General features: G+C 36.7%; 3 protein-coding genes and 1 pseudogene across 6 annotated transcripts; 3 read left to right on the forward strand and 1 right to left on the reverse strand.

Annotated features, from left to right (window-relative positions):
* The first annotated feature begins 31,045 nt into the window (after positions 1-31,045).
* LOC145107856 (protein FAR1-RELATED SEQUENCE 6-like) lies at positions 31,046-34,883 on the forward strand. 3 transcript variants are annotated; one of them, XM_079044812.1, is made up of 4 exons: positions 31,046-31,453; positions 32,157-32,268; positions 32,694-33,788; positions 34,056-34,883. In XM_079044812.1, exons 2-4 carry the CDS (start codon positions 32,245-32,247, stop codon positions 34,671-34,673), a joined length of 1,737 nt encoding a protein of 578 aa, XP_078900938.1. In that variant the 5' UTR covers positions 31,046-31,453; positions 32,157-32,244; the 3' UTR covers positions 34,674-34,883. The 3 variants fall into 3 exon arrangements, with proteins under 3 accessions (XP_078900938.1, XP_078900936.1, XP_078900937.1); XM_079044810.1 differs by having other exon boundaries at positions 32,694-34,883; XM_079044811.1 differs by lacking the exon at positions 31,046-31,453 and adding an exon at positions 31,913-32,065 and having other exon boundaries at positions 32,145-32,268; positions 32,694-34,883.
* Positions 34,847-36,325, forward strand: LOC145107858 (Hus1-like protein). 2 transcript variants are annotated; one of them, XM_079044813.1, is made up of 2 exons: positions 34,847-34,940; positions 35,035-36,325. In XM_079044813.1, exon 2 carries the CDS (start codon positions 35,156-35,158, stop codon positions 36,122-36,124), a length of 969 nt encoding a protein of 322 aa, XP_078900939.1. In that variant the 5' UTR covers positions 34,847-34,940; positions 35,035-35,155; the 3' UTR covers positions 36,125-36,325. The 2 variants fall into 2 exon arrangements, with proteins under 2 accessions (XP_078900939.1, XP_078900940.1); XM_079044814.1 differs by lacking the exon at positions 34,847-34,940 and having other exon boundaries at positions 34,989-35,096; positions 35,162-36,325.
* A 3,348-nt stretch (positions 36,326-39,673) lies between these two features.
* LOC145105456 (uncharacterized) lies at positions 39,674-40,782 on the forward strand (annotated as a pseudogene).
* A 20,342-nt stretch (positions 40,783-61,124) lies between these two features.
* Positions 61,125-64,631, reverse strand: LOC145107859 (zinc finger BED domain-containing protein DAYSLEEPER-like). Its single transcript, XM_079044815.1, has 2 exons — positions 64,434-64,631; positions 61,125-63,440 (listed from the first exon to the last, which is right to left on the reverse strand). The coding sequence occupies exon 2, from the start codon at positions 63,422-63,424 to the stop codon at positions 61,379-61,381; it is 2,046 nt and encodes a 681-aa protein (XP_078900941.1). The 5' UTR covers positions 63,425-63,440; positions 64,434-64,631; the 3' UTR covers positions 61,125-61,378.
* Positions 64,632-72,089: the final 7,458 nt, after the last annotated feature.

The raw sequence follows: 72,089 nt of genomic DNA on the forward strand, positions 1-72,089 counted from the left end.
ATTGATTAATCATATGAAATTGTTAATTATAAGAAATTTGTGATGTATTGGTTAACGAATAAGCTAAAAGTTAATGAAGTTACCCAATTAACTAACTGGTTGATTTAATATAAGTTTTATTAAAACTCAGTTAATGGAATTAAATTTTAGCTAATTACTTCAAATCCAAACTAAATATTGGGTTTATTTGCCACACAACCCATAAAACGTATTGAAGATATGATTATGAATATGGAATTTATTTAATAATTTGGTTAATTTGTTGGCTTTAATCCTTTGTCTAAAGTCTTCATGCGTAAGGTGATTTTTGGTAAAAATTGGAAATCTGCACAACAATGTTTACCTGTCTTCCAAGGTCTCTACAGGTCATTTTGTTCTGAATTAGAGAAATCACCAAAAATCAATTTTGTAGTAAATCGAATCTAGTTTTCAGAAAGTCGAGAACCAGCTCAATCGGAGTTACGGATTCTGTTTTATGCTTAAAACACTGAACGGGGGTCGAGCTGGGAAATTATAAAAAAATAATATAAAAGATAGAATAAAGTTTTATTTTCGAAACATATACTTTATTTGTTAATTGAATGTTATGTGTGGTGTTTAGGTGGAGCCTTGAGAACTTCAAGTAAGTTCAAGACTTGGAATAGAAGGAAGATTTCATCAAGGCTAAAGGTGAGTTCATAGTTTTAACTCACTAATGTTGCATGATTGAAACGTGCAATCTGTAGATGGTGATTTTATTCACTTTAGGATGACCATGTCATTACTTGTGCTTGATGATGATATGATATTTGTGATGCTAATATATGTTTTTTTGCTAATGCTATGTTATGACTTAATTGCTATGTTGCTTGCACTTTGATGTACTTGATGTATATAACATGCTAGCTAAGTTGCTTGAAATATGATGTATGGTTATGAATACATTGCATGTTTAATACACATTTATATGGTATGCATTACATGACTTGCTTAATGACATTGCGGGGTTATGCGTAGAGGGTTTGGGTAGTTCATGACCTTTGCCTAAAACCTTATCCCGATCATTGAGGATGTCTACTAGGTTGAAAGAGTACCTATAGGAAGAGCTATAGCCACATCGGTTGTTAGTTGCCGGTCTTTCTAGATGACCGTGTGACACATGGTTTGCGGGCACTTCGGTGTTCGTGGGCTGGAGTGATGTTGGTCCCTCGTTCGCGGCCAGCGCAAACATCACGTAGGAATCAGGAGGTGTATCGGTAGAATTGACACTGTTTGTACCGATCATGAACAACACCGTGGGGTACTTGTACTTTGCAAAGTCGGAGTAGCAAAAGTGGAGTCACAGGGTTGGTGTTTCGGGTGGAAGTCATGAGCCACTTAGAGCATTCGGCTGGCCGTGCACACAAGTAGTGAACGGGGTGTTTCTCTTGGGTTAGGTAGCACTAAGGGACACTTTTCTATCAATCGGTTGGATAGATATAATAAAAGGTTGAACATGTAATAAAAGTTTGGTTGCATATTAAAAGGTTAAACATGTAACAAAAGGCTGGTTGCATATTAAAAGATTGAATATATAACAAAGGTTGGTTGTATATTAAAAGGTTGAATATATAACAAAAGGTTGGTTATTAATAAAAGGTTGAACAAGTAAAGGTTGTCTATATATGAAATGTGATTGTTTACATGCTATTCAGTTGTTTATATGGTATTTGGTCGATCATATATGTTATGTGGTAGAATTGCGGTTGAACATTTATGCATGTATGCATTGGAATATATGACTGGTTAACTATACTGTGCGCTTGTATTGCTAGCTTTACTTGTCTATCATTTTTATGTCTCATCATAAAATGAATGACTGACCCATTTGGGGTTTGTATGTTTTATGTGTAACTTTTTGAACTCACTCAGCAGGGAATGACACTTGTATATTTTTCTCTCTTATGTCTTATGATTGGTGCAGGCAGTTTAGAAGATTGGCCTTGGTGAGAGGGGTTCTTATGGGTAGTAGATTTATATTAACGATACCATTCTTGGACACGTTTTTTATTATTTACTTTAAAGTACTATTGTTTACATTTTAAATGGTTTGGAATTATGTTTGAATTTTTGAAGTAACGTTGTGGTTTCGAAAATGTTTTGAATAAAAAAAAACTAAGTCTTCCGCTAACGTATTATGTTAAATAAATGTTTTAAAAAGAAAAAAAATTATGGTAAAAATCACGACGTTACACTTTACCATGTCCAATTGCCAGGACTGGGGCAGCAACAGTAGGAGTCGGTACAACAGACTTGCCTTTTAAACTACTTTCAGCAGTTCTCAGAAGGCCTTGAAGCTTGCTTAGAGTGACTTCCTCCTTGTTCATATGATAAGTCATTCGGAACTGATCATAACAAGAAGGTAAAGAGTGTAGGATGATGTCGATAACCAACTCTTCGTCGAAATTGACATTCAACTTTAGCAAGCGGTCCACATATCTTTGCATCTTTTGCAAGTGGGTCGTGATGGACTCCCTATCTTTCATTTTTGTTGTTATCATGGAGGCAATGATTTCATACCTTTCTTGTCGAGCACTCTGATGGTACCTTTCCATCAAGTCTTGGTGCATCTCGAAAGGACAGAAGTCCTCGTAGGACTTCTGAAGCTCAGAAGTCATAGTGGCTAGCATGGTGCACGACACCTTTGTCGCGTCCTTCTCATGAGCCCTATACTCAGCTAGCTGCTCAGGAGTAGCATTTTCTTCATCAATCTCCTTTATCTCTTTGTCGATTACATATTCCTTTTCCTCGTATCGAATGGCCATGTGAATGTTTCAAATCCAGTCATTGAAATTCGACCCATCGAAAATGACCCTCCCACATAAGTTCATGAGGGAGAAAGAGCCAGAAGAGTTTGAGTTTGAAGCGTTGTTCGAGGTAGACATCTGAAAGAGAAGAACAAGTTTTATTAGATAGAAATTCCTTAATATAACACCCAAATTAAAATATTAAGGCTAGGACCCAAACACAATAATTCACAACTTAGAAAAGGGATGTCGTAATCTAATTGCAAATTATGTGAAGGGAGGTAAATGACGATTTACCAATTTTCCTAGATCTTTGAGATTCATTGAACCTTTTCAATGGCATGTTTAATCTCGATTATGACCTTCAAGTTTGTGACTGGGATACTGAGGATCACAAACAATGTGTGAATAACCATGCAAATGTGCTTGGTACTCTCGATGTCATTTATCACCTAATCAATGTGTCGGTTAACCACACACGCTCCGTTGATCTATGACAAACATCGAGCTACCATTTGCCACCCTTGTTATTCCAAATTAGTGTGCCGGTAAACCACACACGCTCCACTAACGACTTGACAATGTGCAAAGTGCAATTTCATGGAATAGCACCATTTTCACATTTTTCCTAAAGTAACTAAGATTGGGAATTTATGAAAAACATTTAGTTACTTTTATAATTATCATTATACTTTTTAATGAGAATTAATGTCCTATCCTACCCGTTCGGCTAACGACCCTCCACTAGTCAAGGGAGCGGTGGGTAAGAGTGGACACCCATTCAATCGTCATTTTATAGGCAATTTCTTTATACCACCCTTATAGACCAGCTTCGTGAATGAGACCTACTAACAGTAAGACTGACTGTCTTATACATATATATATAAGTATTAAGCTTTTAATATTATAATAGTATAAGTGTTGAATTTTACACTTTTAAAACTCTAGGGTTTAGAATTTATATATTTCAAAATTAAAACCTTTTAATCAATTTTTTAAATTCCAAAACTTGAGGGCAAATTTTGAAACTTTTCAAAACTCTTGGATCAATTTGAAAACAATTAAATTAATCATATAATTAATTATATCACAAAATTGACCTAATCTAATTTCATATAGCAAGATGATTCACATCAAATTCTACAAATAATTAATTTTTCACAAAATCAAGTAATTGTCTTAAAATTTGACAATCATCATTGGATGAGGATAATCATTACCTTATCAGAAAAATCGAATTTGATCAGTCAAAAAAGTTTGTGGTAATGATCCTAATCCAAATCTGGCCAAAAACTCAAAAAATCTGCCAACGGGTGATCCAACTCGTCGAGTTGACCAACTCGTCGAGTTCCATCGTGGGACTCGTCGAGTCCAGCAGTCAGAGGCCAAAATTGAAATTTTTTCAGCTTTGAAAACAATACAATTGCATCAATATAACAGAAAACACCCTAGGCTCTGATACCACTGATGGGTTTTGAGCACTATAACAATCCTATGGTGCACATACAATCCTAAATGCTTTGGATCTAAGTTTTCTCAGGTTATACATGCAATTTCATTTTATCCAAAGCATATACCCTAACTAGCATACAATTGGAGATTTACAACAAAAAAAAACTAGTTAGATGAATACCTCTTTGTTGTACCTTGTAGTTCTTGGACTTTCAAAAGCTTAGTACCTCAAATGTGATACCTCTAATAAGTCACAAACACCAAAAGCAAAAGGAGGCTTATGAGAGAGAGGTTAGGAAGCACCAAAATCGGCTAGGGTTTCACCTTGGAAAATGATTGGCCGATTTTGGGAAGGTTAGGGGTTCAATTTATAATGTGGAATCCTTAGGGTTTCTTACATAAAACCCTAATTTACTTAAGCCTTTAAGTATTCCAATAATCCATATGATAGGCCCTTTGGACTAAATCTTCATGGACTCTCACATAGGTTTAGTCCATCCCTAATCAACATGGATCATTAGCCCAAACTATAAGTATTACTGATTTACCTAATCAGTCTCTTTTGATCACTAAATTAATTACAAATTAATTATTGATCAATACCAATTAAATAATATGATCTCTTAATTAATATATTATTCGTATAATATATTAATAAATTACAAATAACCTCTTTCTCAAAAATCCATCGTATGAAATTGCTCTGGTGAAGGCAACCCAAAAGGACCATGCTACTATCGGGTCAAGTACATACCAAATATAGTTATGGGCTTAGACACCTAATCCAACACCGAAGTCGCTCATCCAATAGCTTCATGATCCCCTCCTTGATGGTACCAAACATCATAAGAGTCGCATCCAAAATACCGTAAGTGATCTTAGATGAAACAAACCCATGAATCCTCTCATCAATCGGCTCAACACCAGAGCCTGGACCTGAACCAGAACCTCCTCCGCGAGTGCTCATCACCATACTCAAAACAACCACACAAATGATCAGAAAATACCTAAAGAATTCCTTATCCTACAAGCTTCCTAGAATATATTTTACTTTCCTCGATTCGAGTACGAATCATGTGCTTTCAATAGAATGAGCCCAATACTACTTTCCACACCCATCAATACTTTCCTCAAGAATCATCCAGAATCCTCTAAGTCACTTTCTCAAATTGGTATTCCCAAAACCCGCTAAACAGCATACCATTCCCACTAAAGCACTTCATAGGTTCTCCTAGGATCCCTACCTCACCCTACTATCAATTGCTGAAGAAAACCTACTAATGTCAGCTAACTATTTCATAAATACTATTACATGCAACAAAACTTAAATAATATTTTGAATAAAAGACCCAAACATACAATGGTTAGACTCAGACCAGAGTTGCGCAATAGGGCCAAATCATTCACTCTAAGATTATTTAACCTTTGTAGAATGTAACTTAACATATTCATGCAATACTTAACTCACATCAATATGAGTCCTACAAAGCACAAAGCAAGCAACATTTGAGTAGTAGAACTCAATAGTCCATAAAACCTAAAACGACATCCACCAACCCACTAACTTCTGCGATGCTAGGAACTTCTACCAACATTGTAGGTTGCTTTATGCATGAATATTATACACAATACGAGATCAAATAGATTGTCGAATAAATGATTCTAACCTAAGCCGACAATCAGATGAGGAACAGGGAATAAGGCTAAATCAATCATTCTATGTCTATATGATCCTAACCATATACAATTTTTTTAAAAACATACACTTAGAAAATAATTCCACCAACATAGATTCCAAATAAGGCATAACATTCAATTCCCCCTAGGCTACAAGGCATTAAAAGTCAGGCTAATCTATCATGAAATTCCTGAAGGTATCCTTAGCCTTATCCTAGCATGCAAACATACCATATCATATATCATATCAACATGTATCAGTATTTTGGGAATCACTTTCTTGAGCTCGGCTGATTGCACGCATCGCACCCCTTTCTTTTAATAAAGTCTTTTCTGAAAATTTTATTTTCTTTTAAAAAGGTTACCACTTCCTCAGATTGATTTTAGACACACTCGAGAGTGTGCCTGAATCCCTCAAACCAAGGTTCTGATACCAACTTGTAACGTTCTAAAAATAGTAAAAAAAATCATTTTTTAATCATTGAATCCATACAAACATTTTGTTCCAAAACCAATCAGAGTCAATTGTATTTTTTACATCAGAGTAAAACATTAATAATCAGTGCGGAAAAATGTATCAGGGGATGTTGTGCAGTCAATCCGGGTCCTTACTTTTGGAACTGGAAGTACCTGAAAAATGTTAAACCACAAACCGTAAGCATAAAGCTTAGTGGGTTCTCCAAAATACCACATACCAAACATACATTGCATGGTTTACCCCTGTGGTCTTGCATATAAATGTCCTGGGCTTCCCCCATGGTTTTTCTATGCTCTTCCATGAGCTACCCCCAAGGTCTTACATATATGTGTCTGGGTTGCCCCCATGGTCTTTCCTTGAAATGCCATGGGCTCCCCCCAAGGTCTAACTGTTAGACGTCATTTTATGCATCTTTTAGGGTAATTTTCATTATCATTTAGGATCATATTTTGTACATTTTTATGTCATTTATTTACTTCATGTTCAGCTCATGTATTCTATTAGAACTCTTGTACTGCTCATGTTTTTTTTATGTCAATTTCAGATAGTTCGAGTGGAGCAGTGCTTTGGGAGCAGTTCGATGCGTAATTGGAGCTTAAAATGGAGTAATAACTATGGAACGATGTTGAGGAATGATCAAGAACAACTTGGAAGGAAGAATGACGATAAAAAATGCACAAAATTGAAGACATACGATCGCATGTCATGTCCACGCGATCCCAACTTGGCTCCATGCGATCGCATGTATGGTCGTAACTTGTCTTCGAAGTTTTTTCATGCCAAAAATTCATCTACGAGAAAAAAAATGAAAACATGCAATCGCAACTTTGCTTTATGTGATCGTATCTTTGCCAAAAAGTTCCAAAATAGCATCCTACTACATTAAAAAGGCCCGAGACTCATTTTCTTCAATGTATGCGATCACAAATTTGATACATGCAATCGCATGCACACCGTTTTTGCTGATGGACGTATAAATAGACCCACATAACCTTCCAGTAACCCTAAGAGACGATTCCAGATGACGAAAACCACTCCTGAAGGCGATTTCTGATATCTTTCAGCGACTTTTGAAGATCTGAAGACTGAGAATCATCTCATTCATTTAGTTTACAAGATTGATCAGTAAATGTTTCTTTTATCTAGTTTTATTTCGTTTTTAGCCGTGTCTGGCTAAACTTTAGTTTTCAATTCTGCATAGACTAGTACTTTTCATGTGATTAGTTTTCAGATCTGATTTTCGTTTTGTATTTCTATTTAGATTTTTCAGTTTTGAGCTTAATGAATATTGATTTTCATTTATTTTAATATCACTGCATTTTTTAGTTTTTAGTTTAATTTAAAAATCCCCTTTTATATTTTTGTTTTGACTAGAATGTGCCTGATCCAAAAAGGCACTGACCATTAGGCTGTGTCCCTGAGGATTCGACCCTGCTTTACTGTGCTATATTTTTAGTGCAACCACCAGTGATTATTTATTGTTTAAATCGGGTGCCACAACCGGTCTTAACAAATTGGCGTCGTTGCCGGGGACACGGTGCTTTCTAATAGTTTTATGCCAAGAATTTTTTGTTCAGGTACAACTCTAGCTTTTGATCCAGAAATCGAGAGAACTGCAAGAAAACTGAAGAAAGAAGCAACAAGAAAGAACTGATCAACTAGTCTCTTTGGTTCATTATCTTCCGTACCTCCAGAAAACATCACACCACAAGGCACTCCCTTGTCGAACGAATCGGATTTGTTTTTTCCGAAAGTACCCCCATATTCTTCTTAAAACTACCCTTGTAAAACATATTCCACACCCTCTTTTGTTAAATTTGAAACCATAGAATCTTTAAAATCCGAATCTGAAGAATCAAACATGAGTGGAGACGAAGCAGAGAAGACTCTCAGATAGTGGTCCACTCAAGAAGTCAATCAGCATCCCCTCTGCATCACCTTTCCGGAAGCCCAGAAGTTCGAACTCAAATCTGGGCTGATTCATCTTCTTCCTACTTTCAGAGGATTGGAAAATGAAGACCCACATAAATTCGTCAAGGAATTTCATGTGGTATGTTCAGGAATGAAGCCGCATGTTGTCACTAAAGATCAAACAAAGTTAAGGGCATTCCCCTTTTCACTTCAAGATTCAGCAAGGGAATGGTTATATGAACTTCCATCCGGTTCAATTGCCACTTTGACAGAGCTCGCGAAGTTGTTATTAGAGAAATATTTTCCAGAAACGCGAGTTTCTAGTCTCAGGAGAAAAATACTTGTGATTAAACAAGGAAAAATATAAGTTTTACATACTTACTGGGAAAGGTTCAAGAAGCTTCTGGTTCGGTGTCCACAACATGGGATCAGTGATTATCAACTTTATAATTGTTTTTGTGAAGGTCTGACACCCATGGAGAGGCGCCTTATAAATGCTTCCAGTGGTGGTTCCTTGGGTGATATGACGTCAACTGAAATCAGGGAGCTGATCGAAAAGCTGGTGATCGAGTCTAAACATTCCATAAATAAAGACGAGTGGTATCCAGATTACCAAAGGGGTGTCAAGGAAGTCAGCAATGCTCATCTGGAGTCGCAAATATCTGAACTAACGAAAGTTGTTATGCTCCTGACAAAAGAAAAAGCAACTGCAAAGAAACCATTTGGTATATGCTTGAAGACAGAACATCCAACTGATATGTGTCCGATTTTGCAAGAGGATGTTGCCCCGGTCAAAGCTGTCGGAGGATATCAACAACATAAAAACTTTAACCAGCCTCCAAAATTTAATCAGAACAATTATCAGCAAAGACAATAATTTCAGACACCACCGGGTTTGCAGCAGACAAACTTTCAGCAGAATTCTCATTTTCAACCCAATTTCTAGAATCCAAGTTATCATAATCAATCTTCAAATCAACAACCCGATAGTTCCAGCATGGCCTTAGAAGATATAGTGAAGAGTCTTGCCACGAGCACCCAAGTATTCTAGACAGAAACCAGAACTAGCATCAAGAATCTGGAACAACAGGTGTCTCAACTTGCCACTTCTGTGGGTCGTCTGGAAGCTTAAGGAAAGTTACCATGTCACACTGAAAACAATCCAAATCACAATATGAGTGTTATTTCCTTGAGAATTAGGAAAAGTTATGGAGGCCCAAGCTCATCTGAACCAGAAAAAGAAGCCGAAGAAGAATATGAAGAAGTTCAGGTGGAAGAGGAAGATGTAAAAGAGCCTGAAAAAGTTGAAGTAGAGTATGAAGAGGTTTTGGTTGAAGAAGAAACTGAAAAGATGGAAGAGAAAGAAACTCCAACACACAGTGAAGCCAGATCAGAAAGAGTACAAGCCTTTACCTCCATTCCCACCAAGACTAGAGAATACAAAGCGCGAAAGAGAGGATGTAGACATCATGGAAATTTTTCGCAAGGTTGAGGTAAATCTTCCACTTTTAGATGTTATAAAACACGTTCCTCGATATGCTAAGTTTCTTAAAAATTTATGTATTTCTAAGAAAATGATGAAATTTAATGAAACTATCAAAGCTGGCGAAAATATCTCCTCTATTTTACAAAAAGGTTTGCCTCCAAAGTGCAAGGATCCGAGGATTTTCTCAGTTCCTTGTAAATTGGGGAACCTTACTTTTTCAAATGCCATGCTTGACCTTGGTGCTCCAGTCAATGTCCTTCCCTTTTCTGTCTTTGAAAAATTAAAAACGGAAACTTCACAAAAGACTAGGACAATTATACAGTTGGTTGACCACTCGACAGTACACCCAAAAGGTGTACTAGAGGATGTTCCTGTCCAAGTGGATGCTCTGATTTTTCCCGTTGATTTTTATATTCTGGACATGGGAAATTTGGACACTTCAGATAGAAATTATATCATTTTGGGAAGGCCATTTATGAAAACTGCAAAAAACAAAAAATAATGTTTTTAATGACATGATTTCAATGGAATTTGATGAGGAAGTGGTTAATTTTAAAATTAATGATGATAATTTTCTTTCTAATAATATTTATGTAAATTATATGGGTACCAGCAGTCCTTTATATGAGGGCTGCTGTGAAGTTTCTAATGTCTCTGTGCAAGAAAAATTTGTAGATAGGAATTTATCAGACATATCAGAAGAGTTGGAAAAGAAAAGGCTTGGGGAAATTGAAGGAGGGAAATTGGTTGTTAAAAATTAATTTGTAGAAGCTGATAAAACTGAGAAGGAGATAGAAGATGTAATTCCTGCTGAAGAAATATCAGAGAAGGTGCTGGCAGAAAAAGATAAGCTTGGGGAGGAGGAAAAGAAGATTTCTTGGAAAATTATTAAACAAAGAGTGGTGATTTCAGAGACGAATATGAAAAATTCAAGGAGGAGATTTATGGAGAGAAAAAGAAGATCAGAAAACGAAAGAAATCAAATCATCTGAAGACAATTTTGAGTCTTTCCAGGTTGTTGAACAAGTTCCAGATCCACCCATCTTGCCATATCTGAAGGGATCTGGAGTGACAATGAAGAGACTTGAGCTTCAGAGAAGTCCCAACCACACCAGTTAGTAAATATGGTTGGGCAAAGTCGAGCCAACGACTTTAAAAATGGGCGGCTTTCCGGGAGGCAGACCGAGGAGTAGTTTTTAGTTTTTTTTACGCTTTCAATAAAAAGATGGTCGCACTTCTAAGCAAGCTTGGGGAAATCAAAGGATCGACAGAGTTGCTGAAATTCAGATTTTTCGCCACATCTTCGTGAAAATCAGAATTTTTGCAAACTTATCAGGTACATTCATTCCTAGCTGCACCATTTTGCATTTAAAAGCTTTATTGAGCGATTCATTCCTCTCTGAGCATTGAGGACAATACATCATTTTAAGCTTGGGGAGGGGTTAGTGTAAAAATTTGCATTTTTTTGTTAAAAATTTTAATTTTTCAGTTTTTCATTTAACTTTTTCAAATTTTTAGTTTTTTTTTTTTTTTTTTTTTTGCATTTTATATTCTGCATTGCATTTGCATATAAAATTTCGAAAATCCAAAAAATATTTTATTTTCCTTTTTTTTTGCATTCATAAAAAAAACCCCAAAAAAGATTTTATTTTTAGTTATTTTTATTTTCTGCATATAAAATTTCTTAAAAATCTTTTAGAAAATCGAAAAAAAAAATCAAAAAGTTTAAAAAATACGAGATGAGGATACTCTTTACATTCGATAACTCCGCGAAGATGGAAAATGAATGTACGAAGCAACCGGATTGTTATTGGAAGTGTAGAATTAACTGTCATAACTAGGGGACCCAAACACTGTAATCTGAGACCCCAGCCTTAGAAAATAAAAAAAATGGCATACTGAAACGTTTTTGTGGGCGGTGATAACAACTTTGGGATGATTTGTTTTTGAATGTTTAAAAAGAACCTTTTTCGACAACTCTGGGCCCATAGAACACGAACCCATTTGTTGACACGCATTACCCTCGTAGTAACAGAGAGGCCTTATATCAGATCCACACAGTTAAGAAGGAAGAAAGGTTACAACTGTCATATCGGGTACCCAAATCAAAATTTCAAGCACTTAATCGAAGAAATTTCAAGAAATTCAAAAGTTAATTGAAGAACTCAAGCTAAAAACAAAGATACAAATTCAAGTTCAATCAAATCATAAGCTATCTCAAAGTTAAATCTGACGAATTAAGAACTGTGTGATATAGTATTTGTGGCTCTCGAAAAAGTGAAATCATAGGAGCTGGGCCCCTACGGGTGAGGCCCACTACTTCAACGGAAGCTGATTTGTCGTGACGGGTTCTTAAGGATGCATCGATTCTAGTTTTTGACTAGCTAGTCTTAAGTACATGAGATCCTAGACTGTGTTATTTTCGCTCACAAAGTTAATTAAGGTGTAAAGTTTAAATAAAACTATGGATGGACTATTAGGTTACACCGTTTCGTGATCTTCCTCAGTTTGGGAGTCTGTGATACATGAAAGATAGGAGGATGGTCGTCTAGGTAGTAGTGATTGGAACTCCCTCGATTTAAAGTCTGATTGTATATATATATATATATATATATATATATATATATATATATATATATATATATATAATATCTAGAAAAAGAAGGGAATTATTTTCTTTTAATTTATTCTAAATTCTTTTTAGGTCATCTACATCTTTCCATTTGTTTAGAATGTTTTAACTTTTTCTTACTTGAGGGCAAGTAAGGTTTAATCTTGGGTAGATTTGTTAGATGCCATTTTATGCATCTTTTAGGGTAGTTTTCATTATCACTTAGGATCATATTTTGTAGATTTGCATGTCATTTATTTATTTGATGTTCAGCTCATGTATTCTATTGGAACTCTCGTATTGCTCATGTTTTTATGTCAATTTCAGATAGTTCGAGTGGAGCAGTTCTTTGGGAGCAGTTGGATGCGCGTTTGGAGCTTAAAATGGAGTAATAACTAAGGAAGGGTGCTGAGGAATGATCAAGAACATCTTGGAAGGAAGAATGACGATAAAAAAGGCACAAAATTGAAGACATGTGATCGCATGTCTTGTCCACGCGATCGCAACTTGGCTACATGCGATTGCATGAATGGTCGTAACTTGTCTTCGAGGTTTTTTCATGCCAAAAATTCATCTGGGAGAAAAAAATTAAAACATGCGATCACAACTTTGCTATATGCAATTGCATCTTCGCCAAAAAGTTCCAAAATAGAATCCTACTTCATTAAAAAGGCCCGAGACGTGCTTTCTTCAATGTATGTGATCACAACATTGATACATGCGGTCACATGCGCGCCGTTTTTGCTGTTGGACGTATAAATAGACCCACATACCCTTCCCGTAACCCTAAGAGACGATTCCATCTTAGCTGCAAGCACAACGTAGTGCTTCCTTCACCACGTCGTGGTCACCACCAAGTTCCACATTTAGAAGGTCAAAAAGGACAAAGTCTCAGAAGAAGTTTTCCTAGAACGGGTTTACACACCTAAAGGAGAATGCCTCTAAAGGATCACACCTAAAATACTAAACACTAAAAATTTAGGAGAAATGAGAAGAGACTTACAAAAACTCAAAATATCATAGTGCAAGGAAGTTAGGAACAAAATTAATGAAGTCCATGATGGTCTATTTGAAAGGTTTTACATGTAATAACGCGGATAAATCCTTATACACTTAAGGGTACATGCAACCTATTAGATCTAGTCATAACATTATTGAAGTAACATTCTATTGAACAACAAGAACCCTATAACCCTAGATAATTTTGAAATTCATAGAAGATTACGTACCTTTTGATTGTTGTAGTAAACAATCAAACAATCCTTCTTGAAAAACTCTTGGAAGCTAGCACCAGAAATCTCGTGCCTCCGATGGTTCACACCCAACCCCTAACAACTAGTAAAAACTTTTTGGAGAGAGGATGAGAGGCAAATTTTGGCTATCTCTTGATCAGAAGGAGTGGCCGAAATTTCTAACCCTATGCTCCCTTTTATAGCTACATTAGGAATCCCTGATAACCCTTACTTGATTAAAATAATAATATCTTAAATCAGGTAATTATCTGGTTTCCTAATTATCTCCGATGCACATTTTAGAACCCTATTATACTCTTTAAAATCGTCCATCACTAGGAAGGTTCTGGAATGCCTTCTGCTCAACTATTGAACAATTACAGCTTAGGTCCTTGCACTATTAATTAATCCAGTTAATCCCAAAATAAATTCTAATTAATTTCTGATGAATTCTTAATTAAATAATACTATTTCTAGTTAATATATTATTCTTATAATATATTAACAAATCATTTATTGTTATTTATTAATCATATAATAAATCAATAAATCAGTTTATCTCTCTCTCTCTCTCTCTCTCTCTCTTTCTACAAGTCATCTTATTCAATTACCAGGTTTGAGGGCAACCCAAAAGGATTTTGTTAATAACTCATGTATATACCAAGTTAGTTATCGGATTAGACACCTAATCCAACAGTCTCCCACTTGGGTAAGTTTATAACTACAATTGCCAATATAACCTCTAAATTATCAGCAAAGGGAGCTTCCAAAAGCAACTCCAGTGTCTGATCTGATTAGTCCTAAGATAATGATCAAATATTCCTTCGTTCTACAAGATATCATATGGAATTGAGATATGGATTAGAATCAATCTCATTGTCCAAAATTTTGTTTCCCGATTTCCTGATTTACGATGATCTCATAAGACTTACAAATTGAACACATCAATTTAGTCCTGGCTAGGCCCAACACTATAAGTCAACACCAAATCACCGAGGGCCCAAAGATATCACTTTTCCTATTCAGGAAAAAGGAACGAATAAACTTTGACACATATGCTTGTATCCTTTACTCACCAAATCATACATGACACTACGTTTTATAACACTAAGTTATTGATGCGTTTTCGCAATATCAATGTATAACCGATTTGTAAATAACAACTCATATATATCCATTTTAAGAATATAAGATATTACCGTCTCATAATTACTTGTGATATACTCCATGAAGTAATTCTCTGAGCATGGGTTTATCCAACACTCAAATCTCCATTTTTCTAAGTACTCATGAATGTTGTAGCAACAAAATTGCTATGTCTAAACTCCTTAGACAATCTACAATCCAATTCATGATAGTCGACATTCATTACTTACTTCCTAAAGTATAATTGAATGTGGAGCTTCTAATAATCAAATTATCCAGTAAGTAAAACACGTAAAACGAAACATAAGAATAAATAATTGACAAAGGTAATAAACAATACTCATAAATAATCTCTATTATTCAATCACCAAAATCAATTACATTTATTTTGTTACAAGTTTCAAACTAATCATCTAACTACTAAAATTAATATCATCTCTCGAACCAATACTCCTAGCATGTTGACTATGTTTAACCCTACTCAGAGCCTTTGTGACAGGATCTACAGGATTGTCTTCTGAAGACACTCTCTTATCTATGAGATGACATTATTCAACTCTATGTCTGATATAATGGTACTTTCTGTCGATATGTCTTGATTTACCATGATCTCGGTTCTTTGGTCAAATAAACTGCTCCTTCATTATCACAAAAAAGTTCAATTGGCTCCTAAATGCTCAGAACTACTCCGAGATCATCGATGAAGTTCTTCAGCCTGACCGCTTCCTTTGATACTTCACTCACTGCTATGTACTCTGAATCACAAGTAGAACCAACCACTGTGTCCTGCTTGGAACTTTTCCAAGTGATTGCTCCACCATTCAATAGGAACACCCATCTAAATTGAAAACGAAGATTGTCTCTATCTATTTGAAAGTTGGGGTTAGTATACCTATGTACTCTCAATGTATCACTGCCACCAAGGACTAGAATCATATCATTTGTCCTTCGCAGATACATGAGAATATTCTTTACTGTTGTCCAATGAGCTCTGCCAGGGTTTCCTTGAAAGTGACTGGCCATGCTTAAAGCAAAAGACACATCAGGGTGAGTACATGCCATAGCGTACATGATCAATCCTATAGTCGAATCATATGGGACATGACTCATTTCTGCTATCTCTTTATCTGTACTAGGGCTTCGAGTCTTACTCAACTTGGCATTACTTTGAATAGGTAGCTCTCCTTTGTTGGAATTTTTCATACTAAAACATTTTAGTACCTTATCCAAATATGTACTTTGACTAAGACCAATTAGTCTTTTCTTTCTATCCCCTAAGATTCTTATCCCAATAATATACGCTGCCTCTCCTAGATCCTTCATAGCAAAATACTTTCTAAGCAAAGACTTCACTTCTAGCAGAGTTGAAATGTCGTTTCCTATAAGGAGTATGTCATCAACATATAATACTAGAAAGGTTACTATACTCCCACTAGCCTTGACATACACACATGACTCATCTTCACTCCTAGAGAAACCAAATTCTTTGACTTTCTCGTGGAAGCAAAGATTCCAGCTACAAGCCGCTTGTTTTAATCCATAAATGGATTTCTTGAGATTACACACTCTATTAGGAAACTTTGCATCTACAAAACCCTCTGGCTGACTCATGTAAACATCTTCAACCAACTTCCCATTAAGGAAAGCGGTTTTGACATCCATCTACCATATTTCATAATCATGAAAGGCAGTTATGGCGAGCATCATCCTGATAGACTTTATCTTAGCTACTAGTGAAAAGGTCTCATGATAGTCAATCCATGGGGTTTGAGTAAAGCCCTTCACAACCAGTCATGCCTTGAAAGTGTGTACCTTTCCATCCATGTTGGTATTCTTCTTGAAGATCCATTTGCAACCAACTATCTTTCGAACAGGTTATTGATCAACCAAATTCCAAACTTAGTTATTATACATGGACTTTATCTCGCTATCCATTGCCTCTTTCCATTTGGCAGCTTTAGGGCTTGCCATCGCTTCCTTGTAGTTAGTTGGCTCATCCAAATTTACCAGTGTATGATCACTGATAAACATATCACCATCTGACGTTATATGGAAACCATAGAACGTTGGTGGCATGCTAACTCTACTAGAACGTCAAAGAGGTAACGAATTGTCAATGGGTTCAACAGAAGTCTCATCCTATGGTTGAGCGCTAGTATCTTCTAAGGTTCCTTCACTGGTTGACTCTTGAATCTCTTCAAGGTCAATTGTACTCCCATTGTCCTCTTTGCATGTGAGCTCTCTCTCTCTCTCTCTCTCAATACTCCTCTTTGTGCTACAAATACCACGTTCTCACTAGGTCTGTAGAACAAATATCCAAAAGACTTTTGTGGGTATCTGTAACGCTTGATTTAGGTATCAATTATTTCTCAACATTTTAGGGTTTTGGACTGGAACTCGACGAGTTGGGGAGCTCCAACTCATCGTGTAGGGATCTTTTTGGACGCGGGATTAAGGGTCTACTCGACAAGTTGGAAGGCCCTAACTCGACGCTAACTCGACGAGTAGACGTTGGAAAGGAAAACCCTAATTTTCAGGGTTTGCACCATATTTAAAGGCCTTAAGCCTCATTGATAGCCTCCCTTATCGCCCCATATGTCCAGAGAAACCATAGTTCATGCTTTTCCTACTATTTTGAGTGTGTGAGAGCTTAAGGAGTGCCTTTTTGGTGTTTATGTGAAGAAGCTTGAAGTGGTTGGTGCATAGATGAAGGGAGAGAGGCTGCAGATCTAGTTTTTACTCTGTTGTGGCAACCATTTTAAGGTATAAAGTCGATACCTTGGCCTTTATTGCTTAGATCTTCTCTTATGAAAGTTTATGGCCATTATTAGCCTAGTTTGGGACCATTCTTGGATTTGAGCATGTTATGAAGATATGGCTTCAGATCTGGACATCTCATGGCCTTTTGGACTTAAAGTTGTCAACTTTATCAAGTCTTGGACCTCCTTCATGCTCTAAGTCCCTTTATAAGCTTTGTTTGAGTGTTTTAGCCCTTTGATGCCTTGCATAGATGTAAAGTTAGCAACTTTACATGGTATCTTAACCCTAGGGGACCGGATCTGTAGTTTGGGGCTTTAGATTCGACTGGAAGGGGTTAAATATGTTAAGATTGGGAAAACTCGACGAGTTGACCTGACAACTCGACGAGTTGGATCGGGTTTTCCCGCTTTCTGGATACTGAGCTAACTCGGCGAGTTGATGAGATAACTCGGCGAGTTGGCTAGGGTTTTTCTCGGTTTTCTGAACACTAAAGGAACTCGACGAGTTGCTAGATGCAATCGACGAGTTGGGTCAACATGGACTGTTGACCTTGACTGTTGACTTTGACTTTGACCATGGTTGACCAAGTTTTACTTTAAGGGTATTTTTGATATTTTGGGATTTTGACAAAGTTAGTCACATGATGGTTGTAGGCAGTTGAGTTGGATCTGCGAGTTGGGATTGATCTTATCAATTCAGCATTTCTTGAGAGGTGAGTTGTCACACCCCCAAACCAAGGATGGCGGAAACGTCCGGGGGTGGAGGACTTCATTGATAGTATCACAACAACGAGTATAATAGTGCTCAAAGTAAATACAACCATCATAAATATAATTGAAAAAGTTATACCATAGAATGTGTTTACATGTTTCCAATCAATTACACTTATGATGACAAAAATGAAATGTTTGACGATTTAACGTCTCATCCTCAAAAGCGGTTGATTTCCTATTTCACTGAATTCCTGAGAATACAAGTAGTTTGAAAAAGCGTCAACAATTAAGTTGGTGAGTTCATAAGAGTTTTATTTGAGAAATAAGTCGTTTTCCTTGTAAAAAGCGATAGAGTATGATTTCAGAAAATTCAATATTTTCTTTATTAAACGCGAAATGAACTCTCCTATGTTATGCAATAATGTACCCTAGAAAGACATGTAGATTCCGTCTATAATCACCCAGTGTATATAAGTTATATAAAATTTAAGTTAAATAAACTGTCGAATATAATGGGTATGCCCTAGGTCCACAACCAAACAAGGAACAGGAAGTAAGGCGGGCCCACCAATTCTAGGTCGATTGCGACTAATTTCATATATAACTCTAACATGCACACTTAGCAAATTATAGATGAAGTCTAACAATTCTAGATGAAACGTAGTTTTAATGTCATGAAAGCCATTTAGAAATAAATTTGGTACTTTGTCATGTATACTTCAAGAAAAATCCCTTATTTTCCTTATAAAAGTTATGTAGCCTTAACTCCCAAGACCGAGAATATGAGTGTGTGTTTTGTACTTATGATGTTTATAATTGTAATGCGTTTCCAAAGAAAATCCCATATTTTCCTTATAAAAAGTTATGTAGCCTTAAATCCCAAGGCTGAGAATGTGAGTGTGTGTGTTATACTATTTATGTTCAAGTAGTTTTAAATAGATAAAACCCCTTTTCAAAGTAGAATTTTCCCTGTAAACTTGAAAGATTGTTAACTCCCTATGTGAGTCGTTATAACCATACTACGAGCGGATGACCTGCTGCAACGTTCTTCAGACGTCGGAAACGAAATGACATGTGTCACCCTCGATCGGCCGATCGGACTTATGCAAGCAACATGGGTGTGGGTTGTCAATCCCAATATAGATCTATACACAATTATCATGCTCTCCCTACAAGAGACTCTGGTTATAACTTACAGGACTTTTCTGTGGTACTTAAGAGTACCCCGAAGGAGAATGTCTCACAACTTACGTTAACTAGTTTACATATAGTTTTGAGTATCAAACCTCTTCCGTGGTGGAAGTGAAATCACATTTTATGAAAATACATTTGTGATATGAAATTCATAAACTATTACTATTATAGTTTATCATGTAGTATATGAAAAACCCATTTGTTTTGAGAGTAAAACCTTTTCCATGCAGTATGCTTTTATCGGAAATTTCATAAACCATACTTATTATAGTTTATTATACGTGTTCGTAATGAATGGAAAAGTACTTAACATGAATGACTAATTTCTGTTTATGAGGGTAAACTAACAAGAATGCATCCAAACATTTAGAAACTTGTTGTTATGCACTTTGCTCAACATACTACAAAGTGTTGTTAATATGGTAAGCTATGTAACTAGTTTTTACTCTTTCTGCACTGTTTTGAAACATCACAGAAAAATCATACGAAGTCGAAAACTAAATCCGTAAACTCTGAGAGTTTAGAAAATGTGTCTAGTTTATTCATAATTTTTATTATGATTTTTAGAATTCTCTAACTTATGTGAAAGTGTTCATATTCACAGACTGGTCCGAATTCGTTTCTGAAATGATAGGCAGTTTTGTAAAAATCACCATAAATCGTAGAAAAATCGTATGGAGATGTGCAAGTAGTCATTTTAAAGGTATGAACCTGAAATATTTGCATATTAAACAGTTTTGAAAGATATTAAGTTTAAGTTGGGTAAAACAGTTCGTGAACAGGTCACAACTTTTCTGTTGTAAGCTGTCAAGTTACGTTTTGAATATGTTTTGGTGTTTTAACTTGTATTCCCCCCCCCCCCCCTGAAAACTAAAGAAAACTAGAAAATGTAGGGGTATGAACTCACCTTGAGTGATTTCTTGAAGAGTGGAAGGTTGAAGATAAGGAGTATCAAGTCTAGATCACTTGATGAACACACGAAGTTTTTGGATGATCCTAAGAACGATTTCGTGTTAATATGTGTGTAGATGATCCAAGAGTGTTATGAAAACATGTAATAGCACTTGAGTTAGAGGTAAATACTTACGAATAAGTGAATAAATGACTCAAGAACACCTCAAAAGTGTGGCTGAAAGTTGAGAGAAAAGAGGCCCTCTTGATGGTTTAAGAAGTGTATAAGTGTTTGATGGTGAAGCAAATGATCAAGGAAATCCCAGGCATTTCCTTATATGGAGGGTTGCTGGAGCAAGTGGCTAGGGTGAAGGGATGTTTGCCTTGGTTTGTGTGATGTGGATAAGGTTGGATCAATGAGAAAGTGACACATAGGAGGCAAGTGGGCACACTTGACCCACTTGTGGTGTAGGATACTCTTCTTAATGTAAAATAATGATTTATAATTAATAAATCCTTGAAAAATAATTAAAATAAGAGTTCTTGGGGTTAAAAATGATAAAAATATGAATTTGGTGAAAAAATCCCGTCAAAAACAGGCTTAGGAAGCGAAAGTAGTCGAAAACCGGGCAATATAGACCGAACCTGCGAGGTTCGGCTCTAAGGGAGTGAGAACCGAGAGAAGGGAAAGAAGGAACCGAGAGGAGGAGTAGGGACCGAAGGTGCGAGGGGGAGGGACCGAAGGTCCGAGGGTCTCGGTTCGGTCTGCTGAGCTTCGGTCCGAGAAGGCTTCTGACAAGTTCGGTTCTGACAGGAGGTTCGGTTCCCATTAGAAGGGTTCGGCTCCTAAGAGGTTCGGTTCCTAAGAGGGGTTTCGGCCCTATTTAGCTGTTTTTCGATATAACTCACCATTTCGAGCGGTTTTTGGCCAAGTTAAGGGTCGGGATGACTATAAAAAGTTGAGAGAGATTTTGAGAGAGATTTGGGAGAGATTTCACATACTTGAAGAGATTTCACATACTTAGAGAGATTTGGGAGAGATTTCACATACTTGGAGAGATTTCACATACTTAGAGAGATTTGGGAGAGATTTCACATACTTGGAGAGATTTGGAAGAGATTTCACATACTTGGAAAGATTTCACATACTTAGAGAGATTTGGGAGAGATTTCACATACTTGGAGAGATTTCACATACTTAGAGAGATTTGGGAGAGATTTCACATACTTGGAGAGATTTCACATACTTACAGAGATTTGGGAAAGATTTCACATACTTGGAGAGATTTGGGAGAGATTTCACATACTTGGAGAGATTTGGGAGAGATTTCACATACTTGGAGAGATTTGGGAGAGATTTAATTCTTAGCCATCATTATCGTATAATCTCGTAATGTAAGGCTCGCGAATCCCGTTATGCTTCGTTTATGATTGTTTTAAGTCCCCGAGAGGGTCCTTAGTCGTGTTTTGATGCGTTTAACTCCCTTTTTAGGGTTTTTACATTGTTAACACTTAGATTCTTCAAGACACTTGAATTCTTGACATACAAATGCACATTTTTGTACATAGAATAACTTTTAGCATACAAGTACTAATTAAGTTTGACTGGTTTGACTTGTTGACCTTGACTTGTTGACCTTGACTTGTTGACTTTGACTTGAATTTGACGGTCGTCACATGAGTCTCCTCACCATACCAATGGGTCGAAGGCACCAAGGTCGGCCCATTATATGATATGTGGATTGTTAGTTGATTATATGTTATGTTGGTATGACAATTGCATGGAAGACCCCGGGGGGTCCCGTGGCAGTAGATTAAGACCATGTGGAGGTTCCCATGGCATTTGGTGTAATGCCTGGAAGGGTTTACATGACATCCTAGTATGTTTGTATGTTTAGCTTGCATAATATTTCCTTGGTTAGCTAAGACCATGTGGGGGTTCCCAAGGCAGTTAGTAAAGACCATGTGGGTGTTCCCATGGCAGATAGTGAAGACCATGTGGGGGTTCCCATGGCAGTTAGTGAAGACCATGTGAGGGTTCCCATGGCAGGTAGTTAAGACCATATGGGGGTTCCAGTGGAACCCGTAGTAAGACCCTGGAGGGTTTCCAGGGCATCCTTATATGTTTGTATGCATGACTTATCTGGTTTGTGTAGCTGATATAGCTAATATGGTTTATGTGATTATGTGGATTGTGTGGGGTATGCTCTGGGGAACTCACTAAGCATTATCTTACAGTTTGTTGGTTGTTTCAGGTACTTTAGAGCCTAAGGGCAAGGGCTCGGCTTGATGGCATGGCATGCGCTCTCCGGCGTTTTATTTGGGGACACTCTGATATTATGAATAAAATGTTTGACGTTATGGATTTTGAAAACAGTTGCGATTGGGATTTTATATTTTATGGAAATGATTTTGTTACTTAAAAATGAAAAATTTTATTGGAAATTTGGGCTGTTACAGTATCCAATGAAAATACATCTCTCACTTCTAGGTTCTAGTTTGTCATGAGTCTCTTGTCTAATGAAAGCTTCACAACCCCAAACCTTTATATGTGCTAACGAGGGAACTTTCCCTGTCCACATCTCATGAGGCGTTTTGGCAACCTTCTTGGTAGGGAAAAGATTAAGGATATGGGCGTCTGTCTCTTAGGTATACCCCCATAAAGAAATGGGAAGAGACGCTCGACTCATCATGGAACGAACCATATCTAACAAGGTCTGATTATGTCTCTCAGCCACACCATTAAGTTGTAGTGTTCTAGGAGGAGTTAAATATGAAACAATTCCACATTCCTCAAGATATTCGTGAAACTCGATACTAAGATACTCTTCGCCTCTGTCAAATTGAAGCATCTTTATCTTCCTCAAGATATTCGTGAAACTCGATATAAGTATCCCATAGAAGTTATAGACTTCTTTTAGTGGCCTTTGGAAAGAGAATATCGTGCATCCAAAAATCTTCCAAGTCACGAGCTAAAACCAGTCATTTTGGTACTATGTATAGTCAATAAACATAAAAAAATATGTACCAAGTAAAGTGAAAAGTAGTATCTCAAAAAGAAATATCATTCTAGGATAATATCAAAATAATGGAAACTTAGCAACATGACCTTGAGGTGAGAAAATAAACCAAGGGTATAGTAAATAAGTTATATATAAATAATTGGTGTCATATCTAAAAGTTTACTTTTTACGACTAGATGATTTGTTTGGTGTATTAGAAAAACCATATTTATATTGATGATCGTTGAACGTAATGGGTTGTATTTGTTTTTTGTGCATCTTCTTAGTAATAATAATAATTGATAAATTAGGAGAAATATCTAACTGAACTGAATGATTAAAGTTTTGCTTGCGGACAAACCAAATGCAAGTGTGGGGTATTTTGATGTGTCCTAAATTATATATATTTTAAGAGAAATTTCAAATACTTTTCTAGGCATTTTTATGATTAAAATATGACAAAAAGTGCTTAATTGTTTCATATTTTTGTTTTGCAGCTGAAAAGAGCATGTTGGTGAAATAGTAGTTGAAAAGGACCATTTCGGACATACTTTTGTGAAGTATTGAGCAAGAAAGACAGGTGGAAAATAGCATGGAAAAAAATCAAACAATTCTGAAGATAATTGCCAAATTTGTATTTCTCGCCGCAATTTCGAGTTGGTCAGAAAAACTATGAATAGACCCCTAATTTCTAGTAGCATGTACACATAGTATATACGTCAAGATTAAAGAGAAACAAAGGCGACAACCACCTAAGAGGGCCATTTTGAGAGTTGTTTGACGACATCGGTCGACAGGATGATATCGATGTAAGAATATGAAGATCAAGAGAAGAAATCATTAGGTTATCAAATTGTTTACTTTTATGTCTATAATTAGTCAAGTCTTTGATTTCTTAAATGTTATTTTTAAGATATGGGATCAAACCTCTGATATTTATGAAACCTTAATTCTATTGTTGATTGATATTTGGTTATTGAGAGTTGTTTAATTTATTATGAATGTTTAACTAAATATCCATGAGTGTTAATATTATATTGTTATGTCTATGTAACTGAGTGCATGATCTAAGATTAGGTTGAGATTATGTATCTTGTATCATACTGTGGCCAACAATTAGTGACGTAGAACTCCACTAGTTGAGGTGTGTAGTGGTGATTGGAGGAGTCGTCCTTAGGTTAGGCATAAAAGTATTGATTTGATGTACATGATTATAATATAAATTTAGAAAAACTGAGAAAGCCACCACTACACATGAGACTCGTCATATCAATTAAGTCTTTCATAATACAAATGAACATAATAGATATAGGAAATAACTTAGAAACGTATAATAAAGGACCTTAGGTTTGAATTAATTAATTTATGAATCGGTAAACAACATACCAATATTCATTTAAAAAAATCATCTTTAGAATATGGAATGATTAAATACAAATATGATTACCTTCACATTATGTTATCTAGTTAGCCATGGTTGTTATGTGTGTTTTGATTAATTATTTAATTGACACTTATTAAATCCGCTTTATATGTTTTCTTTTGAGCTTGATTAATATTTAGATTTAATAATGATAGTACGTATTCATTCTCCTTGTGTTCAACATCCTTACTTACCTCCGCCATGATATTCATAATCAGGTACAATGTGTAGATAGTTTTAGTTTAGTTTATTCGGTTTTATAAATTTAATACCAAATTTGTATTTAAAGTTTATAGAATCAAGCTTTGTTGGCACCATTGTCTGATGGAACGGTTTTCAATTATATTTTATAGAGTATTAATTACACATCAATATTCTAGATCATTGTGATTCACATAGGTGGCACATAAATGACTTTAATTATATCCATTGAATCATGAACTCGCAGATATCATGATACATGATAATCAAGATTTGTGACATATACAAATCGGTGGTGACAAAGCTGAAAGATCATTTTGTTGCGATTACATGCCCAATATTAACTTTAATAAACACAACTTGCAGTGGCGGAGTCTGAAATTTTGATACGGGGTACAAACATTATGAATATTTTATGTAGTTATCATATCGCAGACATTAAAAAACATGGTACAATCCTTTTAGTTGGGAATACAACAACATATAACATGTTTACAAATAATATATATATATATATATATATATATATATATATATATATATATATATATATATATATATATATATATATCAGTGTTGCAGAAATCGGTCTTGGCGGCTGATTAATCGGCGATTAATCGTTTGGCGGCCTTGAACCAATTACGATTAGGATGTTTCGCGGAAATTGGTCAAAATCAGTCAAACTCGGACTTGACGGTCCTTGGCGGTCCTCGGCGGTCATAGGCGGGAATTATTTAAAAAAAATCAAATTTATTAATTTTCAAATATTACACTAAAATTTTAAATTTTCAAATTTTTAAGTTTTCAATTTTTAAAAAAGTATACTAAAATTTTCGAAATTTCAAAATTTTAAAATTTAAAATTTTCAAATACTTATTTTTTTAGGATATATTAATTTTTTAAATAATTTTGTTAATAATTTAAGGTCCGCGATTAATCACCGTCTAGTCTGATTAATCGCTTAATAGCAGTCGACCGTCGAGCTACCGCTGAGCGATTTTCACAACCTTGATATATATATATATATATATATATATATATATATATATATATATATATATATATAATAATAGTAATAATAATAATAATTTTTTCGAGGATGTTGTAGTACCCCTACCACCCCATGTAGCTCTGCGACTGACAACATGTCTCGAAAATGGTTAAATTGAGAATAAATTCATGAGCCAATGCCCTCAACAATATTACTTCATCAACGGTGATACTTCTGATCCTTGGAATTAAAACGAAGTAGTTAGTTCTTAAGACAAAATACGAATATTTTATTAATTGCGAGCTTGGTTAAGAACATAATATAATACGGAGAAATGATCCATATAAAACAAGGCACACATGATATAAAATTTCTTAAATGTTAATAACTAGGTGTAAAACCCGTGTATTACACGGGTTGATTAAAGAAAATAAAATATTAAAATGTAAATAATAAGTATTTTTTAAAATAAAATTTTGAAATAAGGAATGAAGAAACATATTAATTCTAATTTAGTATAATATTTATTACATTTGATACTTTACATATATAAGTTTTAAGTATTATGTGGATTTTTAATTTAAAAATTTGAAAAAAACCATAAATTGACATGTGAATATTTTTTATTTAAAAATATCACAAAATGACAAGTGTCAAACTCATTAGAGATTGACTTGTGGCAAAATTATCTTAATTTATTATAGTAGATTAATAAATTCACGAGACCCGTATATAACAAAACACACAATGAACAATTATTCATCCTTTTGATCAAAACACAATACAAACATTGTAGTATACAATACGTCACTTGTTGTAAAACCATCATTTTAATAAACTTAGATTCACAATATATTCGTGGTGTCGTATTATTTACCTATGAAGATGAATACAAGGATTATGTTTTCAACTTGAAAAGAATATTTTGGGAATGAACCTCGTAAAATTGTGGTAACTATTTTGAGAATACTATGATATGTTGTTTTTAAAGTACACAAGAAAAAAATCATCTAGTGAATAACTTTTTTTCTTATTGTCACAAAATAAAATTATTATAATTATATGTCTAACATTTAGAAAAAAAAATTGACAAAATTACAAAAATGGTCCCTGTGGTATGTATTTTTTCTGAGGTTTAATCCAAATCTCAATTTTTTTTGGCTTCGTGGGCCTTTTGAGCCAGTTTCATTGCGGATTTGGCCCCTCAGTAAACTTAAAATGACTATAATACCCTTGTGGTATTTATTTTTCATTTTTTTTAAATCTATGTAACACCTGGTTTCAAATCGCTTCATTATTCGGGGTTGTGGCCCGAACATCAGTTATCACAAGGCTTGAAACATTAGGGAAGAAAGGATTTGACCCTTTTTGAATGAGGGTGTTAAAGTCTAAGTGACCCGAGTGTTCGATGGTGTTTCGGAGCCCAAGGGAATAATTGTAGTTTGTTAATTCAGTCCTTATGAATTTTGGGTTTGGTTCGGGGAGTTTTAAGTCTAAGGTGAGTTGTCAGAAGCGTAGGGCTTCTTGTCACCTTTCCGTGGATATAAAGTTCGTCGGAAATGGACTTAGATCGAGGAAGTTATGGTCTTCGGAGTGTTTTAAGGTTTAAGAGGGAACCATAGTACACGGGGCGTACAACAAGTTATGCTTGGCGTACTAGTTGAGAAACCAGTACGCGGGGCGTACCTCTGGTGTACGCTTAGCGTACTAGTGGATAAGAGTCGCGGGTCAGCAGCCTCGTACGTTGGGCGTACGAGGGGGGAATGGAAAACCCTAATTTTCGTGTTGTACCCTATATAAGCTTTATGTTAGCATCTTTTGGATCATTTCTTAGTCAGTCTCCATATCCTAAAAACCTCCAAAGTCTTTGTTTGGTGATCTTGAGCTCTTGTAAGGCTTTTGTGGAAGTTTTATGGATCTAGAAGAAGAAGAAGGAGCTTGAGCACTTGTTCTTTGAAGGAAAGCTTTGAGATCCAGCATTTGCATCTCTTTTTGGTGGCTTGGGAGGTATAACGTCCAAACCTTACCTTTTCATTTCATGTATCTTCTTCGTGGTTCATTTTTGGTCATTTTGACCTTTTTGGTTGATGATTGGGAGTTAAAGTCGTTTTGAAGCTTGTAATTGTAGATCTGGATATATCATGGGTTCCTTGGGCATAAAGGTGCACACTTTATGGTGGTTTTGGTTCCATACATGTAGTAAGTCAAGTATTAAGTTCATTTGAGCTCTAGGGTCTCATTTAGCCATGCATGCACATAAAGTTGGCAACTTTATATGATTAACCACCTTGGGGAAGTTAGATTTGAGTTTGGACCCAAGTCTTAGGATTAAGTGCTAAATTGGAAAGATGGTCATGGCTGGTGAGTACGCTGGGCGTACAAGTATGTACGTTGCGCGTACAAGCCTTTCATGATGTACGTTGAACGTACAGGCTGAGTACCCCCCCCACGTACTCGGCAGACTTAGGCTCTTTCGTTTTGGGCTTCGGTTTAGGCTTGGTTATGTTGGGTCATCTGGATTTTTATGGTTGGGCTGTTGTGACTTGTTGGACTTTCTTGGGTGAAGGACCACGAAATGAATTGGGCCTAATTTGGAAAATTAGGCCATATTTGGGCCTTAGATGTTTATTTGGGATTTTGGGCCTTTGGTCGTCTAGTTTGGGCCTTGGCTTTGGGCCAAGCTTGAGAAAGGGTAAAAAGGTCTTTTACCCTAATTTGGACTCATAGTGTGAGTCAAGAGCTAGATGTTGATGGGTTGTCATTGCGGTATTTGATAGCGCGTGGATTTTAGCGGATCTGCGGTCAGAGATTATTTGTGGGATCAGCTATTGATGGAGTGTTGTCTTGATGTGGACAGTTCGAGGATCTGCCAGCCAACAGTGCGAGGTGAGTTTTCCTCATTGTACTTGTAGATCGAAGGCATCAATGTCGGCCCATTGGATTGATATCCTGGAATGCATGTTATTGTGCTGTTGTGATTTGTTAGATCGATATCCTGGTAGATAGGATGTTGTTATGCTTAGTGATATATAGATTTGTTTGACTGGTTGTAGACTGTTATATGACTATCTGTTATATATGCACATGTTTGGTCGGTGGCCGAGTCTTCACTGCTCTGTGCGTAAGACAACATGTCGGGGCATTCCAACCCGATGGTTGAATGGGCCCGAGGGTATTCCATCTCGAGGATGATTTGACCCATAGTATGTTGGGATTCCTACCCGATGGTTGAGGGCCGATGGTATTCCATCCCGATGATGATTGGGCCCATAGTATGTTGGCATTCCAACGCGATGGTTGACTGGACCCATAGCATGTTGGCATTCCAACCCGATGATTGAGACGCCTGGGGTATTCCAACCCGATGGTTGATTGGACCTATAGTATGTTGTTTGTGGTGTATGTTATCTGTTGTGTGTTGGTACTTTAGGGGAAACTCACTAAGCTTTGTGCTTACTGTTTTTTTACTGTTTTTGGTTTATGGTTTCAGGTGCTTCAGCGAAACGTGACAAGACGAAGGCGTGACCGTACACATCCTGATTTTCTGTCATTGATCTTATGATGCACTGATTTTTAAATAATGTTATGAGAACACTAATTTTGTAAACATTTTTATTAGTAAAAGAGGTGTTTTGAAAAGTTTAAAATTGTTGAAATTTTTGGGATGTTACAATCTAATATTTATTTATTTATTTTAATAATTAAAAAAAGGAGGGCCCACCTCACACACATACACACCGGTGGAACCTCTCGTCTCCTTCACCCTCACCTCTCTTTCTCTCTATCAGGAAAACACACACTCAAAAACACCCTAACTGCCACCACCATCCGCCATCACCGCCACCGTCACCACCCCCCGCCGCCCTCTTCCTTTCTTTTGTTAACTCCCATGTCCTGAAACTCTAAGGCTCAAATTCAGACCTGTTCCTGAAACCGTAATACTCGAAATCCTGAAACCATAACATTCACGTCGTTATCATCTCTGGCGAACCATAATTAGTTCTATCCGTCTTCCATCCAGTCATCGCGGTTCTCCTTGCCGCCACCACAACCACGCAACCTTTGAATTTGATCTGATTCCTACACCACCATCTCTGATCTGTTGCGGATGCTACTTTTACGAAACCATAGCGTCGTTACCCTTCTCATATAAAACTATGGTTTTCGTCTTCAAGATCTGATGAGAAGGCGCCGCCGTTAGAGAAGGAGAGAGACGAAGTTAGGGTTTGCAAAAGCGACGACGATGGTTGGAACGAAGGGGAAGAAGTCTAAACCCTAGCTGCCACAACCTTCGACCCCCTGCTAGGGTTTCAGGACACTTGTGGCGGCTTATGAAAATGCAGTTCATGCAACCATTTTGAGTGGCGAAGGAAATGAAACACTTCAGGATCCGTTGAGATTCAACTACCATGGATCATGTTCGTCGAAAACAAAAGAGTTCAGGTGTTGATACCCAGAAACACCACCATTCCGTCGTCATTATGTTCGTCGGATTCGATTGTGTTTCTTAAAGCTGAAAATGGTGTTCTTTGTGTTGGGGTTCAAAGGGCAAAAAAGGAAACCATATTGAGAAATTTAATGGTGAAAGCTTCAACTCTCATGGCTGGTATGATGACTCAATGGTGTCCATGATTGGGGTAATTTGTTGTTTACTGCATTTGCCCTTCCATTATTTTTTACTCCTTGATCATGAAGGTGAAACACAATTAGTATCGTAATGATGGTGATCTTGTGAAGGCAGCAAGAAGATGGTGATGTTTAGAGAGAGAGAGAGAGAGGTCCTTTTTTTAAATTATTAAAATAAATAAATAACTATTAGATTTTACAAAAATGAAATAAAAATGAAAAATAAATACCCCAATGTTATTACAGTAATTTCAAGTGTACTGAGGGACCAAATCCGCAACAAAACTAGCTCAAAAGGACCACAAAGCCAAAAAAATCAAGGTTTAGACTAAACTCAGAAAAAAATACATACCACATAAACTATTTTTACATTTTGTGAATAAGATTTTAATGTAATCTTTTATGCAAATATAACATGTATCAAATATAAGTTTTAGGAATAATAATTGAAATCCATAAATCAAAATTTGCATTTTGAACAGCAAACCCCTCGTTATTTTTTAGTTGTTAACCATCCATTGGCCATGGGAAGCTAGGGCGAAGCAAAACCCCTAATTCTAAAATCATACAACCGAAGGGCACGGATTTTCAAAATCAGAACATTCAATCATTACATAGCTTTTTTCTTTACCAGAACCTGACGGTATCAGCCTCATCTCCACTGTTGTCAATTTGGCGGTTTCAGACTGAGTGGACTAATTCTTCATTCACTCTTGATCTTGTATACGAAGGAAATTTGTTAATGAACGACATGGAAATTGATCCCATATCGGGTTGATGTCAGTGACGTGGGTTCTGTACATGTTCGGCCAGTGATGATACCTTGCCGGTTCTCTCTCTGCGCCTCGCCGGCTCCGCCCGCCGACCTGCTCCGCCTGCTACCTCTAAGTTGAGGTATTTTTGATATGTGTTGTAATTTGTTGTTTATTAATTGCTAATACCTAGCTATCTATTTGTTATTGTTAATCGTGGGAATGTTTAGTTGAGTTAGGATTTGTTGAAAATCGATTTGTTGGCTGTTAATTCTTAGTTGTTACTACTTGATATTTTGTTGCACGATTCCAATTCCCTTCCAAACCAAAAAGTAAAAGAATCCATTAATCCCAAAATAGAAAAACAGAAAGAGAGGAAGAGACAAACTGCAATATCCTTTTTGGTTCTCTTTTTAAGGATTAGACTATGTGGGAAAAGGCATGTACAATACCACTTTCAAGAACATTATCATGATTTAGATCAAAACCATCTTCAAAAACAAGAAACCTGGCTCGATCTCTCTTTGATTCTATCATCTTTTATAGTTTCATCATGCCAATTTTTCTATCATTAATTGAAAGATTATAGTTTGAAGACAGATCAAAGTTAAAGGAAAAGTATGATCAAGAACAAGAAAACTCTAGCAAGTGATCAACTTTTATGCATAAAAAGTATTGAACCCTAGAATGAATGTAAAATGATGAATGGGGTTTGCAGAAATGGAAGATGAGAGAAGAGCTGATTTGAGAATAAGTTGTTTATTATTTAGTTATATTATGTATTACATTGTATATATGTATCTAATATTTTATCATATCATGTATAACACTAGATTTATGTATAGGTGATTATTGGGAAGCTTCACAAGGGTTTATGCTGCAACAGACACTGCATTCCTTATCAGTGTTGACTATCCAGTTAGGTGTCAACTGATGAAGCATTTAGACTTAATTCAGGTGACATATTGTTATACTTGAAAGATTCCTTATCTTTTTTTTTATTCATTCTGTGATTACAGATTCCCAATTCTATAATGCTGTATCTAGCTTTTAAATATGTTATTTATTGTCTTCATTCAGTAGCTTATCAGCTTAAGATTAGGGTCTGTTAGGTTTGAAGGAATGGAATGGAATGACAAAGGAATGGAATAGACAGAGTAATTGAAAATCCATTCCATGTTAAAATGAAAAAAAAAACAGAAGGGATGTGGAATCACATTCTTTCAACAATATTTTTCATTCCAATTCCAATGGAATCAACGATTCCGATTCCATTCCCTCCTGGATTCCATCATACCAAACACTACCTAAATCATTAAAATGACAAGGGAAAGTATAAAAGTAAATATATCCGGACATAACAATACTTTTTTTTTTCCCAGATGGAACAAGTCTCTCCTAATAGCAAGCATCAAAACAGTGAAAAACCGGAATTCGAATCCGAAAATGGAAAAAAGGAATTCGTTGCCCCATGTGTAGGAATGGAATTCGAATCCTACGATGACGCATACAATTACTACAATTGTTATGCTCGAGAAGCAGGATTTCGCGTACGTGTAAAAAACTCATGGTTTAAAAGAAATTGCAGAGAAAAATATGGAGCAGTTTTATGTTGTAGTAGTCAAGGCTTTAAAAGAATAAAAGATGTCAATCGTTTAAGAAAAGAAACAAGAACAGGTTGTCCAGCAATGGTCAGAATGAGATTAGTAGATTCCAGAAGGTGGCGAATTCTCGAAGTTACCCTCGATCATAACCATTTACTTGCCACCAAATCTTTCAAATCCTTCAAGAAAACCGGCATTTGTGGAACAAAAAATACTATTCAATCAGATTCCGAAGGGCAAACGCAAACAGTAAAATTATATCGTGCGCTTGTGATTGACTCCGGGGGTAATAACGGAATTTCACATGAAACGGGTCGGGAATTGGGATCGGGCTCTGGGCCCGCATCTGATTTTCATCCGGATCGATTGAATTTAAAGAAAGGCGATTCGCAAGCAATTTATAATTACATCTGTCGTATGCAGTTGACAAACCCTAATTTCTTTTACTTGATGGATGTTAACGACGAGGGGCGTTTAAGGAACATGATTTGGTTAGACGCCAGGTGTCGCGCTGCGATTGGGTATTTTTCCGATGTGGTTTATTTCGACACGAGTTACTTGTCGAGTAAGTACGAGGTCCCGCTCGTGACGTTTGTCGGAATGAATCATCATTGTCAAACGGTGTTACTAGGTTGTGGGTTGCTTTCGGGAGGGACAAAAGAGTCTTTTTCATGGGTTTTGAAAGCATGGTTGACTTTGACCACTACATCAGGGCGGGTCCCACAAACAATAGTGACGGACAGGTGTCGGGTTTTACAAAGTGTTGTTTCTGAGGTGTTCCCGAAAACCCACCACCGGTTTAGTCTATTTCACATCATGAAGAAAGTTCCGGAAAAGTTAGGCGGGTTAAGAAACTACGATGCTATTAAAAAGGTATTGATGAAAACCGCTTACGAGACGTTAAAACCGTATGATTTTGAAACCTCGTGGGGTTTCATGATCCAACGGTTTGGAATCGGGGACCACGAATGGCTCCGATCTTTATATGAAGATCGGGCCTGGTGGGCCCCGGTATATCTAAAGGACACATCGTTCGCCGGAATATCTTCTGGCGACACGTTGTGTCCAGTATTTGATAAATACATTCACAAACAAACGCCGCTAAAAGAATTTCTCGATAAATACGAACTCGCATTACAGAAAAAGCACAAAGAAGAAGCAAACGCTGACATGGAATCGAGAACCGTGTCCTCGGTTTTAAAAACGAGATGTTCATTTGAGTTGCAGTTATCGAAGATTTACACGAGGGAAATTTTTAAGAAATTTCAAGTGGAAGTTGAGGAGATGTATTCGTGTTTTAGTACCACACAAGTGCATGTTGATGGCGCGGTTGTAATTTTTTTGGTGAAAGAGCGTGTTTTGGCGGATGGAAGTCGGCGGGAGATTAAGGATTACGAGGTTTTGTATAATAGAGGTGCGGTTGATGTTCGTTGCATTTGCAGTTGTTTTAATTTTAATGGTTATTTATGTAGGCATGCTTTATGTGTGCTTAATTTTAATGGGGTTGAGGAGATTCCCTCCAAGTATATTTTATCGAGATGGAAGCAGGACTATAAGCGTTTATATGTTCCAGATTACCATGCTGGATGTAATACTGTTACTGGTACTGATGCTGTTCAAGGGTTTACTCAGCTGTATAGAAGCGCGTTGCAAGTAGTGGAGGAAGGTGTTATTTCTTTGGATCATTATAAGGTTGCTTTGGATACATTTGGAGAGTGTTTAAGTAGAGTTCATAATATTGAAGATAAACATGAATAGAATTTATGTTGTTTTTTTTTTTTTTGGTTGAGTGGTGTTTTTGCTCATTCTTGTGCATATTTACTTTCTATTCGCTTATGCTTGGTATAAAATGTTCGATCATGGGACTTTTTACATTTGCATGTACATATACATATTGTAATAATTCGTCCCATCTGGATTGAAAATATATATATAGTTGACTACTGTTTTCTAGTCAACGTTGTGGAATATTCCGTTTATTTTTTCTTGGCCATATATGGTGAAACCAAACGGAAGGTTTATAAGGTATAAGAAACGAGGTCTTAAGTGTAAATTTCTAAACATTGAGGGTGTAAATTGGCATACCGGAAAGTTTTTAACATTTCTTTTTTCTCTCCAGTAGGACGCGGGATATTTTCCCTCCAATCTCTCATCGCCATTTTTGCCCTCATCAAGCTAAAGGTACTCTATCTCTCTATCTCTAACTCACATACATCAAAGAATCATAACTGAAGTGTGAAATGAAGTTCAAGGCCTTTCTCACCGATCATGGAGTTCACCTTCTGGAGAAGAGATTCCTTCAAGCCCTAGACAAAATGGGGAAGACATGCCATCTTTACCTAACGAAAGATCACGCTATTTTCCTCCACAATCTTCTCAACGGAGATGGAATCCAATCAATTGCTCAGTTCCGAAAAGAAGCCCTATTCGAAGACTATCGAATCTCAAGCCAAAACGACGATCGCATCGCCTTCACCATCGACCTCTCGCTCCTCCACCGGGCCCTCCGCAGCATCGTCACCATTTACACAGAATTTGGAGGTTCCCACAGTTGCCCTACTCTCAATCGCCTTCAAATCAAGTTAGTAAAGAAACTCCCTCCTCATTCACAGCAACCGATGCCGTTTCTCACTTTCGAAACCAAGGGCTACAAATCCGCTGTTATCCAAGACGTTCCGATCTCTAAACCGTTATCCAGATCTGATGTTCTCGAACTCCAAGCCGCGCTAGACATGGCGCAAGATCTGCCTCAAACCCTAGTTCAAGTTCCTGACATGAATCAACTACAAAACTTTGTGGATCGGATGAAGAATGTCGGTGATGTGCTAAATGTTTCCATAAGCAAATCCGGCGACCTCCATTTGCAAATCTCGACTACTTTGGTCACACTTGGAGCAGAGTTCAGGAAATTGGTGGTCATCGGAGAGCAGACGGCGGTTCCAGCCGGAGATGATAATCTGAGTGCTCAGACACGTTCGCGGAGGGCAATTGAGAGGGGGGATGCGATGAATGTTCAAGTAAGCGTGAAACATTTCTTCAAGTCTCTTCAATGTCACTTGGCGAAACCAGATTCTGCTTTCTACGGGATTGGGGAACAGGGTTCTTGCTTGACAGTGGTGTTCCAGTTTTTTATACCAGGTACGCGTCAAACAGATAAATCTATCAGTCTTCATTGTCGTCTTCCTGTGCTTGACCCTGGTACCAATTAAGGCCTCCAAGGAATATTTACAATATACATTATTTTTAAGTTATATGCCTTGTTCTTATGGTTTTGTTGGCTTTTCCTTGAATTAGGTGAATTGAGTGTTAGACAATTGATAGTGAAATGAATTTGTGAATATTTTCAGTTTTTAACTTCTAACACTTGTAATTTGGCCATTTGCGTTAAAAGTTGGGTCATTTATGCTAAATGGTAACCAGATGTTACACCTGAGTAGGCGACTTCACTTTTTTTTAGAAGGTTAAGGTATAGTTTGAATTTTGCTTCATTGTTGTGATTTTTCTCTATTTAATCATTTTTGTACCTTCTCAAGTATTATTGCTTTGGCTTTAAATATTTGGAAGTCATTATACATTTGAATTGCTAATTAGTACTTAGAGGTGTAATAATCATTTTATATACAAGAGAAAAAGACATAAATAACCACTTTTATAAGTTTATTTTTTCCAAAAAGTTAGGCAAAAAGAAAAACTAAATATCATAGGGTCCACTAATGTCAAACGGGGAAGACCCTTTTAATGGTGAAAAGGATATCGTTTTGCCAATTCAGAATTCAGAATTGGGGGTGGGAATTTTTGGTTAAATGATAGACTTGCATGTCGTGGTTAGACGTGGAAAATTGTTTTTAGTTTTCTTTGGTAAAGTTGGACGACAAAAGAGTAGAATTTTCATTTTTAGTTTTTCATAAAAAAAAAAATTAAAAAAACATGCTTGGTTAAAACTAATCGAGTTTCCAGTTTAGAAAGTTAGTAAATGTATTTTTTTATCAGTTTTTATTTTCTTTTGTTTGCTATTATAACTTATAAGTTCATCCCAAATTTAGTTCTTTTTTTGTTTTAAAAATTACCTTTTATGAACTTTTTTCTACAATTTTTTACAACAATTCTAAACTCTTTTATATATAATTTTTTTACACTTTCATACAACATTTTTAAGCAAGAGTATTTCTAAATGTTATAGCAGGTGCAAAAACAGAAAGCAAACATCTATCTATCTATCTTCCATCCGCAGGTAATTATGCACCGCTAAGAAAGCAAACATCACCATAACATCTAACTCATCGTCCTTTGAGTAAGAGCTACTACATGAAGAATATGACATTATAACACTTCATCTGCAAAATAAATCATTAATAGTTAATGTTCATAAGTAAAATAACATATGAAGTTCATACATAACACATAAAACACACCAAATTCAAACACCACATAAACTAGTGCAATAAGTGATATAAAGTTTCATATGACATCCCTACATTATAATATAACTATTTATCCAAACTATCAAGCCAATCTTTCCTTATATTCTAAGACATCATTAAGGCCGGACGGAGTCGTCGGAAAAGGTAAGGGCGGTATCAGGGGTACCGCGGGGAAACGATAATGCCGGCCATGGGTTCAGTGGGTTCGCAGTTTCATTGTCTTTAATTGGGTTGGTGAACCCGTGTCTAGGTGGTAGAATTGTTTTGTTTTTCTTGAACAGTTTTATGTTTTATGCATGTATGTACCTTTTCAGTCATTTAAAGAATATTCTTCTGCACACGTACACTCTTGAATGCATGATTTTATGTGACTTTGATTTTGACTACATTAATAATACGATTTCTTTGTTTTTTATTTTTTATTTTTTTGTTTTATAAATTTATTTAATTTATGGTTTTGTAGTGTTTTTCCACATTACATTAAGAAGAATACACAATTTATTCATTTATTTTTAAAGAAGAATACACAATTCATTCATTTATTTTTAAATGAAAAGGGTTATGTTTTATTTTATTTTATATTTTTTAAAATAAATGAATAAATTTATCGTTTATTTTAATACTTTTATTGAATTGTCAAATTTCTGATTTAATATTCATAAAGATTCCTGCACATTTTCCTCATTTAATTGTCATAAATTACTCTGCCTCTTTTGACCAACCCATGAGTTTTTTTTCACCTCATGTATAAGATTTCATGCAATATTAAATTTATAAAAACACAATTCACTCATTTGTAGTGTGTTTTGTTTGGAAATTTTATACAAACCGGTTCAATGTCTTCGGTTACATTCAATGGATTCTCGAGGCAAATCTAAACAAACCGGTTCTAGCCAAAGACGTAAAGCCACACAAGGAGGTTCAAGTCAAGATATTCTATTTTTTTCTCTAGATTTTCAAAATCTAAACTATTAGCAATACCAAAACTATCAACAAAACCAAAATTACCAACAATAATATTTTCCAGTGCAACAATCCTACAACACATTTAGGCTTCCAGAAGAAAATCAGAGTTATAATCCATGGAATCGGTTTTCTCAAAGGGTTCCAGAAACCCAATTCCAATCTTCTCAACCCGAAAATTTCCAGTTCCGTGATGCTCAGAGTGAAGAATCTGACAGTTCTAGTGACGACCCGACTCCCGAAAGAAACGAAGAAGAAACCAGCGAGGAGTTGCAACCTATTGCTGGGAAAAATCACAACTATACACACCGCCAGAAGCGAAAGAACTGGGTGGAACGCGAAGAGTTGACTTTGGCTAGGGCATATGTCGATGTTTCTAAAGATAAACAACGCGGAAATCAACAAAGGTTTGATGCATTTTGGGAGAGGATTCTAGAGCATTTTAGTGTTCAAATTGGAGGTTCGGATCCGTCAGGACACCAAGTAAACTCCAAATGGAAAGACCTCCAAAATAAATGTAATGCTTTCAACGACATCTATAACTGTAAGATGAACAGTGTGGCTAGCGGGTGATCTGAGGCTGATGTTTTACAATCTTCACTAAGCGAGTATCGGAGGACTATCAACCAGAAAGGTTTTCCTCATCAACAAGATTAGGAGTGGTTGAAAGACAATGCGAAATGGGCATTTGTTACAAAAGCGGGTGAAGACTCCCCGCCTCCTTCAAAACGAACCAAAACATCTTCATCCAACGCATACACATCATCTGATCCACAATATCCTCCTGGATTCCCCCCCCCCCCCCCCACCCCACCAACAACAACAACCGTTTAGTGTTGAAGACTCACTGCCTCAGAGAAAAAGAAAGGGAAAGAAAGCGACATCGACATCATCAACAGAAAATGAAAATGTTTGATCTCGTTAAACAAATTGCCGGCATCAAGACTGCAACCGAAACAGAGATGAACAGAGACAACGGTACCGTGAACAAAAATTGCGCATTCTCGAAGCTAATGAAGAACAAAAAGCTCAACTGTTGGATCGGGAGATAGAGAACCAAGATATGAAGTATTTTCTCCGACCGCATGATCATTTGACTGAAGGTATTTTGCGTACGGTGCTTGAAAGGACACGACAAATTGCAACTAAGTATGGTTGGGAGTTGGAGAACCCGTGAAGTTCAAAATGTCGACATCATTTGACTGGAGAATCTTTTTTTTTTCTTTTTATTAAGATTCTCTATATATTTATCCTTGTTTCATTATCTATATATAGTTATGCTTATTTCGTTATCTATATATATGTATGTTTGTTTCATTTTCTCTCTATCTTTTCTCTTTTGTCAAAATGAATCCAAACATTCGGAAAATAGTAATGGAAGTTAACGATGATAGTTCATCATCTAAGGATGAACTTATCAACAATAATTTGTTACCTGTATTGTCTTATACTGCACAACTTCTTCTTCAGAATAATGCTAGTTCAAGCAACATTCAAAGGAGAAACACAATCCACAGAGACCGTTTAGAGGCTGAACGACTGCTGAACCGACATTATTTTGCAAATGATTCAACCTATGGTCACGCACAATTCCGCAGAAGGTTTCGTATGAGCAAATGTTTGTTTATGCGACTTGTTGGTGACCTGGAGACGAATTATCATTATTTTCAAACAACATGGGATGCAACAAATCAAAGAAGTTTCAGTGCTCTACAAAAATGCACATCCGCAATACGACAATTAGCGAAGGGTTATAACCCAGACTCGTTAGATGAGTATCTGAATATGTTAGAAAGAACATCTCGTGAACCTCTTGAAAACTTTTGCTACGGTGTTGTCCAAATGTATAAGGCTGAATATTTAAGCCGTCCAACATCCACTGACATTCAACTTTTGTATGAAGCACATGAAGCTAGACATGGATTCCCTGGAATGCTTGGTAGTATTTACTGCACATAATGGAATTGAAGGAATTGTCCAACGGAATTGAGAGGCCAATATATAAGGGGTGACCATCTGTATCCATCAATGATACTAGAAGCGGTGACGTCACAAGATTTATGGTTTTGGCATGCATTCTATGGTGTAGCCGGTTCTAACAATGATTTAAACGTCCTCTACCAATCACCATTGTTTGATGAGAAATATCATGGAACAGGACTGATTGTTCATTTTATCTGAATGGTGAACACTACAAACATGGTTATTATCTTGCGGATGGAATATATCCATCATGGGTTGTATTTGTGAAGACATATCCATATCCGGTAACCGACAAAAAGATACGGTTCAAGGCAGCACAAAAATCAGCAAGAAAGGACGTAGAACGTGCTTTTGGGGTCCTTAAAGGACGTTGGGACATATTAAAAATGTCTGCACGAGCTATGACGGTGAAGAAAACAAAAAATATAATGTACGCTTGTATTATACTACACAATATGATATTGAAAGATGAGGGTGTTGCGATATCTCCTGTGTATTAGCCCGACCCCCACCCACCCCCCCCCCCCTCCCCGCCCCGACGAAGTTGATGACCAAGAAATAATACATGAATTGCGCAATGCTGAAACCCACCACCAACTTCGATCCGATCTATTGATCACATTGAACATGTTTACATTCCAACTCTAGATAAATAACTAGTTAATTTTAATTGTTGTTTTAGGATTTAAATTATGTTGTCTTTTTTTAAGTGTATTTTTTTAATTATCGTGTTTTATAATTATTGTGTATTTTTTTTATTTGTAGTGTGGCTTTTTAATTAAATGTTAATTTTAATATATTATTTTAGAATTTTTTTTGTTTAAATTAGCAAAAAAAATAAATCAAAAAAAATGTTATGTTTTATTTTAATTTATATTTTCTATTTTAATTAAATAAAAAAGAATATTAAATGTTATTTTTAATATTATTTTAGAATTTTTTTTGTTTTAAATTAGCAAAAAAAAAAATCTTAGGTTTTATTTTAATTTATATTTTCTAATTTAATTAAATAAAAAAAATGATATGGAAAATGGATTGAGTGGGTTGAGTGGGTTGGAAAAGATAGTGTTTCCATATGTTGTGGGTTAGGAAAGATAGAAGAACGAGAAAATAAAAAAGCTGATGTGGCAGTGGGTTGAGTGGGAAAGACTTCCTCCTCCCTAAGAAGATTTTTGTTCGGTTAATATTATGAAAGAATGAAAATGTTTTGGTGTAAGATCTAGAACTAACACCTAGTATAGCTTCTAAGGTAGTCATGCAATCACCAATGAAGTATTCTTCTATTATCGAGTTTGTTATTTCACCATACTTTGACTAATATTGTCTTGCTTTTACTAAATCTCGCTCCTTTCTAGCAAACATTGATTCTGACAATACATCCAAAATACATCCAAAAGGGAGTCGTATTAGAAGTTTCTAGAACACTTTTATTCATCTCGTACCTCTCTCCCATTATGAATTACACATCACCTTCACACTTAATCAAACATACTCTCGCCAACACTACCATTATCTATGTACTTGTCTTCAATCCTACACCCTTCAGTGTTCAAATTCAAAAAGCAAAAGACAAACTATCAAACATCTTGTATGCATCATCAACATCTACATAAACAAAGCAAACCTCAAGTTGATTCCTTTTGTTTTTAGAATTTCTTTTCTACACCTCTCAATCACTAGATTTTTCACTTTGATCTTATTAAAAATTTCTTGAAAAGTTTGATTCCATTAATTACGAAATCTATCAGAACTGTCATGCATTAAAGTCAAGAAATTATGAGATCAATTGGTTATAATTAATGTACAAATGACAGTTTTTAACCCGTTGCCCTTTTAATAAATAATGATTATATAAAATTATGTAAACAGTACAACTGTAAGGTAGTATTTATATCACTTGTTTATGAATTAAAGTTATATATATTTTTATAAATCGACCCTGTGAATGTGAATTTTCACATTTGGTTGCAGCGATGGCTATGATTACCAATATTTATTCGTTGCTCTCTCACATGTTAGTATAAAATGAAGTTTCACATTTCTCATTTATACAAAATCACAAAATGGAGACATATTTTTTTCCCTAATTAGAAATCAATCAGACTTATCACATGATTCAAGTTTCTTAGGACATGAACTAAATAAAATGTGTTGTGGTGATCTTACGTGGTTACTATTTACTATTTACGTGATATTTTTTCTTAAAAACATTCAGATAATATAGTTTCTTTTCGGTTTATGTTTCGCTTTCAATGGATCATTTTTTTTTCAGTTTTCTTCGGTAACAAAATGTGTTTTTTCTCATACTAAAAATAACAAAAGGTATTCATGCAACCATTTGTTATGTTATAATCGAATAATTGATCATTTTTACAATGCATTCAATCATGCACTGTTTTCCTTGTTTCAAGTGATGTTTGTAAACTTGAAGACAGTGGATCATTAGAGTTTCTATCGATGTAATTTTGTGAGTATCTATTTTATGTTGTTTCAAAAGATTGTTATAAAATTTATAAACTTTATGTTTGTTATCTTAAAATTTGGAGTTTCTCTGTATATAAAAGTCGTAACTTTTTAACTAGGAAAAATCCCCGACTATCCATGTGGATCTTGTTCCCCCCCCCCCCCCCCCCCCCTTTTTTTTTTTGGAAGGACGGATTTTATTAAGACAAAAGCTCTAGAAACTAGAGCATAAAAAGTACAAAGGAGCTACGATTAATTGGGGGATTACACATCCAACTATCTGAGTGCATCTTGCACTTTTTATGTATTTACAAATTCAAAAGAAAGACATACATAATATCATCAAATATATCATCTTCTTTTGGTTTTACTACTCCAAATACGTGTTGTTCCGAAATTTCCAAATAATCCAAAACATAGTTATGACAACCGCATCGAAAGTCTTCTTTTCCATAGTAGCTAAGTTGGTGGAATCTACCCTTAAATGAAACTAGAAACTTAAGTATCAGTAGTAGGACACATGATATTTGGTGAAAAAGCAATCGGATGCCACAAAACCATAATCAAAGGACAAGAGATGAACAGCAAAACAGATGATCAATACTCTCTATACTCAATCATAAAGGACAAAGATCTGAGTCCATCTAGGTGTTTTGCTTTGGGTCCTTTTTTTTTTGCAAACCTTTACCTAAATGGGCAAGAAAGTAACTACTTCTTAGTGAAATAATATTATCATTCGGTCGAAAAAACAAAAGAATTCACAGAAGGCAAACAAAACTAAATAATTGATTAAACTTTTTATAAAAGTATGTATAAACTAGTCCAAAAACCATTGATTTTTGTTATTTTTAGGATATTCAGAAAAATGACCACATGATGTTGTATAATAAAGAAAAATTACCAAAGTTTTTGTAACATTCCGATTTCCGAGAATAAGATTTAGGGATTTCATACAATTAAGGAAGTCTACTCGACGAGTTGGAGGCCCCAACTCGTCGTGTAGAGTTTTAGTAAGCTCGCGTAATTTATGTAGTCTACTCGACGAGTCGGAGGACCCCGACTCGACGAGTAGGAGCTGGAAGATGAAACCCTAATTCCTAGGGTTTTGCACCCTATTTAAAGGGTCATTAGTCTTCCTTAGCCTCCCTTACAGCCCCCCTTGAGCTCAGAAACCCTAAATCGTGTTTATACTCCATATTTGTGTGTTTTAAGCTTGGAAGGTGGATCTTTGTGAGAAGAACTTGAAGTTCAAGAAGCTTGGAACAAAGAGAAGTTGTAGATCTGAACTCTATTCCATCTTAGCACCACATTGAAGGTAACAAGTCGTTACCTTGGCTCTCCATTAACTAGATCTCTTCATTCATGGGTTTAGAACCCTTTTTAGGGAATTGTTGTGGTATTTCCAGATTTGGGGCAAGATCTGAGGTTGCAACTTCAGATCTGGACCCCTTTAGCCCCTTATTGTCATAAAGTCTCAGCCTTTGTCAAGCTATGGCCTTCCCTTTGCCTTAATCTTCTTCCTTAGCCTAGTTTTGACTCTTAAGACCTTGCATGCACGTAAAGTTTGCAACTTTACGTGATAATTAGGCCCTAGGAGGCTAGATATACCATTTGGAGCTTTGGAATGGCTCAAAATCATCTGGACAAGAAGTGGATTGTATGAACTCGACGAGTCGGATAAGCCGACTCGACGAGTTGGGAAGGGTTTTCCCGTTGTTGGTTTCTGCATGGATTCGGTGAGTCAGAAGAGGACTCGACGAGTCAGTTAGGGTTTTCCCCGACTTCTAGACACGCATAGACTCGACGAGTTGGTCGGAAACTTGGCGATTCAGTGAGGGTTTTATGACCTTCTGAAATCTTAAGGAACTTGATGAGTTGCTAGTTGCACTCGACGAGTTGGGTCAACATGGACTGTTGACTTTGACCGTTGACTTTGACTTGGACCAAAGGTTGACCAGTTTGACCTCTAGGGGTGTTTTGGTAATTTGGGAATTCATGGAAGTGAGTCATCGGTGGATGTAGGTGTTGGATTTGGAGCTGCATTTGGTTGGGTTGACTTTATCGATTCGAGCTACTTGTGAGGTGAGTTTTCCTCACTATATCAACAGGGTCTACGGCACCTAGGCCGACCCTTTATGATTTGCATCCTGGTTTTAGGATGGTTGTTATGTTATTGATCTGTTAGATTTCATCATGGTTTTAGGATGGTTGCTATGCTAGTAATCGGTTAGATCGGTATCCTGGTTATAGGATGGTTGCTATGTTATTAATCGGTTAGATCGGTATCTTGGTTATAGGATGGTTGCGATGATAGTGATCTGTTAGATCTGTATGACTATCTGTTATTGCATGCTAGCGTATGATATTTATTTGCACATGTGTTGTTGGTTGGGGGATTGGGTTGAGGCAGGTCATGCTGTGTGCTGTAGGCCAAGATACCCAGGGCAGACTGGATAGACTGCAGGCCCGGGCAGGGCAAACCAGTCAGGCCGAAGGCCTGGCGAGCGGTTCGGATAGGCTGAAGGCCCCGAGAGGGCAGTCCAGACGTGCCGATGGCTCGGAGAGCGGTCCAGATAGACTGAAGGCCCGTGAGGCGGTCCAGTCAGGCTGGAGGCTCATATTGCATGATGTTCGCTTATATGTTGTTGATATGTTTTATATCGTTGGTATTTTGGGGGTAACTCACTAAGCCTTCGAGCTTACATTTATCGATTATTGTTTCAGGTACTTCAGATGATCACGGGAAGGCGAAGGCGTGATCGTACAGCTCCTCATATTTCATGATTTTTATGATTGATTCTGGGCTACTCTGACATTATACTATTTTGGAAACAAGTTTTGTAATAATCGTTGGTTTTGAAAATGTTTTAAAAATTTTAAATTTGGCATGATTTTTATGGATGTTACAAGTTAATATTAGAGCCTTGGTTTGAGTGAATTGGAGGAAACACTCGCTTGTCTCCAGTCTCAAACTGAGGACAAGGTTTTAAAACGATTTTCTTAAAATGTTTTCAAAATAATAAAGGAGGATGCAAGTGTACGATCAGCTGGAGCTCGCGGATAGACCCCAAAATACCTTACAGATTATTTGATTTTGTGATATGTTAGAACAACATGCTAGTACTAGGCCAGGGATATTCAGGAATTGCATGATAGAATTACCTGATTATATGATGCCTGATAGCCTAGGGTTTTCCTTATATGAAATTGACATCATTACTGTAGTTGCTTAGTGTATGCATCATGGATGTACATAATTAAGATCTTATAGCTTGAGAATGTTTGATTTGACATTATTTTCTGTTCTTGTCTGATTAAGGGCTTAGGGTAGGATCAGGTATTCGAAAGACTATAGGGTCCAGCGTTATGTATGGCTGGCATACACGAGTGCTGCAGGGTTGGTGGAAGTTTTATGGATGGGTGGGTTGTGCGGGTAACGCGCAGGTAGAGGCCATTAAGACAATTGTGATTATAGAATTTTAAAAGATGTCTACATACATTATCATATAATTTCAAAACTAACAATGTTTATACCAACTTATTATAAGATTTATTATATAAGAACTAACAACGTCATTGATATATTTAAGAAACATATATTTGTAAATATTTCAAATATATTGTTGTATTCTGCGCAACGCGCGGATATTCGCCTAGTTTCTATATATTGTGAGACTATGTTTTGATGACTCATGGTTATTTAGAACTACCTTTATTTCTATAAAAAAATGAAAATTTTTACTGTGATTTTTGGGACGTTACATCATTATAAAAGGGCAAGTGCATATTGTCGATGTCATGTACATATTGTCGATAGATGAAAAAAATACATTCATTGAGGCTTTCCATGCACGATGCAACACTGGTATTCTCAATGACATGTTGGTAGAGGTAAACATCAACATAAAACTACTTTTTAGCATTTTATGACAAGATGATGGGTTTTGATAAAAAAAAATATAAGAAAGTTTTTCATAAAAACCGCAATGGAAGCCTTAAAAATAACAACATTATTTTTGAGTATATTTCAAAAACAAAACCACCAAGGATCCTTTATAGAGGTTAGAATGATATTAAAACCAACCATATGGTGTTTAGAATGACAACCTTTGAAGCCTTTGAGCCCACTTAGTTTTGGGGTGTTGATGAAGATAGAAATATCAAAGAGGATGATCTTCTCTACAAGTATCCACCATCAAGAGTAAGGTACCAAGAATTGCTAGATTTCATCTTATATGCTTTGTTCTTTAAGCATTTAAGTGCTTGACAAATAAGCACTAAAGGAAGAAACAAAGGAAAGCATTTAACATCAACAACTAGCTTCAAAAGAAGATGATGATATAAAGAAAAAGAGGCCATGATTTTAGGAGGAGAAAACAAGACTAAAATGTTTATTTTCTCATGCATAAGACACTCTTATATACTTCATGCAAAGTAAGGACAAGATAATATAATACTCTAAAGTATTATAAAGTGAAACTAGATATGGGGGACAAGTGAGGGAAGCTACACAAGTAACCTCCCACATCCCTACACACTTTCAGCCATGAGGCCAAATAGAAGACAAAAATGTCTTCTAGTTTCTTTAACCAAATAAACCTAACCAATTATTTAATTCATGGTTAACCAAAGTGTCAAAAACATTTGAACGTGACTTATTAATCATACCATATGATATAATAACTAGTTTCTTTTTTCTTTTATTATTATTTTCATAAAACGATAATTTTCTCTAGTTGAATTTATTTATTAATAGTAAAATACTTAGTAAATATTCAATAAGTACCAAATTGATTAAGATGTGACCCTATAGGATCATATGTTATTAGTAATGTCACTCAATAATGATTCTTAAGTATATAGATCCAACACAAGAATCCTAATATTATGAATCATGGCTTCATAGTGAAATCACCCCTTATACATAACTCATACTCAGAAGGAAGATAGTCGAGTGTGGTCTTAGAAGGTACACCACATACATCACTTCATCTATGTCGTTAAAGATGGTATAAATAACAGTGTTTTCAATCTACAAGATATGACTTGTATATGTCGGAAATTACAATGTTATGGTATATCATGTGGTCATGCGATAGCGGTTGAGAAATCAACTAGGTTTATAGACTTTCACAATTTCGTTAAACTTTGCTTATGTCAGCAGTTTATCGATCTACGTATCGGTTAGGTAAAATGCACCACTTTTGCATATTTATTTCATGTCTATTTATTATATTTTAGGCTTAGTTCTAGCATATAACTCATTTTTGGGACATTTAGTGGACGCTTTTACTCGCACATTTTTGGTGGTTTTCAGAGACACATGAAGGTTGGATCTTGGTTGGAATGACATTAAAAGGCTCTAGGTCAAATTTCAGAATTTTTGGACAAGAAACGAAGGAGTTATGAAGTAGAGGAGATTTGCATATAGAAGACTACACGACCGTATAAATTAACACAAGGATTTACATGACCGAGTAAAATTTGGAGGTTTGCATGGAGTAAGTTGTTTACACGACCTTGCTTATTACAATACAAAATTACATGGTTGTATAATTGTAACATTCAAAAAATCCAGGTATTCCGTTTATGCCATTGAAGTATTTATTTTTGGCAACTTTGGACCCACTGTATGCTGGGCGTACGTATGTGTACGCTTAGCGTACGCTTGTGCATGCTTCGGGTGGCTGAGACTCGTACGCGGGGCGTACGAGACCGATGACCAAAACCCTAAATTTCATGGCATGGACCCTATTTAAACACACTTATGTCATTTGGACCAAACCCTAAACAGCCTCCATAGCCTCTTCTCGTCCTTAAACCCTATCTTTGCAAGAGAGTGTGAGTTTTGAGCCTAAACGTGATTTTGGTGGCCATTTTAGTGGAATTGCAAGAAGAAGAAGGTGGTGTCCAAGCTTTGAACGTGGGAAGAGCTTGTGGACTCTACATCTAGAGTATCTTGGAAAGCTTTTGAAGGTAAAAAGCTTACATCTTGCTAATCCTTTTTGTTAGTTAAGTTAGGGTTTTGTAGAAGTCCACTTTTGAGTCCATAAATCCTTTCTTGTGAGTTTGGGCAACTCCAGAGGTTAGGAAGATTAGATATGAGGTTCTTTGGCTTGGTTATAGCATAAAAATGCTAACTTGATGACTTCTATGGCTCCATGCATATGTAAAGGTCTTTGGAAAGGTCTTAATGAAGTAGAATGGGTTGTTGGGATCATATATGGCAAGTAAGGGAATAAAGTTGCCAACTTTATGCCTTAGGACCTTAAAAACAACCATGATCTGGAATTTAGGCAATTTGTCTTTATGCATTAAGCACTTAAAGGACTTTGGTGCAAAGCAGCTTGTACCCTGGGCGAGCTTTGTACGCTAAGCGTACTGAAGAGGTACGCTGGGCGTACGCTCCCAATGGGGTTTGGGCCTCCGATGAATTTTTGAGCCTTTTGGGCCCTAAGTAACTTTAGGTGGGGACTTTCTAGTGTAGTGGGCCTCTGAATTTATTATTGGGCCATTGATATCATGATTGGGCCTTGTGGCCCATTATTAATTTGGGCCTTGGATGTTGGGCCCATTATGGTAGGGAAGACCTTTGGGTCTTAGTGAAGGAGGTTGGACTTAGGAATTGGGCCTATGTTTTGGACTTATGAATTGATGCTAATTAGGATAAATTGTGTTTATTCAGTATGAGATTACCGGACCAGCAGTCGAGCAGTATTTTTACCAGCAGTATAAGGTGAGTTCTCTCACTATATTAATAGGTCAAAGGCACCAATGTCGGCCCATCAGTTGACTGATAGGATGGATAGTTTTTATGTATTGTCTATTTGTGTGAAGACCATGGGGGAGCCCATGGCACTTGGATATCAGACCACGGGGGGAGCCCGTAGCATTCTAGGTAAAGACCATGGGGGAGCCCATGGCACTTGGATATCAGACCACGGGGGAGCCCGTGGCATTCCAGGTCAAGATCAGGGGGGAGCCCATGGCACTTAAGACCATGGGGGTAGCCCATGGCAACTATATTTGTTGCATTGTATTATATGGTTGTATGTTGTGTGATATTTTGGGAACCTCACTAAGCTTTTGTTTATAGTTTATTTGGGTGTTTCAGGTACTTCAGGTACTAAAGGGAAGGGTCCGGCTTGATGGCGCAACATTCACTCTCTAGCACGTTCTGCATTTATTTTTTTTGATACTTTGATATTTGATAACATATGATATAATGAATTTTTGGGAACAAATTATTATTGTATTCCTATTTTTAAAAATGAAAAATTTTATCGGGTTTTTGGGTTGTTACAGTAATCGAAGAAAATGCATATTTTAGTAGCATACTTTAAAGGCTTTTCTCAATTTGTGAGACCTACTTTGAAGGCTTACGCAACCATGTAAATTACAATGCGAATTTACATAGTCATGTACATACATAATGAAGTTTTGGACAACTTCTCTCACTCTGTAAAAGGCAAAACCAACTTCATTTTTGAGACACCGATGATTAAATAGAAGAAAAGACGATTTAGTGGAGGAGTTCTTTATCATTTTAAAACTTGGAAACATCGTGATTTTCATTTTTTAAGTTGAATTTGTGATTATCTTTACACTTAGACTTTGATTCCAGTTTAGTCACGTGTAGCTAAACTCTTTCACTTACAGTTCTATAGTTGCTTTTGTGTAACGACTCAAAAATCAAGGGTAAAAATTTCATTTTTAATATAGCTAAAACATTGATACCATTTACTTCAAACATTTCAAATCATCATTAAGTAAAACATTTATCAGAGTTCATCCTAAAATCATTGATTGCGGAAATCATAGGTGTGTGCACTGCGATCAATTCGAGCCCTTCTTTTCCAAATCGATGATACATGAAACCAAAACTGTAAACCGTAAGCACAAAGCTTAGTGAGTTCCCCAGAGCATACCCCACACAATCCACATGACCATATAATCCACATCAGCTATAACAGCCACATAAACCATATCAATCACATAACCATGCATATAAACATATATGGATGTCGTGGGCTCCCCCCAGGGTCTTACTCCAGGATGTCATGGGCTCCCTCATGGTCTTCAATAGGAAAGCCATGGGCTCTCCACATGGTCTTACATCCAAGTGCCATGGGCTCCCCCCCATTGTCTTTAATAGGAAAGCCATGAGCTCTCCACATGGTCTTACATCCGGGTGCCATGGGCTTCCCCCCATGGTCTTCCATGCAAGTATCACAAAGACAACTAGTATACCACAAACCACATAGTCAATAGCATACCACATAATCACTAGCATACCACATATACATGCATACCAGACATATCAGTAGTAAATCTACAATAAACACTACAACTAACTAAATGGGCCGGCCTTGGTGCCTTAGACCCATTGGTATGGTGAGGAGACTCACCTGGCACTGCTGAAGTCCCGCGAATAAAACTCTCATTGTTGGTTGACAGATTCCCGAACTGTCAACATCAAAATGACACCCAATTAATAATTGGGTTCCAATGCATAACCATAAATCTACACTTGGGGTAAATGGACCATTTTACCCCTAACCTAGCTTGGTTCCAAAACCAAGGCCCAAACTCACACTCTCAAGGCCCAAAGGCCCAATAATCAACCAACGCCCAACATATGGCCCAATTTTCCAAATTGGGCCCAAAGCTCTACATGGACTTATTTTAAGGCCCAACCAATTATTCTAGTCCAAACAATTGGCATTCTGATGGCCCATATGCTAATAATCTTCAAGGCCTAATTATGGCCCAATTTTCCAAATTGGGCCCAAGCCTCTCTAATGGGTCTTATCCTAAAGCCCAATAATCTCCTTAGTCCATAAATGTGTTCACCATTAGACCACAAAGGCCCACAACAGCTTAGTCCAATAAATGGCCCAATAAGAACCCAAATCCAATTAGGGTTTTTCACATAAAATGACGATTAGGGTTAAGTGTTCCTACTTAACCCTTTAAGGACTTAATCCATTAAGTCCAAACATACAATGAAATCGAGCTTGAGTCATATCTTCACTCCAATGGTCCAAAATGCGGGTCCCGATAAGTCCAAACCAATAATTCCAAAATTTGGGTTTTCTAAACCCTAATTAGGGTTTCCAACCCATTACAATCCAATTAGGCCCAAAAGCTAAGTCCTTAGGCCCATTAAGGTTTCATTAGAACAATTAGGGTTTTCCTAAGTCGGGCACCACCCACTACCACCTCGGGTAGTGGTGGTCAACGGCGGCACACGGCGGCGGCCACCACCTCACGGTGGTGGTTATGGGTTTATTTTCATTATTCTAGCACCGAATACAATATTACAAAGCAAAACCCCAAATAACACATACACACACACTAATACAAACACACACACTGCCACCCTAGTGGTGGCCGACGGTGGCATGTGGTGGTGGTGGCTTTTCTGTGAACTCCGGCCAAACAAACGACCACACTCATATTTCTGTTCGCAACACAAATCTAGCCACCCACCTGGTGGCGTACGACGGCGGTAAAGACGAACCTAACAGCCGGTGATGCTCTTTAGCGATGGTAAAGAACACGGTCTCCGGCGAGGAACAATGGCGGCGACTGGAGTCACGAACGGCGGTACAGCAGGGACGACAATGGTGCTTGAACTCGACTGGCAGCGGCGGCAACAACTTCGCTCGTTCAACTCCTCACAGCCCCGTCGCCAAAATCTCCGACTCGTTGAACTCTCCATCGCCGACAGTAAACATGGTGGACGTCTGGTGTCTCCGACAACCACGTCGCGATGACGTTCATCAGCGAGGCAGCAGGCGGCGGCCTTGTCGTCGTCGGCAAAGGAAGATACGACAGTACACCGACTCGACGGCATCCACGGTTGGCGGTGGTGACTCACATCTGCAGCGGTAGCAGAACGACGCCGGTGGTGGAGGCATAAGGGTGGCAGCGGCGCCGGAGACGAAGGAGTATAAGGTGGTGGCGGCTGCATCCTTAGGTTATGGTTAGGGTTTACCGGGGTGACGAGTCTTATACCCTGAGCCCCATGAAACTTCTCCCCATAATAAAAACAATGGCCCCTCCCTCTCTTAATCTTTTCAAAATGAATCTGAAATTTACGATTTAGCCCTTGCCTTCTGAAATCTCTTTCAAATCCAGTCCAATACTTACCAAACACACCCTAACTTCTAAAAATATTTACAAAATACATCTTGAAATTACACTTTGACCCCTGAAAGTCTAAAATATATCATTTGGCTCCCCGAAACCACTCTCCGCTAAATATTATTGGTTTTAGGGCCATTATAAAATAATATAAATTACAAAATTACATCTTGGGGCTCCGGGTTTATTATTTATTTTAATTAATTTAAACGAGATGTTACATTTTGAATTATATTGTCAATCATGTGATTTGATGTTGAATTCAACTTCTATCTAGTAAATTTTAGTTTTGCTTTAATTAAATGTGTGGTCTTTTTACTCGATTTGATTGTAACGCCCGCAGATTCGGGCTAGACAATTTAGAGACAATGAGCGTCAAAAATGACTTTTTGATGGAAGATTATTTAGAAGGAGTAATCTTAACCAAATTATAGTATATGTCACAAGGGTTCCGTACATATAAAGAACGCCGAAATCCGAGTTATAACGAAGAACTTATGACCCGTCGAAGTTTTACGGCAAAACCGGCACGACACCGGGAATCGTAGAAAGTGAATTTACGATAAAATACTTTCTAGCCTTAGCGATCTAAACGAAAGTCGTAGTATATGTTAAACCAAGAGTGTGCATAAAAATAACGTCCAAATGTGACTTCGTATGAGGAAGTTGTGATTTTTCTAAGATTTAGCAAAGCAGTGCACATCCCGAAATTCGAATTTTAGATCGTTCGATTTTTAGCCAAAATAATCTAAATGAGAAATGAAGATATCATTAATAGGAGTTCAACGATAAAAAGACAGTCGAAAACGGAACTCGTATGCAAAAGATATAGACAAAACTTAGTCCCTACTCTTCGAGCGCGGCAAATTCGATACAGTTTTGTAAATCTGAGATAAAGTGAGAATTAGCCGACGGGATCTAAATGAAAGTTGTAGTAATCGTAAATACCAACACGTGGATATAAAGAACGTCGATAATAGAGCTCTTTATGCGAAAGATATGGACGAAATTTAGTCCCTACTCTTCAAGCGCGATAAATTCGATACATTTTTGCAAATCGGAGATAGAATGAGAATTAGCCGACGAGGTCTAAATGAAAGTTGTAGTAATCGTAAATACCAACGCGTGGATATAAAGAACGTAGAAAATGGAGCTCGTACGCGAAAGATACGAACGAAACTTAGGGTCTACTCTACGAGAAAACCCCTATAAATAAGAGATGAACTCTTCATATTTTCTTCACACCATAAGCCTTTCTTTCTCTCTCTAACTTCTCTCTAGACTCCCTAAACCCCCCCTAAAGCCTATGAAACTTCCCTACCGCTAGAAGAAAGCCCCAGAGCGCTCGACGGCTCCAAGAAGAAGAGCTTTTCGGCTCGGAAACGCTGCTCCAGCGAAGCCCGGTTTTTAATAAAAATCCGTTGTATGTGAGATACGCCTGCCATACTTTAAATATAGCTTACATATAAATATAATATCGTTATTATGAACCTATAAATAAGATTTATCAGTGATTCAAAGTCGTTATACTGATTTGTCACACCCCCAGACCAGGACGGCGGAAACGTCCGGAGGCGGGTGACTTCATTGTGTAGTATCATAACAATTGCATATAAATGAAACATAGCAAATCCAAACATCTTACATCAATATAACAAGCTTACATTGTTTTACATCATGTTTATGTTCTCAAATATTGCACAAAAGAGACATTAGTAAGCAATCCTAAAATACATCAAAATAATCTTGAGTCCGCGATCCATAACCTGCTTATTGGTTTCCTGAGAGTACAAGTCGTTTGAAAAGCGTCAACATAAAATATGTTGGTGAGTTCATAAGCATTTTCGTATATAACTTTGATGATAGTTTAGAAATCCAGAAAATCCAATATTTTCTTATCAAAATCGTTGTAAGTCTTGTTTCAAATCGAGTATAGTTGCATGTGTGTCTTAGTTCTTTGTTTTCAAAATCGTATACAATCGTTTCCTCCAGAAAATCCTATATTTTCTGATGTATAAAATAATAGCTTTTAAAACAATAACACTTGTGTGAAAAGTCTCACTTGAGGTAATTCAAAAACACAGTTGATTATAAACCCGAAGGTAGAATCTGTATAAGTACATTTCTGATATATTCTAGTGAGTCGTTATAACCATACAAATACGACAGAGTGCCCGTTATGACGTTCTTCAAGCGTCGGTTTCATTTAAGACATTTGTCACCCTAGACTGGCCGGTCTAGCTGTAGCGAACAACGAAGGTGCGGGGTGTCAACCCCGTATAGATCTATACACAAATTCTCGCTCTCCCTCCAGGAGACTCTAGTTATAACTCTTACAGGACTTAAAGTGTACAATATTGTATTAATATATGTACTGTGAAGATTTGTATGACTAGAATACTAACAGTTTCGCGCAAATCGTTGAAATCCATTATTTACTAAATAAATAATAATCGTTGTATTTGTTGACTAGATATTCCGTTTCGTTTCATTTGTTGAAAATAATCCGCTTTAAATATTTATCGAATCGATTCAATATTAGTGAGTCGACTAAAATGGCTCTCCTCTCTCTATATTACTAAGTGAGACCCCATTTTCCGGGGAAATGTCAAGTTATGATTTGTGTAAAACTATGACTTCTGTGAGGTTATGACATCAGCTTTATGACATGCAAAATTTTCTGTCATAGAGGCTCTATTTGCATATATTCTAGGTAAACTTACTTATATCAAATTTTATAAACAACCCCTTAACAGTTTGCAAATAGTCATTTATGGAACACAAAGTTCAAATTTCGAAATTCTAGACTTAGTGTCAACATTTCAAGGTCTAATTCAACAACCTTTATCTCTAATTATGAAGAGCATGAATGCAATGGTGCATGTTGAACACCCCCAAAAACTTGGGAGACTCTTTTTGTAAATTGTATTATTCATGTAGTGATTAAAATATTATTTATTTTCATGGGTCCTGTGAAACCTCACATTCACAGAGAGTTATATACAAAAAAAATGATAATATTTCAACACACGTATACATGCAATCATTCAAGAATTTAGAACATGAGGTGACTTGTACTCTCCCCCAAATTTAATAAAAACTTAGGTAAAAAGGTGGGGTATGAAGCTCACCTTGGTTATCTTTGCTGGGTGGTTTGAAGAGTGATGAGGAAGTCTCCAACTCCAAAACTTGGAAGATTCTTAAATCTCTAAAGGATTCCAAGAAATCTGGGAATTTCCTTTGAAGAGATGAACTTGGAGCTTGAAGGAGTTGAGAGTGTTCTTGTGAGTTTTCTGGAAGTGAGGAGTGAGAAGTGGAATAAGGGAGGAAAGGTTCACGTATCAAAAGGGGAGGATAAGGGTGACTTGACATTTGCATGGAAAGCTGGTGGGTAAGGCTTAGTTTCTTTGGATAATACATGTTTATTTAGGATTTGCATGGGAAATGAGGAATTTGGATCACATCATAAAGTCAAACACTTTATCTTCTTAGAAACATCTTTAAAATCTAGGACATTATTTTATATAAATATGTTTAGAATAATTAATTTTGGCATAAAATAGGGGTTTAAGGGGTTTAGGACATGAAAAATACGAGTTTGGAGGAATTCCCGACGTCAAAATGTCCTAAACTGAAGAAAAGGTCCGAAAATGATGAAAATTCGGAGCTTAGAGGCGAAATCTGAAGTCCTTATGAAATTTCCGGAGCAAAGGAGTAAATTCCGAAGCAAACAGTGAAGTTCCAAAGCAAACAGGAACTTCTGGAAGGCTTTTCTCGGATTCCGAAGTCAGGAGCGGGTCAGCGGTCCGGACAGACCAGGTGCTTCCGAACCGAAGCGAGGTAAGAACTTCCGGAGCTGTGAACTTATCCGGATGAGAGGCTTCCGAGATGCAAGGTGATTCGGTACTAAGGCCTTCCGGAGCTTCTCACTTCCGGAGTTGCTTCAGAGGTTCCGAAGGTGTGCTTCCTCTTGGCTCCTTAGAAGGCATTCCAGACAAGAGGTTTAGGACCAAGAGGGTTCAGGACCAAGAGGATTCCGGACCAAGAGGGCCCTTTTGGGTTCTCTCCTCCGGTTTTAGGCTGTTTCCGACTGAGGAAGGTACGTAGAGAGATTTGGGAGAGATTTCACATACTTGGAGAGATTTGGGAGATATTTCACATATTTGGAGAGATTTGGGAGAGACTTCATATTCTTGGAGAGATTTGGGAGAGACTTCATATTCTTGGAGAGATTTGGGAGAGACTTCATATTCTTGGAGAGATTTGGGAGAGAGAGAGAGAGGGATATAGTGGGAGAGATTTAGGGAGATTTTGTCGGGAGCCTTTATTAATGTTTTTCTTCGTAGTGCTAGGTCCTTAGACTTTGTTACATTCTATTTTGAGTGTTACACACTCCTGAAGGGCACTTAATAGTACTTTATAGAGCTGATACTTCCCTCAATCAGATTAGGGCTTTAAGTTTGGAACATTTGAAACCTTCAGGTGTTACTTTGCATTAAGATTTAGAGTCATACATTAGCAACCATAAGTAAACCCTAACAAATAAGCACTAGATGAGTTGACCAGATGACCCGTTGACCTTGACTTGACATTGACTTGACCAGAAACTTGCCGGTTGTCACATGATTGATCTACTTACGGGAATGATGTCTAGGCTGTGATTTAGTGAGGTGTTTAAAGTGGGATTTCCAAACAGTATACTTCGTATAACAAACGGACCCTAACTCCGATATGATCCTACCTGGTTGTTCCTTGCTTGATAGATCATGAAAGTAGACTTTGAGTTAATGATGAATCTAGACTAATAATTAGTCGCAATGAATATTAGACTAAAATCTAGTGGTAGTGATACTAGGTTTCGTCGAAAGAAAATAAATTAATAGAAGTGAAGCGCTGTCTGAGTTCGGAATCACCACCTTAACAAGTGAGTGCATAGTTACTTTCATCTTACACATAGATATGAAGTATTTTATATAAATTACGTGCTATGTGTGTATACTGTTTGAATACTTGCTGTCTATGTTGGATGAAACGTTTTATACAAGTTTTAAATGATCTAAACTGTATATGTATTTTATATCTACAAAATATGTTGGGTAAAACATGGGTAGATTAGAGGTGAGATAAATGATGAGCGATGAAAGATGAGATAAATGATGAGCGATGAAAGATGAGATGAATGATGAGCGATGATATATGAGTGATAAAATATGGTGCGAAGCGATAACCTAAGCGATGAGCCAAAACGATGAGCCAAAGCGATGAGCCAAAACGATAAGCCAAAGCGATGAGCCAAAACGATGAGCCAAAACGATGAGCCAAACGATGACCCAGGCGATGGCCCCGTCATCTAGCAGAGTATGGATGACAACCACAGACTATTCTAGACAGTCTAGTGGAACACTAGCAGGCTCGCAACCTGTAGGTGTTGTGAACGATGTGTTCACCCGGTGTACTCTAAAAACCCATTGACAGGTATTACGAGTGGACTCTCGAAAACGATACTGTCAATAAATGAGATAAACTCTGGCGACTATGCAGATTTAGTGCCGATTCCTTAGGAATAAATGAACGATGAATAGCTGAATCTTAGGGTGGATCCTTTAGAGTAAAGAAGATAATGGGGATGAGTAATTGGGTTGATTGTTTGATGTTTAACATAATAATTATATTATTGTGGGTTGAAAACTCTATGTACTCACCAGGTTTCCCAACCTGACCCACTCAAGCTTATTTGTATCACAAGTGTCGATAATGTCGATATGAAGCTACTTTACACTGAGGGATTTAAAAGAGATGTAGATCACTAGTGTAAATGAATGTAAGTTCTGTTTATGCTTATGTTTCTGTATCTAGCAAATTTTAGTTTTTTACTCTGTTCATTTTTTCCACTTGAATTAGGGTTAGATCATTCATGTTATTCAATTTATGAAATTCATAAATGTTTTGTGAATTGATAATAAGTAACAAACATTGAGTTGGTTTTGTAATGGGATCAATGTCAATGTATTTGTATGTTTTAACGCTTCCGAGCTTGTGAGAAGTATTAGGCATTATTAAGAATGAAATATCCGCATAACACTTACTGCAATATGGCAATCTAAAATCTCAAAGCTTGTTTAGGGTGGGTTAGTAAGATTAACTTTATTTCAAAGATCTTCTTTTGGTTAAACATTTTGGTGAATGAAAGATATGAGAGCTTGCTAGTATCTTTAATACCAATTTAGATATAATTGAATTTAATGTCACTTTAAGGTTGATTGCATAATTCGATAAGTAAAACTTGCACCAAGATCTTTCCTAATTATGATTTTCATTTCGATTTACTTGCATGCTATTTATTTTTCAAGTTCTTTTAGACAAACAACTACCCCCTCCCCCCTTCCATTTTGTTCTTACAATGTTTTGTGCAAAAGGCATAACATTTAAACTTGTGTCTCTATAGATCGACGCGCTTATATTGTGCTAATGTGCTATGTTTTGGTGCAAAATAACAGAATTAAAAGATCTTATTTGTACCCACTTTATTTATTGGGCTTGAGACCCTAATATATACATAATGAAAATAATGCATCATATTTGTTGAAAAGCCCTGTGAGGATATGGTCCTCAAACTCCCCTAATGCCTAATGGACTAACATTAAGTCAAGAATTTGCAATTTAGGTTTATGTAATAGAAATAATTACTTATTTTTCAAGACTGTCATGCTATTTACTTATTATGTGGTCAACTTTTATTTTTATAAATCATATTCTTCGTTTAAAAAGATATAATATAACATACTTAAACAAATAAGTATGGAAAACAAACTAATTTCAATATATATATATATATATATATATATATATATATATATATATATATATATATATATATATATATATATATATATAATGAAATACAATAATACACTCTAACACAATACACTTTCAAACATAAACGTAAACCCTGACCCCTAACGAAATAGGATACACTCTAAAACATAAATGTAAACCCAATAAATCTTGAACCCTAACAAAATAGAATACACTCTAATACATATACATAAACCCCGTAAATCCTAATAATTAAGCGATCGATCGTAAGTATGTTATATGTGCCTTTATAGTACACATTTACGTTATTCCATAGTAGCTCCCGTACGTCTAAAGTACAAGGAATTGAAAAAAGTACCATTTGACATGACACATTTTTAGATTTTTTCCTGGTAAACAACGACTTCTTTTTTATTCCTTCTTCGACTATTACTTGTTTGTGTCCCCACAACGGAACATATATATGATGTTAACTGAAGTACAAACGCTGAAAAGATGCATTTTAGACGCACAATAACATTTCCAAAATCCAAAAAAACATCGAAATCAAAGGAACATTTCCGAAATGGATGCATGGAATAGTACATTTTGGGGGCATACTATTAAAACAACCTTTTTAAAACCAATGCAGTATGACACGCATAGACACAATAAGGATTATACTTAAACGTTAAAACTCTTGAGTTTCGGACCCGAAAATCCAAAGAATACTATCATCATGCAGATTAACGTTACCAGCACTTAACAAAGACAGTATATTACAATATAATAGCATAACACATTGTCATTTCGGAGAAAAAAACCAACGAATCTAAACATTTATAGGGTAGGGGTTGAGAGCTGAGACTTTAGAGAGGTTATTAAAGGGAAAGGTGCAAATGGAAATGAAACCCACATTATATATTTTCCGAAATCATTCGGACTCAATGGTCATCTCTGTAATTGGCAAAAAATTGGGTCATACAATTATTCGTAGACATATATGTGAATTATCTCTATCTTTTTTCTTCATTTTTAAATAACTAAAATAAAAAAGTACTAAAAATCGATATGTAAACACAAGTGAATGGGAAAGTCAACAAGCAATTCGGAATTTCTACACTAGTTTTGTAGGTCAATTAATTCAAAGAAAGGTTCTTTGATAAGATTTGAGATTTCAAGTCCCAAAATCCCATTGCTGATCATGCTGTCATGCACATGCCAAACTTGCACATATGAAAATCCTCCCAATCTTAATTTTTATCATAAAAATAATAACAATAATAATTAAAGTTGAAATCACTAATATCTTCTTTCTCGTCGTCATCTTGAACATCAAAACCAAAAATAATAATAATAATTAACAATTTAAAAAAAAAGGACAAAAACCAAAATTTTAAACAAAAAGTAAAAAATATGATAAGACAAGAAGAAGAACATTAAAACTATATAAGATTTTTCAGGAGGGTAACCAATTATCCCAAATGATTTACATCATACCACAAATCCCGGTATAATTCCATTTAACAAAAAAAAAAAAAAAAAAAACCTCAAAAGGGAAAAAAATTATTATACCTACTTCTCTCTTCAGCAAAAAAAATTTAATAAATTAGAATTATCCCTTTATCACTAAGAGAACAAAATATTCAAAACCTACATCCAATCCCCACTCTCCAATTTCCCAAACCCCTACAACTCCATCTTCACCACCGATCTCGGAGAAGAATATTCCGGCGACCCATACTTCAACCAATCCTTAGCACAAATAAGCGCTTCAACTGTTGAAGGTCTTAACGAACTTCTATATCTATCCATCTTCCTACATCTCATATCAAACACCGATTCCTTTCCGACCGTAGACACCGGAATACACAAAATATCCGATGCCATTTTCGACAATGTCGGGTACTTTTTCCGGTTCAATTTCCACCACCCCAACACGTCGAATTCCTGCATCCGGGGTAACACCGATTCCTCCAAGTACTGATCCAATTCCGGTTTCATATTCCCATGACTCGTGATTCCGGAGATGTAAACTTCGAAATCCGAAAGCTCATCACTTGTCGATAAAAAAATCTCGTTTTCATCGACTTCGGTTTTCAAAATCTCGCAATGAAGTCTCGTTTCTTCTTCGAATCCTTCGTTTCCATTAACAACAAAAGTTGGAGGTGGAAGCATTTGAACAACATAATCAAGGAAAAGCTCGTAGACTCCATCATTCACTGTTTTGATCCAATCAGCAGCTGCGTATTCTCCATAGATTCTTGAGAAACTGAACTCCACAAGCTTCATTTTAAATCGAGGATCCATGACAACAGCAATTGAGAACACGAGAAACGAATCTTTCCAGTATCTATTGAATCTTTCATACATTGGTGTGATTAAACTTCTTACAAATAAATCATCACTCATTGTTCCATTTTTAAGCTCGAGTTGTAGCTTCCATACTTCATGAAAGAACGCGTTTGAAGTCGGATACGTGGGACCCGTTAAGATATTAGCAGCGTCGATCAAGAGTTTCAAGAAAGTACAGAGGATTTCGAGTTCTTTCCATTCGTTCATTGTGAGGGTAATTTGGTAATTTGGGTCGTAGGCGTCTAAACAAGAGAACACTTCTTTTAATTCACACGCAGCGATTAGCATATGATAAGTTGTGTTCCATTGATTTTGGTCATCAAGAACAAGAGATTTTGTGCTTGGGACTTGAAGTTTTAGTTTAAGACCATTAAATGTTTCTTGGGTACCCTCGAGTAAGACAACATACTTTACACTCTTGCGAACTTTTTTAACAGTTTCCGATAATGCCCCTAGGGAATCTTGAGCGAGTTGACACAACACACGCGCGTAACAGCTCCCAATCAAGAGTTTTCCATTAAGAATCAAAGGGTTTTTTTCGGAAAGTAAACGTTTCATATTCTTTCTCACCTCTTTGTTAGCAAAAGATTCATCAAGAGTTATAGCAAACAACTTGTTTTCAAGATTCCAATCGGAAATACACGAAAGAATCCCGTGGTTAAAAGCCGATTCCGATTCCGGGAATGGCAACAACACGATTCCGAGGATCCTTCGATGGAGTTTCCAATCATCATCAATGAATTGACCTGTTATGAAAGCATACCCTACACTTTGATCTGTTGACCACATATCTAACGAAAGGTTGACTCTTCCATTGACACTGTTTACAAGATTCAAAAGGGTTTCTTTTTCTCTCTTGTATAACTCTACACATTCTTTTTCGATACCATCAAGGGGTATTTTTGGGAATTGAGGTTGAAGGGCTCTTACAGAGTTTAAAAAGGCAGGGCATTCCACTATGGTAAGAGGGTATTCATGCATTATAATCATCTTGGCTATATCATGTCTGCATCGATTATGGTAAAAAGAGATGCTATTTGATGTGGTTTTATGGCGTTTTCTTGGAAGATCGTTGACTTCTTGACTTTCAGTAAGGGTGAGAGGGGTCAATGACAAGAGTTGACCATTTTGCTGATTGGTGCGGCCCACAGGGCAGATTCCCAATGCGATGTGGCGTTTGAGGTGGCTTGTGCCAGCTAACTTTGAGCCTGTGATATAAGAGAATACCTTTTTGCATTGCATACAACGGGCTTTTGTACATTCAGCATTAATGGTTTCTATTGTGAAGTGTTCCCAAACTATGGATTTCTTTCTTCTTCTTTTACTATTCATTTCTGCATCCGCATTTGGGGGTTCAGCATTGTTTGTAGGGTTAGCCATGTATATATAGTAAGCTCTGCAACATAGGAAAAGTATATATAATAATATATTATACGCATTCATGGGATCTATTAATGGGGAGACATGGAAAAGCGGAAATAATCTGAAAATAGAACAGGAAAGATAACATGATGAATGTTTAGATTGTTATGTTTTTTACTTGTGATTCTTTCTTTGTTTGCAAGATTGGTTTTTTTATTGTTTATTAGATAGAATATGTGTGTGATATGGCATAAGAGTTATGCACAAATATGTGAATTTTAAGTATCAATCACTACAGTTGATCCTACTGTAAAATCGTAAATGATCAGATAATCACTTAATTGACTGAATATAATCTTGAACCTAAAGCTTATCAGTTATCACTTAGAAGTAATAAGTAAATGCTTAAGTAGAGTTCAATTTGAAGTCTGGAAAAATCAACATTGACAAACCCCTAAAACATCAAAAGGAAGATTTTTCATTATGTGAATAGTAAGGGCACAATGGTTAGAGATGAATTCAGAACGATAGGCAAGGGCAAATTAAACAAAACTATTGACAGCAGGACAGACTGTTTGCAAATTTTATGATTAATTTGCTAATAGTACAACCCTGCACAGACAAGGACTGAAATGAAAGGTTTCTTCATGAAAGCATCAATCATGGAGGCAAAACAAGACAATGGGAACAACAATAGCACGAAAAGAAATATGCATATTCTGCAATCTGCGTAGATCAACAACCAGCAACCGAATAGGGCGAAAATCACACAACAAATCCTCCAGATACATGACATGATCAATGAAAATGAAAGAAAAAAAATGTAATTCACTTGTTATGTATGTAAAATTAAGCGATTTATGACGACTATACAACGAAAAGAAATATAAAATCAAGGAAGGCAACCAACATGTCGATCATGATCAAAACATGTCTCGATAACAAAACAATCCGTACACAGAAGCAATCATCCAAAGGGTTTAAGTTTTGACATTAGCATGCACGATTTTAGTCGAATAAAACTAACCGTTGAGGCGGCAGCGATCGATAAAAAGAGGTTAAACAGTCGCGCTTGAGAAATCTTCCAAAAAATTTGAAGCTAGGGTTTAAGGTCTTCGATTTATATAGTATTTTCTGAAAGAATAATAATAATCAGAAATAAAAACAAAAAAAACTCCGGAGGTTTTTGGAGGTTGAAGAAGATCGAAAGGATGATGGGCTTACAGTTTTGGGGGCTGCGCTTAAACCCTAGTAGTCCAAAGGCCTTATTTCATAGGTCCATTTATATTACTTGGCGCCGATAGATCTCAGCCCACCGCCTTGATTTCATTCAATCTCAGCCGTTCAAAAACTTTGACCTCACACTTCGAACTTTTTTTTTTTTTTTTAAGTTAGGGGTGTTTGGGATTACTTTTAAACATTAAAATTTCTTTTTGGAGAGGACTTTTTGCAAAATGAGCTCTTTAAAATGTGTTTGCATTAGCAAAATGACTTTTATGTTAACTTTTACATGTAAAGTCACAAAAAATCAGGTTTTTGTGATTTTTTGAAACCCTTTATTTTCTTCTATGCAAAAGTTATTTTCAAAAGAACTTTTCTATTATCCAAACACCTTTTGTATTTTTTTTTACTTTTTGAAAAAATTAGAAGGCAAAAATCATTCTAAAAATAACCCCAGACATCCCCTTAGACTAGAGGGAGTGGGTGCGGTCTAGGCCGCACTCCACCCACCACATCATCACGCACACCGCCTACTGGGTGCGGTCCAGGCCGCACTGCAGCCTTCCAGGGTGCACTCCCCTTTCTCTCTCCTCTTTTACTTGTTCTCTTTCTCTCTCCTCTCTCAACCAATCATCTTTCTTTCTTTTTCTTTTTTTCTCTCTCCTAACCGTTTTCCCACTCTCATCTTATGGTTTCAAATTGATAAAATGAGAAAAAATTATGAGTTGACATCTACGTAGCATAGGAGGGAGTGCGGTTTCAGTGGCACCACTCCCTCCAGCCTTAGTATATGTTAATGACTTTATTGTTAGAAAGAAATTTTTAGCCAAATAAGTTAGACTTGTATTTTTTAAGTTTTAATCATTTAAAAAGAATGTTGAATTATAAAGTGAAAGAGTTCAAAGGTCTAACGAAGGATTTGTTTATAAATTACTAATTAGCATACTCATAGGAATCTAATTATTGTTTTGATTCATTCACTTGAAATAAAATGTTTTTTAATTTATATATCTTTAATTTTAATTGAAAAAAGAATCATAATAAATGTATAAAAGTCCGAAGCACATTTTTAAGTGCATTGATCAAAAATACAAGTAGAAATATCAACTCCCATAAACAATTTGCCTCAATGAAATAACTTCTTATATTATAAGGTTTTTGTTTGTAACATAAGATCATATTTCACTTGACTAGGCACGAAGATACTATACTGGTTTGTAACGGGTTAAAGGGACATAACTAGATCTAAATCTATTTACGGTGATGAAGATAAAGAAAACATTCAATTCTTTTAAACGGAGATCGAGAATGAATCAATGTCCTATATTACTATACATATTTCTAATAGCACAAAAAGTCGGAATATGTATCATAAATATTGATTTTTGTTTCGGTCCAATTCATGTCAATCACAATACATGTTATTTTTTTTTTAGTCATGTGTGACAAATCAAGCCAAGGGTTTGTAGGCCTAACCATGAGAAATACTAGGTATGATGTATATGTTTCTGGTTATGTATTGATGGTGATATTAATATTAAAGTCTCTTGGAGCCAATCGGTTGCCTGAAGCTTGACATGATGAAGGCGCTCGATGAGATGTAAGGTCGTTTAAGGAAAGTAAATACATTATCATGCAATTAATGTGTTACTTTATTCAGCAAAACATTATATTGTTGCTATAATGGATTGATAGCTTGCTCGTGTGTTTAGGTGCATGTTTATCTTATGTGTCATGATCAATTTATGTGTGTTTTCGGATTCTCATATGTCAACAACGATGATTATATTTTTAAATTGCAATCAAATCACATTAACATATATGACATATTAAGTATGTATTATCGTTGCATTGGATTTTTTTTGTGAAACAATACCTAATTCTGCAATCAAGAGTTTAAGGAGTCTAAATGTATTAGGAGAAAACTCTTTCTATTGGGGGTCGGTTGACTTTGTTGAAGTAAGTTCTTGGCTCTTTACCGATTTATTATGTGTCTTTGTTAAATGCAATGTTGCAATTGGTGTTTTGAATAAGTTAGAGTTCTTTAGAAGCAAGTTATTCTTAGGTGCGGGGATGGAAGAAAATAAAATGTATTGGGTGAGTTGAGAGAAAGTGATGACTTTTAAAAAGAAGGGTGATCTTGGAGTTAGTAGTTTTTTTGCGCTTAATGGATCGCTTGTGTTTAAATGGATCCGGGGATTTCAGGCTAATCAGGATGCTCTATGGGTTCGGGTGGTAAAGTCGATTCTTGATGTGCATGGTTTTCTTAGTCGTGTTCCTCCGGGTCATAAACTTCTACATGTATTCACATTATCGATGCTACTACTTATCTTCGGGAGAATGGAGTTGACCTTATGTCTTTTGTAAAAAGAAAGTCGATAACGGTGTTTCTACTCTTTAAATAGCAGGTATAGCTTGGTGATGAGACTTTTAGATATAAGTTTCCAAGATTGTATGCTTTATTACAAGCAAGTTTTCAATGTGTTGTGGGATGAAAGGGTTAGAAACAAGAAGAGGCAGAAATTTTGATGTAACAGTGATGTTACAAGTGGGTTGGGAGGGATCGACTCCACCATTAGGTGTGAACAGAGTCGCATAATTTTCTCAACGGGTTAAGGGTTGTATATCCGGCTACACCGCCCTGTTGTTGGGTTGTACAACCAAATTCTTAAATGTTTATTTTTAAAAAGGAAATAGATAAATAAGTTGAATGGTTAAAAAAATATTAAAATGAGTTTCCACGTGTTGTAGTTAGGACGGATGAAAAAAAAGAGAAAAATTGTTGTCACAGTTATGTGAATTGAGAATAATGAAAGAAGCAGATTCACCTTAAGAGATATCTAAGACAACAAAGTTTAAGTCAAGTTATAAAGTCATTTACACCATGAAGACATGAATACAAACACAAAGGATTACAATTACTTGAAGATACAAAAGAAGCATTTGGTGTTGAAAGTACAAATTAACATAATGGAATTATTCTTATAACTTGGTATATTTGGTCTACAAAAGACATTCACGTCTTGCCAATGTTGACAATAACTTATTATAAACATTGTACGCACCTTCCTCTTCATTTAATATTTGCATGTCTTTCCTCACGCATATTTAGAGCATCCACAATGGCGAGTTCAATAGAGGAGTTGAATGAGGTGGCACGTCTAGTTATCATTCACTATAGTAAACTATATCATAGTTAGATGTCATCTTGGCATTCAATGGATTTGGAGTTCAACGGCCATCGAACTTTTCAATGAGAAAAATGAAAGTTTTTTATTGTTAAAACTATACTATAAATTATCTTTTGTAATGTTCTATTGAACTTTGTAGAGGTTGAGGGTAAGGGACGTATCAAAGGCATAATGTCCTTTAAATATGATCTGTAGCACCCGATTCCTGATACGTATTTAAATTCAAGAATTTCATGTATTTCCTCTGGGACTCGACGAGTTGGTGGCCCAACTCGTCGAGTAAAGTCGTGATTCGCGGGAAGTTTAAGTGGCCTACTCGAGGAGTCGGGAGACCGACTCGGCGAGTAGGTGCTGTTTGAGTGAAACCCTAAATTTGAGGGTTTGCACCCTATTTAAACAATTTATCTCAACCTCCATCGTCCCTATTACTCCCAGAAAACATTATCTCGAAACCCTAGCCGTTATTAGTGTGTTTGTGAGCCTTGAGGTGTTACTTTGGGTGTTTGAAGCTTGAAAAGAAGGAGGAGGCTTGTGAGATCAAGGGGGAATCAGGAAGATCCAGAGCTTTGGGGCACATTTCCAGCTTATTGGAGGTATAAAGCTGAACCTTATCTATTATTTGTGTAGATCTTGATTTTAGTCCATTTTCCTCCATTTTCTAAGCCCTAGTGAGGATGTATTCGAGATTTAGTGCAAGGAATGAGTTTGTGCTTCAGATCTAGGGCTATTTGTAACATCCCAACCGTCAGATCAAGAGGCTAGCATCAAGGTTTTGTGTGGATCCAGAGTCTACTCCAGTTTGGGCACATCTTGAAGGTAATAAGCCGTTACCTTAATCTCTTTTTCATTCTTATGTGAAAACTAGGGCTTTCTTTAGTTGTTCATGAAGGGATTTTGGTATAGGAGCTAGATCTGAAGTTGAAACTTCAGATCTGAACCTCTTTTGAGTCCTAAGTCCATAAAGTTTCCAGCTCTTGCAAGGATGAGACTCTCCTAAGGTGTAAAGCTCCATTAGAAGCTTTGAATGATCATTTAGAGCCTTTAGGGCCTTGCATGCGTGTAAAGTTTGCAAGTTTACGTGATAAGCATGCCTTAGAAGCTTGGATCTGTCATCTGGAACCTTGGCATGGCTTAAAAAGTGTCTGCATGGATGAAGGTCTGCAAGGACTCGGCGAGTTGCATAGTCAACTCGGCGAGTCATATGAAGATGGTCATGAACTCGTCGAGTTGACGAACAAACTCGGCGAGTCCGTTGAAGATTACCTTGAACTCGGCGAGTTGTTCGAAGACTCGGCGAGTTGGCTAGGGTTTCTCCCAATTCTTGGACACGTATGAACTCGGCGAGTTAAAGGGGAACTCGACGAGCCAATCAAGGATTTCACGACTTCTCGAGTTCAGGAAGGACTCGACGAGTCGGTGAACTACACTCGACGAGTCGAGTCAACATGGACTGTTGACTTTGACTGTGGACTTTGACTTTGACCAAGAGTTGACCAGTTGACTTCTGAGGGTATTTTGGTAATTTGGAAACTTATGAAAAAGGGTTTTATGGTAACTATAGGTGGGGGAGTTCGCGTGGGTGATCCGGGAGTCGAGCTTTCTAGTTTCAGACGACAGTTGCGAGGTGAGTTATCCTCACTATACTAAGGGGTCTAAGGCACCAAGGCCGGCCCATTGGAAATGTTGTCCTAGCAGTGTTAGATGTTGAGTATGAGTTAGTGTTGCATGCCAGATAGGTAGACCGGTAGGACTACCTGATATGTTATATGATTGTTGCATGCTAGTGGTTATGCCAGTTAGGTAGACCTGTAGGACTACCTGATATGTTATATGATTGTTGCATGCTCAGTAGTGATGTTGTATGTTATATGTTATGTGGGGTGGGTTGAGGTTGTACCGCTCCGTGCGGTAGCCAACAAACCCTAAGAGCATTCCAGATACGGGCTAAGGGAGACTCGTACTGTGGGCTCGGGAGCATTCCAGTTACGGACTAAGGGAGACTCGTACTGTGGGCTCGATGGCAAGCCAGATGTGAGCTGTGGGCCCGTAAGGCAATCCAGACTCACACTGTGGGCCCAGGGGGTAATCCAGTCTGTAAAGCTGTGGACCCAGTACATGTTGTTGTTTATATACGTGTTATGTGCAGTGTATCGGTATTTTGGGGGAACTCACTAAGCTCTCGGGCTTACACTTTCAGTTTATTGTTTCAGGTACATCAGGGGATCGTGGCAAGGCGAATGCATGATCATATAGCTCCTCACTTTATGTTTATGTTTCTGGGATATGCTCTGATAAATAATATTTTGAAAACAAAGTTGTAATGTTTGACAAATTTGATGTGTTCTTCAAAAGTTTAAATTTGCTTGAAATTTTCGGGTGTTACAAGTTGGTATCAGAGCCTTTGTTTGAGTGAATTGGAGGAGCACTCGTGTAACTACAGTCTCAAATCGAGGAAAGGATTTTCAAAATGAATTTTCCAAAAAAAAGGGTTTTCAAAATAAGTAAAGGATGATGCAGGGTGTACGATCAGCCGAAGCCAGTAAGTAGACCCCAAAAACCATACAAGTTATTTGATTATGAGATATGTTAGAACAGCATGTTAGCACTAGGCTAGGGATCTTCAGGAATTGCATGATAGAATTGTCTGATTACATGATGCATGCTAGCCTAGGGTTTCCTTTATATGAAATTGACATCATTACTGTAGTTGCTTAGTGTATGCATCGCGATTATACATAATTAAGATCTTATAGCCTGAGAATGTTTGATTTGGCCTTATGTTCTGTTCTTTTTTTGTTGGGAGCTTAGGGTAGGATTGGATATTCGAAATTCTATAGGGTCCAGCATTATGTATGGCTAGCATACACTAGCGTTGCAGGGTTGGTGGAAGTTTCATGGATGGGTGGGTTGTGTGAGGCCGGAAGGGGGGCCAGTTATGAGATATTTAGTATTCCTCTAGGAGTGAGGATTGAGCGCTCGCCATGTTGTGTATCCAGTTAGGGTATTGTGGTGATGCTTGAGACAAATATGGGTAGGTGTGGAAGGTAGTATGGGCCCGTACTACTGAAAGCACAAGACCCATACGCGTGTCAAGTAAGTCACAATCCCTAGGGTTAGTAGGGAGTTGGCTCCCAGTTATTTATATGGATTATCTGATATCTTGTGGTATGTTTCAGAATGGTGATGACGAGGCGCTTTGTGGCTGGATCCGGTTCGGGATCAGGATCAGGGGACAGAGGCCAGAAGGGGCTGACAGCGCCTGAGCCGGGGGTGCAGATGGGCACAGAGGAGTTGGATGCCAGGATTCGAGAGATCCTGCATGATGAGGTTGCTGCTGCGTTCCGAGCACAGTTGTCGGAGATGTTCGGGTCGATTAAGACCACCATGGTGGAGTACTTTGATGAGCGTTATGCAGCCCTTGTAGAGACAGCTGCCGCAGCAGCTGTATCAGCGGCAGGGGGAGGAGTTGGTAGAGGTTTTTGTTGGATTAATGTCTAAGTCCATAACTATATTTGGTATATACTTGACCCGACCCGGCATGGTCCATTTGGGTTGCACTTCACCGACACAATTTATATGGATAGTCTTTTGAGAATAGTATATTTATGATTTATATTAATATGTTATAAGTTCTAATATATTAATATGGAATCATATTATTTAATTAGTATTGATCAAGAATTAATTTAGAATTAATTAAGTGATCAAAAAGAACTAATTAAATATGGACTCTTATATATATGGAATGGGCCAAGTTCATTTAGGTTGGGCTAAGCTTTCATGGATGGTCCATGGAGCTTTTAACCCATGGATCCTATGTAAATGAAAGGTCATGGGTATTAGGGTTTACATGGATGTAACCCTAATCCTTTATAATATATAAAGGGGTCCTTGGCTCACAAAATTGGCACAAGTGTGTGAAAATAAGAGTGGGCCGATTTTAGTGTGCATACATATTCTCTCAAGTTCTTCCAAGGTGTTTTGGTGATTTGTGATTCCATTTGAGGCTTCCACACTATTGGGGCTAAGCTCTTAAAGCTTGAAGACATCAAGCTACATCAAAAGGTATGTCATCTAACTAGAACTTTGTAGTATAGGTGCTTCATAATGCGCTAGTTAGGATGAAACCTTGGAATAGTTAATATTTGCATGTATAATAGAGAAAACATAGATCCAAGGTTTATAGGGTTGCATGTACACCATAGGAGTGTTAGAATGCTCAAAACTCAACAGTGGTATCAGAGCCATGGTTGTTTTCTGTTATATTGATG

This window comes from Lactuca virosa, chromosome 4 (genome assembly GCF_052849685.1).
Source record: "Lactuca virosa cultivar CGN04683 chromosome 4, Lactuca_virosa_CGN04683_v6, whole genome shotgun sequence".
NCBI lineage: Eukaryota > Viridiplantae > Streptophyta > Magnoliopsida > Asterales > Asteraceae > Lactuca > Lactuca virosa.

Bases quoted from the DNA above. Each gene is read 5' to 3' on its own strand.
- LOC145107856 (XM_079044810.1), top strand. From the start codon at position 32,245: ATGAAGCATTTAGACTTAATTCAG. The intron at 32,269-32,693 runs GTGACATATTGT...TTTTTTTCCCAG, and splicing joins AGCATTTAGACTTAATTCAG to ATGGAACAAGTCTCTCCTAA.
- LOC145107858 (XM_079044813.1), top strand. From the start codon at position 35,156: ATGAAGTTCAAGGCCTTTCTCACCGATCATGGAGTTCACCTTCTGGAG.
- LOC145107859 (XM_079044815.1), bottom strand. From the start codon at position 63,424: ATGGCTAACCCTACAAACAATGCTGAACCCCCAAATGCGGATGCAGAA.